General features: G+C 38.0%; 2 protein-coding genes across 3 annotated transcripts; both read right to left on the bottom strand.

Annotated features, from left to right (window-relative positions):
* Positions 1-6,607: 6,607 nt before the first annotated feature.
* On the bottom strand, positions 6,608-34,940 carry LOC142094716 (keratin, type I cytoskeletal 14-like). 2 transcript variants are annotated; one of them, XM_075177136.1, is made up of 7 exons: positions 34,395-34,940; positions 21,051-21,133; positions 18,658-18,814; positions 18,317-18,478; positions 16,776-16,901; positions 12,416-12,633; positions 6,608-6,696 (listed from the first exon to the last, which is right to left on the bottom strand). In XM_075177136.1, the coding sequence occupies exons 1-7, from the start codon at positions 34,806-34,808 to the stop codon at positions 6,681-6,683; spliced, it is 1,176 nt and encodes a 391-aa protein (XP_075033237.1). In that variant the 5' UTR covers positions 34,809-34,940; the 3' UTR covers positions 6,608-6,680. The 2 variants fall into 2 exon arrangements, with proteins under 2 accessions (XP_075033237.1, XP_075033238.1); XM_075177137.1 differs by having other exon boundaries at positions 12,412-12,633; positions 34,395-34,936.
* Positions 34,941-41,782: 6,842 nt separating this feature from the next.
* LOC142094717 (keratin, type I cytoskeletal 19-like) lies at positions 41,783-60,095 on the bottom strand. The gene is made up of 8 exons (XM_075177138.1): positions 59,600-60,095; positions 52,146-52,228; positions 48,709-48,865; positions 47,860-48,021; positions 45,630-45,755; positions 44,883-45,103; positions 42,858-42,895; positions 41,783-41,975 (listed from the first exon to the last, which is right to left on the bottom strand). The coding sequence occupies exons 1-8, from the start codon at positions 60,011-60,013 to the stop codon at positions 41,863-41,865; spliced, it is 1,314 nt and encodes a 437-aa protein (XP_075033239.1). The 5' UTR covers positions 60,014-60,095; the 3' UTR covers positions 41,783-41,862.
* Positions 60,096-60,948: the final 853 nt, after the last annotated feature.

Below are 60,948 nucleotides of genomic sequence, written 5' to 3' on the forward strand. Positions count from 1 at the left end.
GAGCATCCTGGAAATAATAACTTGTTTTCAGTAAGAAAAAACTGTTTTTCAGAGTTGAAGAATTTAGAGTAGAACTATGTGTTTCCCAACTAGAAGAACAAAGAGTGGGCTGCACTACTTTATTTTATAATGTTAAGATCTATTCAAAGCACAGTCCATCTTAGGTTATTAACAGCAGATGGTAGATGAAAGAGCGACACAGTGACACAAAGGTTAGGTTGTTGCTTTCAGTGTCACACCAGGATGCTGTCTCTTCAGTATTTGCATAATTTCCCTATGTTTGCATGGTTTTCATCTGGATGCCACAGCATCTTCATACAGTAAAAAGACATACTGGTAGGTAAAAATGGCAGTGGTGTTTGTGCCTATAGTAATTATAATTTTGTGGCACGCCACTGGGGTGTGTCCTCATTTGCCTGTATTTATCTGATTGTAGAACTGCAGAATAGTTTGGCACTATTTATTTAATTGAAGAATAATAATAATAATAGCATGCTGCTGTGTATGATATTCAATCTAAGGGTTAATGTACTGTTAATAGCCTTGTGCTGTGCTGCTCAGGGATATGCTATTACACTATATACTGCTAAGTATAATCATGAGCTGAAATTTTGCACTGAGGCTCAGAGACCAATAGTTGAGCCACGAATCCAAGGCAAACTTTCTTTCACCCTTTTAATTCATGCGTATAGATTGCTTAGTAGTGTACTGTGCAAATGTCTCCAGGACATGAGGTGACAAATATAATGTAAATTTTCCATTTTTTCTGATGAATTTAGAACACATTAAAATATTTGTTAAAGAAAATACACAAATGCACCCCAGTTGCAATATGCAATAGTGTATGGATCTGTGTTTAGTAATGTAGCACTAATTAATCTAAATTTGTGCAGACAGGGTGTGGTTGCAACAATGTACGCCTGTCATTCCTTTAATGCTTCATCACCTTCCTCTGTCATTCCCACTTATGATTTCAAATTGTGAAATGAAGTTTCCACACAGGTAAAAAAAAAAAGATAACGATTATTTACTTGGGTGGGGGCGACATGGTGAACAAGTTGTTCTCTTGGTATGTGATTCCGTAAAACGTCCCAAGAGTGATGATTTATCACTGTGACAGGTGAGGCTCAAAGTTATTGCAGCTTTCAATGTAACTGCCAGAAAACCAGTTTTGCTCTTGATGAAATGATCCCCTATTCAGAGTCAGACACCCATGAAAGCACATGAGAGACACAACAATCTGTACCTAGGAAATTAACTGTCTGGTGCTGTTTTGTATAGGAAGCTTGAGGCACAAATGTGAATTTACTTCAGTTTATGTTATTCTTGATGGGATAGGGTCACCAGTGTTAAGTGGTTATTTATAACCAATTTTGAATTTGCATAAAAAAGCATCTTCAATATAATCAATGATTTGCATACATTAATTTGGCATTAACAAAGATGAACTAGAGACGTAGTTCTAGTGTCCCCCATATGCCATTAGGGTGCCACACAAATTGTTTTGTCTGTGGTCTGATTTTTATGGAAACAACCATAGATGTGACTACAGGACATTAGGCAGATATTGGAAAGTCATGCAAGATGCACATCATGATGCACAAAACAGATATTGTGCATATACAAAGATGCCCTTTATTTTTGTGATGCTGCAGCATATTGTGCCACACAAACCAGAAATTTAGGCTGCCTTAGAAGTGTCAGAAAATAGAACTTGTCATGAAATGTTAACAAAGTCATTAGCGACATGCAGGTTCAAGTATGTAAAAAGTAGGATAAAATAAGCCTAAATATGCAGATGTATATATAGCTGAAATATAAGAACCCCTATGTCAACCCACTGAGTTATAAGAAACATGAATGAGAGCGGAAGAAGCAGTGTATTGGGAGAAATTTGCAATGATTGTTGTTAACGATAAGAGCTTGACAAATTTGATACATTTTTGTGCTTAGTAGTGACATTTTCAGATGGGCCTTTTTCCCACCTTCCAAACCACAGTGATCACTCACATCACATGGACCATGACAGTCAATGTGTATGTCTTACGCTTTTCTCACTTGTATGTGTTACAGGTGCTCTTCACCCCTTACTCTCATTCAGGGTTTCTTCAGTCTGCCTCAGTCTCTTTTATATCCTTGTGATATGTGGATTAGTAGGAGAAAAGGATCCTTGGACATGCAAGTTTGAAAAACAATAAATTTGTTGGTGACATGGTGTAAGGTGAAAATTCACATATTGGTTGTTGGATAATGGGCAGCAAGCCATCTCTCAATAAAGATACTTTGCTGAATTTTTCTTGCCCACGTTTAGTAGTTGCACAGAAATATTGGACAGTGATTCACAGGTGTCACACAATAGGTGACACTCCATTGGCTATATTTACTAAATTGCAGGTTTGAAAAAATGGAGATGTTGCCTATAGCAACCAATCAGATTCTAGCTGTCATTTTGTAGAATGTATTAAATAAATGATAGCTAGAATTTGATTGGCTGCTATGGGCAACATCTCCACTTTTCAAACCCGTAATTTAGTAAATATACCCCCGTGTCTTGAATATAGTCACTGTCAATCTTGAACTCTAAACCATCCTTCTCAATATCTCTGCTTATCTCCCAACATCTGGCTTCTGTATTATTCAAATGCCCCTTGCTCCCTTCACTAGACATGGTGAGTATCACTCAGGTTGCAGGTAAATGGGCTCTATCACTATGCTCAGATTTACTGGCTTGACATATAGACCTATACACATTTAGCATATTTTTCTGTCTATCCAAATCACAATGTGTACCAATATTTAACAGACTATACATATATTAAACTCTAGGACGCTATCTACACGAGTTTTTATGGTCTCCCAAATTTACATAGGTTTTCTCCCTGGTCCAAAGACATACTGGTCGTTTTAAATGCCCCCTGACTAAATTTCCCCAGGTGTGTCTTTGTGTGCTTGTGCTAGGGAAATTAACTGACTGATGTGACAAACATTTTCTTATTGGACAGCACTGTAGCATATGTTGGCACTATCTATATAAAAGGATTAAAATGTTATCTGAAAAACCAAAAACTGTATTTTCGTTCCCTGCATCCTAAACATCTGCTGTATGCATTTCATACATACATTTCATGCATTTCATTCCTGAACACAATTCTTTGAAGATCATGTTAAATTAGTAGCAGAACTACCATTGATGCAGAAGGTGTAGAAGGTGTGGTGCACCAGGGCCCATGGAGATAATGGGGTACTATCACAAACACCCAGTCTGTCCCAGATACAGCAATCTGAACAGCTGACCGTGATTGGCGTCAACTTAGTCACTTAGCAATGAATACACCTTTTCTGCTACCACAAAGGATTTATTATGGTGTCCTTACGTTCACCAAAACCTTATTAATGTTTCACACTTAAATCACATACACATGTAGCATGAGCCTCCCTGGGCTTCGTAAGTTCACAAATAATCATGGAGGAACACACTAAATTAAATGTATTTAATCTGAAAAATGTTTCCAAGGTTTAGTGACAAAAAAGTTAATAACAAGACACATAATAAGTTGCACAAATAAGTTTCAGAAATAAAATAGGAACCCACAACCCACAAAGGGTTGCTCATGAACATTTGTCTGAGGTGATTTCCCCCCAAAAAAATATTAAAATAATCTCCCAATAAAATGAGGTCATGCATCCAGCAGACAAATAGTTGAATTGTGCATATTGATATACACTGCATTTTTGCACTTTCATAAACCATCCTTACTGACCTACATTACTGTTTTTAGTAGAATCATTGCATGGAATTTTTTTGTATCTGTTTTACGATTAAGAATTCTTAAATGATCCTTGGGTGTAGTAGGGCTGTATAGTAACTATTTATGTTAAGTGGAAGAAAATTCAAGATATTTCACTTTTCATTTACTGTGGTAGAAAGCTCTTGGCATTTAGACTATGAGCCATGAGGCGATCCTCAGAACTTGATATGCCTTACTCAAATTCCAATATGTTGTTATATTGTTTGAAAAAACTATTCATGACCCTTAAGAGTACTGGTGGCCTAGTCTTGACAGCTTTAAGGATTAGGAAAGGTATACATAATCTTTCTATAGGACTACAAAGGTGTACTGGGGATGACTGTTCTCATTTAGCACTAAGAAAAACGCACACAAATATGTTTAAGTGTTTTTCCGTTGGCCTCTGCTCAGTGAATTTGCATTAACTTTAAAAAACAAATATTGAGAGCACAGTGGCTCAGTGGTTAGCACTTCTGCGCAGCACTGGGGTCATTATATCGATTTCCAACCATGGCCTTAACTGTGTGGAGTTTGCATGTTCTCCCCGTGTTTGTGTGTGTTTCCTCTGGGTGCTCCGGTTCCCTCCCACACTCCAAAAACATACTAGTAGGTTAATTGGCTGCTATTAAATTGACCTTTCTCTCTCGGTCTGTGTGTGTGTGTGTGTATGTTAGGGGATTTAGATTGTAATCTCCAATGGGGCAGGGACTGATGTGAATGAGTTCTCTGTACATCGCTGCGGAATTAGTGGCACTATATAAATAAATAGATGATGATCATGATGATGATCCTTCCCCCAGTGTTTAACAACTAAAAGATCTGTCTATCTATGATGCAGAACATTACTGTATATGCATATAACAACAGTCCCCGGCGCTAGTGTAAAATAGTAATGCAGAGACAGAGATGTAAAGGATAAATGAGTAAATTTATAAAAACAAACACATGTATAAGCAATGATATTTGCAAAAGCTAAATAAAATTGAGGTCTGCAGACACATTAAAAAATACAAAAAATTATATGCATATAAAAGACACAAAAATAAAAGAAAAAATGTGTATATAAAAAAGAAAATTGTAGGGTCTGTAAGTGAGTGTAACCACTTAATAGTATATACTATAGTCCTCCTGATAGAGGAAATAGCATGCTTCACCATACAAATGCTCTAATAGTCCACTGTTCAATTGTCAGAGAAACTGTCCCTGGTAGCGCTGAAATGAATGTACACAACATTCGTTTCAGCGCTACCAGGGACAGTTTCTCTGTCCTTACCGATATGAGTGATTCTTACCTTTTGCTCTTATATTAATCCTTATTTTTGCTTGGACATATTGCATTTTTATAAAAATATAACTTTCTGCTTTACATTGTTCTTATACACACAGCAGCAAAAAGTCATACAGTTATCCCTGGTATGCATTATCCCTCAATTTCTACAAGCTAGTTAGCAGGTTAATCTTTGATTGGTCACAGGATAAGAAGAAATCACAAACTACACTTAAATTTAAGTTACAATGGCGTGCAATTCATCGGGCAGTTTGAGTGATTTAAGCCAAGGAGTCTGATTTTGAGTTGGTAGCAAAAACTTACCATGGGGCACTAACTTATTAGACTTGGCCACAGTTAGTGTGTCTATTGTGGGTCTGGAAGGCCTGCTGTAAAGGTACCTATTGATGATGATGACAAGAAAGATGAAATAAATAAACTTGTGGTGCCTCTTCTTAAATAAGTAACCAGCACCAATGCTGAGGCCTGGGTTAGTTACCGTTAAAGCCAGAGGCAGAACTGTGGGCCCTGCTGCATGGAAACGGGGAGGAGGGAACTGGGGCCCACAGTTTGCTAGTTCCCTGTGCAGCGGGCCCCATTATCTCCATGGTCCCTGGTGCACTGCACTAGCCGCATCAATGGTAGTTCCACCACTGCAGATGGCAATGAGCATGTGGTGGCCCTGCAAAAGCGCTAGAATCAGGCTATGCCTCAGTCCGGTAAGGAAAGATCTGTAATCCTTAGAGCAGACTGGCCCGCACAATATACATTTTTGTGGCTGTAGCTTTATGCCTACATTTGACCAGCAAAATTTCAGTCAGCTGTAAATGACACTCAGAGTGTCCTAAAAATGGCTGTGAGTTTAGAGCACAATAAGCCACCATATATGGCTGAGAATGATTAAAACCTGGCCAGATGTTAATAATTTCATGATGAGAATGCATTATTATTATTATTATTTATTTATTTATTTATAAAATGCCAAAGATTTTGTAGCGCTGGATACAGAAGCAACAAATAGATGAGGTAATACATTTAAGCAGCACAGATGAGTGTGAGTAATGCTATGGGGACTCACACAGAGTGCAGCAAAAGACATGACAGGATGTTTGAAGGATTCAGACAGTAGACAGACATGGGATAATATGTAAAGAGGACCCTGTCCGCGAGAGCTTACATTCTAGAGGGATCATTGATCATTTTGTGTGTACAGTGATTGCCTGTCCATTCTAATTGGATACTGTGAGATCTAGATGTTCAGCCGGAGATAGGAATGTTGTTGACCACAGGTCTACATTTACTGAAGTTAAATATAATTGTTTTTATTATAATAACATTGCATATATCCTGTAAAAAAACTTTGATAGTTTCATTTGTCAATATTTATTATTAATTCTATGTCTAAGTAGAAAGCGGAGACTGTAGTTTAACAGAACATAGGAAAGGACTTGTTGACTGGGCCAAGTGTTTCTTTTCTGTTGTTACAGTGTTTCTGTTGTTTCATAAACATTTTACAATATATATGAATGCGATAGCAAAACAATAGACTAGCAATGTTGTATAGCTTTATTTACACATGCTTGACAGTTTTTGTGTATCTTCCATTAACCTTTTTCAGTGTGTCTTCATTTGGACATTGAGCTGCAAAATAAAGAGGTTGATGTTTACAGTGAGTACATATCCAGGACCAGTCAGGGCAGTGTCATTCACACCTGTTCCTAATCCTGCTTTACAGCAAGGATGACATCATGATATACTTAGTCCATGCACATTAATCCCTTTGTCCTTACAGAACTAATTTCATGGCCATTAAAATATGCTTTGAGACTTGAAAGACAGAAATGACAACCTGATCATCTAATCTGCTTATTGTATAATATCTTTTAATGCCTATTTTACATCCTTTGAACTATATGTCAATTTTATATGGTATTAAATATGTAGAATTGCTGTATATGTACATGTTAATATCCTAATATGTAGTCTTTATGATATAACAAGTAGTGAAGATGGTGTCTGTGTTTCCATAGATTGTAAGCTTATGAGCAGGGCATTCTTACCTCTCTGTCTGCCTGTATCACCCAGTATTGTTTTGTTGTTACTGTGTTTGCTCCCAATTGTAAAGCTCTAAAGAATTTGCAGGTGCTATATAAATAAATGATGATGATGTTCCCCTTACTCTAATTGTCCTTAACTAGTTTTTACCTCTCACTTACTTTAATACTCTTTTTCTATTCTGCACTTTTTTTTACCAGACCTATCTCTTCCTTCCACTTCTGCATCTTGTTTTCTGCTCTATCTTTCTTTAGTCTAAGCCTAATACTTTAATTCTAACCATATTCTAACCTTAAGCATACTCTGATAACTATCCAATTGTAACCATAATCTGTCTGTTCTGTAACCTTACTTATGTGCCAACCAATCTGTAAGTCTATCCATACTCTACTATACTACAACTGAACTCTAAACTTATCCATACTTTGACACCACTCTGAAGGTGCTCACTTGAGTAGATGTTGCTGCTCAACCCAAAATTTGAGAGATAATCGCTTTATTTGACCACATATGTGAGCTGATTAGTTGGACAAGATCCACGCTTTTTACTCTCAGACCAAGTGACAGCTCTATTGCAGCTTAACTGTAGCCCATCCACGGGCACAGTTTATCCAAATTATGGGCAGGAGACAGTGACTATGCAGACCTATAGTTTTCTATGGGCCTGCTGGTGCAGTAAGGGGGAGTCCCAAAATGTAGCTGCATCGGTGGTCGAAATTCCTGTTGGTGACATTGTTGGTAGTGTAGCTGGAAAATGAACTCACATGCAGACTGGTAGTGGTCACCTTTCAAATTTTCTACTCTCAATGCTCAATAGAGGTCCTTTTAATTTGGATATGATCATTAACCCCAAGTTAAAACAGATGAAATGCATAGAAATTACATTAAATAAACACTTGGTGCACAAACCTTTTCATACTCCTGTAAGTTTCCACAACTGCCAAATGCAGAAAGACCTGACGGAGTCAGTGAAAATGAATGCAGATCACATAACAGAGATGTAAGCCAGCAGATAAATGAGGAACCAGTGAGTATTAAGTTAAACTTCTCCAGCTACTCTCAGATGCAGAGGATGCCCACTGGAACACTAGGCAGACTGGAAGCCATTATTAAAAAGCGCGATCAGCCACAGACTCTAAACCCATTAGCCTCTGAACTCCGTAAGACAAATTAAAGTTTCACTCTTATTTTAGTAACATCTAAGAGGTTTGGACTGTGATACATAACCAGATCGAAGTATAAAAATGCTAGTGATTATGTTTGGAAGTATATGATTATCTGTCCCTTTAGACTTATTACAATTTAAGATGATTTACACAATTTATTGTACTATTTTTATAGTGTGTTTATTATGAGGTTTTTTTCTTGCATATGCTAACTCAGAGTTTTTATTCGCTTGAAGTCTTAAAGCAGCCAGATTGTTTGAAATCCTGCATTTGATTCATGCAAGAGCTAATGTTTAAGTGGGTGCTTGCCAGGGGCTAGCCAATCACAAGAGGATGGGGAGACAGTCTGGGACACCAAGAGGTTGTATAAACTAAAGCCCATATGGGTCCTTTCTCTTATCTGTTCACAGACGGGGAGCGCTACTTGTAGTGGGTTGCCGTGGTGTTGTATCTGTACTGTGGTCCATAGGGGATAGGTATGGTGGTGGGAGCATGGTCAGTAGATCTGGTTCATTACTTGTTTGCAGAGCTAGATATAACAGGAGTGATACTGTGAGTTTAAAATAGTTTGTTATCAGGGTTCAGGTGTGTGTCCTGAACAGGCTGTTGAGGCAGGCACCCTCCATTTGCTCAAGGTGACCCTTCCCTTTTGCTAATTCATGCCCCGACCCCCCACCAGGTGTCCCATGGCACTCTTTGCTTTTCTCATTCCTGTCCACTCCCTCCTCCACAGCCCACACTATCTCACCCTCCCTGGTTGCTCCTTTCCAGCCCATCTCCTCACAAATCCCTTTGCCTGCTCCCATCCCCACGTGGTTTTGTCCACCCCGCATCCTCTGTTCCAGCCCCGTCTTTCACCTCCCCTGCCATGAATATTTGCCCCTCCCAGTCCACAAGCATGCCCAGGTGGTCCTTTCACACCCTCCTACGGTGCCCTAGTTGTCCCCATCATCACTGTGAGCTTTCCCTCCACCCAGAAGGCCTTGCCCACATGTGATCACTCTACATGTTTCTTGTTGCTACACCATGAGCCTTTATTCATTCATTGGCAGCTGAACCCCTTTATCCTGCTCCTGTTTCCGTTTCCCAGACTGCCCCGTGTTTGCCCCGACCTGGCTTTTACCATGGGCTTGTCCCCCTGGCCAGAATCTCGAGGGTTAGGCCATCCCAGCCTCCACTGGTCAATAAGCAAAGGGCACGCAGTTTGAAGAGCAAGCTTCATCCTTCTTCTGTTGCAGGGTCACATGCATAGGCTTCCCAGATTGCAGGTCAGCGGAATCGTGGATCTAGCTCGGCAACCTCATGAGCATTGAGGTTGGATCATGGTGTAGGATCAGAAAACCTTGCGGTGAGCATTAGGTGAGTTAAGGAGAGAGCGAATGCTTTCAGGGTAGGAGAGTTACACCTCCTCGGATAGTGAGGGTTCTATGGGGGTTAGGGGTAAGAATGACAAACTTATTTGACTTCTTAAAATGAAGTTTGGTAGTAAGCATAGCAAATAGGGGAATAAGGATGAGCATAAGAAGTTGCTGGGGAGGAAGAGGTGTATCAACACAGCGGTGCTCAGGGATATTAGGAAAAGGATTAAGGATAGAATACATAAAGGAAGATTTGTTGACATGTTCACCATTATAGGAAAAGCTAAAGAAAATTTGCATGAGGCAAACAGTTGAATGGAATGGTGGCCTGTTACTTAAGGACCAGGCCTGGGGAGCACATGAACATCACCAAATATATATAAATGTTTATGATTCAGGGCATGTACATGAAGTCCAAAGGGTCAATGTAGAGGTTGCATGGTAAGACCTTTCCTAAAAAGCAAGATGGGGTGAATGTCATTGCTTTTGACAGCAAGAACATGGAGGGATGGCTGGATGAAGTCCAGAAGTTTAAACTTTTTGGGTCAGGACAAATGCGGCCTAGCATGCTCTATATCTCCGGAGGAAAACACTTTCCCTTTAACATTGACCAGTTTGACAAAGCATCAGCCTACAGATTCAGGCATGCTGGTGCTGGTTGAGGAGGGGATCAACCTAGGAAGGAATGCAGAAGTACAGAGCAGGCTCCAGCTGAATGTGCAGTGTCCTATGGTCACCCTCGGTGAAGCTTGTTCACCCATCGTGCTTGGAGAAGTTGGCAAGTGGTTGGGGTATTACCTCAAAATATATGAGGCACAATTTTTATACCTCAAAATATAGTCAGCTCAAGAAATGCCGATGTTGTGAAAGAGAAAATCTTAGTTGAAATTCAGTTGGGGTGCATGTGTGGCCCTTTTCCGACACCCCTTCTAAAGTTTGATATTGTCCTGCATGGAGGTCGTGCCCAAGAAAGAGCCAGGTAAGGTTTAATTCAGCACCAGCCAGCGGGTCGATCAGTTAAAGATGTTATTAGTGCCCAAGATTGCCGGGTATAGTAGCAATCATTTTAGAAGACTTTGGAGATTGTTAGAAGTATCCACCTTTTCCTGTTGCATTCTGAATCATTTAATTTTATGGGCTTTAATCAACAGGATGGGTTCTACATTGATAAATGTTTGTGCCTACGTTGTGCCATGTCATGAGCATATTTTGAACGATTTAGCTCCTTTCTGCATTGGTGTATTGAGGTGGGTGCAGGTGATTTTTTTTGGAGACTTGTGGTCATATCTTGTTCGCAACACAGGCTTTGTTTAGAGTGCTCAGGATGCCCTGAAAGTCTGATGAATAAAAATTCCTACTTTATAGAAACTGATTCCAAAGAGTGGAGTTGCAATCAAGGTTCTCAATTTAGAAAGGTCTTTAGGACACATTTGAGGGTTCCAGTAAGGCAAACTGAAAAAGTCCAATCATTCTTGGGCTTGCTTCAATAAAATAAGAATAAAAATAAAAAATAAAATGAGCCAATATATGCATTCAGCCCTTCACTGTTGTGAACCAACCAGGGTTCGGTCAATGAGACACAGTCTGCTTACCACTCCATGGTTGGCAGCACTTTCTGAACAGTCCTAGCTGGCAGAGCAATTGCAGTAGGCTGTGTCTCCAAATTGTTCCAGACTTGTAACGATTTCACGGAACTGCCTGCTAAAATTACCCTTAAATGTAGAACTATTAACCAGTTCTGGGAAGCCAACACGGCTCATCAGGTAGATTAATAGCTAATGCTGTTGCTGCCCATACCAGTACTGGTACACCAGTTGTCTGACCATTTCAAACTAATAGAAACACCAAAAAATATCCTAAACTATCACTGTCAAGCACCATCCCTAGCTTTAACTCACTACCTGCTTCTCCAATAGAAATTGTAAGATGGCTGTCAGGAAGTCAGGGTTAATGGGATCCAGTGAAAGAGTGGAAATAGAAAAATATGAATTTCATTGTAATTTACACATTTTGAGACACAGTTTAGGAAAAGTATGGTTAAGAGAAATTTGTGGGATTCATACATCTCCACTTTAGCTTTATGAGTACTATAGCCTCATTCTTTTGTAACCCTAAATATTCTATTACTTTCTTCTCTAACCCCACTAACCAAAATGCTGCTTAAACTGTATATCATCTCAAATTTTAATGCTTTTTTACTACTTACTACTTTACTACTTACTACTTACTCTACTACTTATCTAATTATACTTGAGCCCTGCTCTAGCTATAATGCCACCCTACCGCATATATAGTGCCTGATCACTGTAAGCCCTGGGCAGTTTGCTGTACATGTCTGCACAGATTAAAAGTTTAATACTTATATTAATCTTTCTAGTTGTCATTGAATTTTTAGCTCAGTATGCTCTTATTGTGACTATTATAGATCCACATATAATCAGGAACAGACTGGAAAATTTTAGCCCGGAGTGAGACTTGGCTCAGCAGACTGTTAGGAATATTATAAAGGAAAAAAATGCAGCCCAGTCACCCAGCTCCATATAGTCCACCAAGGGACTTTCCCTGGGGACAGATTCATCCCTGCGCAACAGATGATACCGCCCCTGCATATAATAAAAGCCATGCTAGACTCATTGGTTTTATGTTGGCAGATGAGATGTAAAGCTACTACATTCCCTTTGCACATACCATAGTGATACTAAATTTTTCCCCATTATTACTGCATAGAGACAGATCAATCATCTCAGGAAGGTTACTGATATATATTAAGACATTACCTACTTAGCTTCTCCATCCAAGAGACTACGGTAAGTTGCGATCTCAGCCTCCAGCCAGGTCTTTAAGCTCAGGAGAACACTAAATTCAGAGATCTGATGACTCACATCCTGTCGTGTTTGATGAAGCAGCTTCTCTAGGTTAGTAATATTTTCTTGCACATCTGCCAGTTGCATGGCGTATTGTGTGTTTACATTCTCCAAAGTGACATCTGCTGCATTTTTCTGCCAATATAGCAATGGACTGTCAGTTTATAGTGGAAGGAGCAGTAGATGCATATAGAAATATGATTGGAAAGTTTGGAATGAGCAATGATATACTGTACAAGTATCACAAGGGTATACAATATTATAACATTGCAAATTAATTAAGACAGCAATTCTGTTCTTGGTCAGAGTTACTAACCATAGACAATGGGGAACAGCTTTAAATATGATAAAAATGAAACAAAGGTTGGGTGTGCACAGTTAGAACATAAATAATCTGATAATTCAAGATAATTATCTGCATTAGTAAAAACCATGATATGGTTGACTAGGATGAATGTCAGGAACACGCTCTCAGCGTCCCTGACTGAGTATTTTACCATATGGGGTTACACCTGATTCCAGCATTCAATCGTTCACTCACCTATCACACAAGTTATAGATTTGCTGAATCACCCCCAAACAGTGCTCTCGCACCCATACACACCTATGATCTGCTACCACCTATTGAATTAGGGCAATGTCGCCCCAATATGCTGGCACACACAAGCACAAACTTTGCTCATTATTACACACAGGTTAGCAATGCACACACCAGCAATTAAAGGGTTAACACATCGAAACTCTGTTACACAAATGTACACACTGGCACACTAGTTTTGTTAGTAAAAATGGATTGACAATTCACACACCACCATTCAAGGGTTAACATAGTCAAGCGATACTCTTCATAACAGGCTAATGGATTTGTAAGAGTATCAAGGACAACACTTATTAAATTTTAGATTTAATATAGAAAGGTACGGGGCATTTGGATATAAATAAAAAACAACAGATAATAAATAACATACAAAAAACAAATGCAATGCAGTTGTAAACACAAATGGGATTACATTTCAGAGAATAAAATTTATGTATCATAATCTGTATGCTGGGAACAAGGGAGAATGAAATGGATAGTCCTTTAAATTGGGAAACCAAGAGCTGATGAGCTGCTTTCTCCAACACATGGTATTTAAGCAGGTTTAACTGTGAGGGCATTCAGAGGGGCAGTGTATATGCTAATGTGGAGGAGGAAATGTCCCATGGGTGTCAATTGTCCAAAAATAGTCCACAAGTTTTGACCTTCCATATCTTTTCTTGGAATATTCCAGAGACATAATTCCTCCTTCAATAAACTAGTCATAAAATACCACACATTTACATATCAAATATGGTAGTTTTCTTGTTCAGTTGTTATCTATACTTCTCAACCCTTGTACAGTTTTTGCCTCTAAGTACAGAGTGGCACATTGATTTAACAAAATATGAAATATAAAGTCATCTTCTTTGAAGTTAATATTTCTTATATACATACATAGGTAGCCTTTATCTTTTGCTTTCGCCTAAAAGGTTCTTACATTCTGGGCTACTTTGCCTTTATAATGTCTTAATTAGAAAGCCTACTCTAAGTAGGAAAGAGCATGCATGATCAAAGGTAATGCATGGCTGTGGTCTGCATATGTTAAGTGAGTTTTCTGAAAGAAGGTCTGGTTTTAAACTGATTACTTGGGCTGCCTGACCAAATATTTTCAAACATTTTTTTTGGACGGGAAATCAGATACATTCTTATTTATCAGTTTATTATTTTATTTGGGCACTCATCCTGACAATGAGCAGTTGGAGTATTGTATTTGTTAACAGGGACTTATAGAAACAAATCTACAAAAATGAAAATGAAAGAAATCTGAAGCAGGAAAACGTGATTTGTTTTTCTTTAATATTTAGAATTGAACTAAATCTAAAAGTGAAATCATTTATCTTTCGACATGTATGTGGCATCTGTACATAGATTGAAAAATGTGTGACCCCTTCCACTGATTAAAAACTACCCTGCAATTGAATGACCCATTTTTATTACTGCAAATAAGTGTGCTGAATTAATTGATGAGAAGGGTGTTTTATTTTTAAACAAATGAATTAATTCAGCTGTAGAAACTGAAATAGTAAATTAAGTGGGAAATTCTGAGAGTATATTGCGCAAGGTGGCAGGTTTCATGTTGGGGGAATGTAAAGAGATAACTTTTATCAGTTTTTATCAACCTCATCTGATTTGAAGCTGTAATGATAAGTCTTTCTCAAAGTGGTTGGTGCTGTTCCTTAATGACTACATTCCCTTGCTGGAATGTTCAAAAAGGGATCTATCTGTGTCCGTTTCGGTGTGTGTGTTCAGTGAAAATGTTCAAATGATAAAGCATACAGTTCTTTGCTAAATTACAGACTACTGTATATTGTGTTTAAATCCTAATATATAGCCCCTTGTGCCCTGCTCTCAGAACTACCCCAGATCATAAACATTATTATGTAGTAATCACTGTCTTCAAAGCTATGCTGTTTCCAAGAAGGAGAACTGCTATGAGAGCAGAGTCATGAGGACGGACCAGAAGAAAAATGAGCTGCACATGAGCATTAAGTCTTTGCCCATTGGTTTAGTCAAATGTAGCTCTGATTGGTTGGTTCAGTGCAATGTACCCCCTCTCCCAGAATGTCCACCCTGCTCAAACAGACACTTGATTTATATTATTGTATTTCAAGTGCTTATCTGAATTATGGTATGTGTGGAGACTGCATTATCTTGAAATTTTGGATGAATCATCATTACCACATACAGTTGTAAGAGCCCTTGTAAGAGCTACTTGTGGACATTAAACAACACTTTTAATACAAGACCCTGCATGTTGCCAATCATCTGCTGTACTACTGTGACCCACAGAAAAGAGCTAACACTCTAATCCATTATCCAGCTATCCTATGTTGACCTCTGCACCCTGAGTCAATACTCTACATGCTACCCTACAGTTCTGATCCAAAGTAATCGGTTTTGGAAGAACCAGCCACAGTCATAAGCAAAAAGTTCAGTACTAGGTATACATTCAGGGGCGCACGTAGTTTAAGATAAACGTACAGATAAACACACAGGATATCTGCAAGAGCTGCTAGCATCTGTAGGTAGTCCAATCCTACTATAAGCCAACACAAAACATATAAAAGATTCCAGCGCTAATATGTGTGAATTAAAATAAAACTACATATAGTTGAAATATGAATGAGTCAATATGTCTCTTTTATTATAATGAATAGGCGTGTGTGTGTATAATTGAATATTTGATTATAATGAAAGTACAGATAAACTATGGGCTGGATATATAAATCAGTATTAATTGATCAATAATGGGTATATAAATTAATTTAATCACAATAATCCAACAATATAACAACCATGTTAGAACACAATAAAAACAATATGCAGAAAAAAATAGGGCTGATTGTCAATACTCATAAATATGTTCAAAATTACTCTCAGTACAAAAGGAAGGTCCAAGGCAGAACTCAAAATCAAATATAAAGCAAACGGCGTGGAAATTCTCTGTCCAGTGGTGAGTTGAGAAATAAGAGGATGGCGACAATGAACAAGTGTTTTGCAAGGATGCAGCTGATGGCATGTTCAGTGGGATGCTTATTATCAAGATGTGGTACAATATGATGTGCCAGTCTAACAGTCAGAACATTAGGGGGTATATTTACTAAACTGTGGGTTTGAAAAAGTGGAGATGTTGCCTATAGCAACCAATCGGATTCTAGCTGTCATTTTGTAGAAAGTACTAAATAAATGAAAGCTAGAATCTGATTGGTTTCTATAGGCAACATATTAATTTATTCATCACCCAAATTTGGTCTGTTTGAGTTCAAGATCATGCTATTTGGGGTGAAGAACGTGCCTACCACCTTCCAGGTCAATGTGATAAAAATCTTCATACACACAGAAGTGACATATGCAAGAAGACAACAATCCTTATACCCATTTACACTCAAGATTAATTTAAAACATGGAGGTAAAGGTAATGAAGGTAAAATAAACAGTTATTAGTAGAAAAACATACAATTTAAAATTAATTAAAGGGGTATTTCTAAAGTAGAAGCAGGTTGGAATTTGCAATGATGTTTTTACTGTTTTCACCATATATATATTTTCTGGAGCATCTTGCAAAAGCTGCAAATGAAAGCATCCATTTTACTGTTATGTTTCCAAATACCTAGAAATGGGTATGCACTTTGAAATGCACTTGGCAGAGAATTAGGCATACTTGTGTAAATATAAAAGTGAGGATATCAGTACTGACCTTGCTCAGTTCAGTCTGAGAATCTATCTCCAGCCGTTGCACTTTTTGCCTGAATTCCGTTATTTCCCTCCTGTTCTTTTCTAATTCACTGGTGTTATTATGTGTCTCCATATTCCACTCTTCCACCTGCAATGGAAACAGTTTTACATTTGTGTGCTGAAAATTGTATAATATGGATTTTGGGGTTATACCATGAATGAGAATGGTTTAAGGGGAAATAAAAGAATGTATGTTTCCTGATGAAATTGTTGCAGAAATCTTTGTTGATCTACCAAATTCATTTACTACATGTAACCTGTCCTAATAAGAATACTTATTTATGTTATCAGTGAAACTGAAATTATTTAAATAATGTTAACACTAATATCAAAACACAGTGTTGACATTAGAAATGAGTGTGCATGAGGAATGTGTTGAGATAAAGGTGGGAATTCAAATAGCCATGATGTTCCCCAGAACATCACAGCCGTAGGATTTTTACAGAAATCTCTGCTGATTTTTAGAGGTGTGAGGAAATGAGCAGAGATTTTACCATAGCAACGGTAAAAGTTGTGCAGCTAATTGAATTGAGGAGAATTTAGCAATAAAGTATATATTTATATCTCAAGTATTTATCTTAAGTGTAGGATAGATTCAGATGGAGGCACCAACTGCTCAATTAAACCAAATAAAGGGGGTTACATATAGCATAAAAAAATTGGGATGATATAAAGAAACCAATACATACATTGCAGTATCTCTAGACCAGTGGGAAGTGGCAGTAGTAGAAGCATGATCTCCAGAGGAGTTTTATAATACAATATATGAGATATGCTATAAATGGTGGAACTTTCGCCTACTCTCTTCTACATGTTTTACAACAATTCCAACCATGGGAGCATTCATGTTCATTTATTCATACTTGGTAAGTGATAATGGAAGTAGTCATGATGATACCAAGGTATGAAAACCATTCATTCATTAGATGGGGTCATATAGATCACTGTAACATTTAAAATCTAAATTACAGATTAATGTAAATGTATTGTGGTTAAACCAAAGTGTTCATCTATATATGCAGAATACATATGAGATCTTTTATCTGGAATACTTGGGATTTGGGGTTTTTGGATAAGAGTTTTCTGGAATTAAACCTTAACTTAAGTATACTAAATTATATTTACACTGACACTTGTCTTACTCCAAAATAACAGTTGCAGTCTCCTCCTGGGTAAATTGCCTATTGGTGCTCCTCACAGTGACAATAAGAGGAGAATGGTGATCATATCTGTGTATGACGTTATTATAACAGAGTGGCAATTATTTCGTTTTTTCTTTCTTGATTTCAAAACTTCATAATAATAGGTTTCCAAATAAGGGATCCTTTACTTGTACATTATATAAATCTGCTGCTTTGAAGGTCGTTTACCACAGGCAAATGAATGTAGCCCCAAAGTAGGAATTAGGCACAGTGCATATGTTCATGTACACAGTCTTAATGCATATGAAGGCCATGCCCTTAAGCTTGCCTAGTCTGCACGATAAATATAAGACAGTCTCACCTTTTTCTCAAACAAAACTTTGGCTTCCAAACGATGTTTTTCCACCAGCTGCTCATACTGTGTTCTCATCTCTTCCATGACTTTGCCAAGATCTGCAGAGGGAGCAACTTCCATCTCCACAACTATGGAACCATTTGATAGTTTATGTAGTTCATCTATCTCCTGGCCCAAAGATGAAAAAGTAAATAAATAAGTTTAGCATCAGTATTCTAGTCACCAGCATATAGCTCTTAATGATGTATTGCTAGTTAGACAACAAACATCTCATTGGTTGGTATGGGATACTGAGCATTTACACTTTTCCACTTTTTTAGTAGAACCCCTGTGGTATCTACACTTACCTCACTGTGATTCCTCTTGATATAAATTAATTCCTCCTGGAGGTTCTCTATCTGAACCTCTAGCTCTGCCTTCACGATGGTGTATTGATCAATGACCTTTCGTAGATCAAATATATCTTTTTCTATTGAGACTCTGGCTGCTTGCTCATTCTCAAACCTAGAGAAGAAGTTGGGAAGAATAATTTAAATTAAAGCGCGTCTACCATCAGTGTTGTCTTCACCATATAATTTTATTGAGGTTTATTTATGACAGACATATTCCGAAGAGAGGAAAAGCTTGTTTTGTGTGTTTTTGACACTATTGTGCATTAGCATACAGAAGGGGCATTCATTGACTCAAAAATGTTTGCTTTCTGGACATGCATGCATTTTGGACAGAAAATGTGTGGATTATAGGTGTAACAAAAGAATAGGGTGGATATTCTGAGTCTGATATTTAAGCAGTGCTAGAGCTGTTTTAGAAATGTATCAAGGTCGAAAACACATATTAATAGACAGTGAATGCGTAGGACCAAAATGAGTCTGCTCACTGAACATCACATTGAAATCATAGCAGATAGAAGCACATGAAAACAAGTGTGACATAAGAGCTGGGAAACTGATTAAAGGCAGATATGTATCTCACAAGCTTCTGCCTTGTACGTTTTAAACCCCAGGGAGAATGAAATGTTTGGGAAAACTTTCTCAAAGTTTGTTTTAAGCATTTGGAAAAGCTGGTAATGGTCCCTGGGGTATAAATGGAGAGAGAGGGGTAGGCTCCATTTATAAGGCCCATTTCGAATTTTTGAACCTGCAAGCAAGTTGCAGCTCAATCAGGCAGCTCAAACAGTCTCTCACAATCTCGGGAATAGTTGGATTCTACTGAGAGGCACTTCAATTTATGGCCAGTAAGTGCTGCTGTTTTTTATGTGTGTCTGGAACACTAGGTCCTTCACTTCAGAGATGGCGATTTAGTGTATTAGTTAGATGCCTGACAGGCTAGGACTTTTGTTTATGTTTTGTTTGCTTTGAACATGGTGAATAAAACTAGCTGCGACTAGTTGAACCAAAATCAATTGACTGGTGTGATGTCCTTGGCTGATCTATCTGAAGTAGGGCCGCCTACCTCAGAAGACGGCAACCCAAATACGATCTTATGACACAAGGTAAAAGTTAAAACTATGCTCCTCACCTGCAGAAATTAGACTCATATTATTCTAGGTAACAACAGTCATTTTCCATGGGTAAAACCCACATGGAAAAAAGTATGGTTTAACTATATGTAATGGATCAGGTACCTTTTGTAATCTGATTCTCTATATAGCTGTCATCTGCTGAGTCTTCTATAATTTTCATTTGGTGAGTGACACTTTCTTCTGTTTTGATATAGATGTTTTAATATATATGATACACTAGAACTATTGCAAGTTGAATAGTGTGAACTATTTTCCGTCCTTGATAGAAAATGTTTTAAAAGCAATGCTTGTTATATTACATAGAAACACATAAATTAATAGCAGAAACATACTGATTGATCGCTCTGATCTGCCCATAATGGTATCTTTTTTGTTTTCTTATATGTATTACTTTTGTTATGTGTTTTATTTATTTCAAATGCTTTTTTTTATCTTTAATGTTGTTGTTGATTTTGTTGAGGCAGATGTTAATTTTTTTAGTGACAGGTCTTCATAATGTTCGGTTTTCCTCATGTTGGAATTCTTTAACTGTGTGAGTACCCACCAGATCTGCTGAATTTTATTTTGCCACAAACCCCAACAAAGGGCCTTATGTAAAATTAGATGCAATTTACTTTTACACCGTTAGCATAAATTACTTTCCATACTTTAATCTGTATTCAGAGCCGCATGAATCTTAAGACTCTGAATAGTACGAAAAATGTGTACATTTTAGTAAGACACTTAATTTGTATCCTGTGTTAAAAGCAAATTATATACTTTAAAAGTATAATAGGCAATAAGCCATAAGGCCAAAAAAGAAACCACCCTAAAAAATCCAAGCGAGCCCCAGGGCTGTCATCCTAGGATGGTACTGGAAAAATGGGTTATGAGGGTGGCTTCAAATCATGGGAAATCCACATGGTTATAAATATGTCATAACCGCTAACAGCATATTTCTGGCGGGAGTACTGCAAAGTCAACTATGATTTCAAAATGCCAGTGGTGCCAGTTTAAAACTAACTGTAGCGAGTTGTCAGGTGTTATAACAGGCAGCCTAATTGTAGATTTCATTTGCCACTGGCAACGTTAGTAAACTAATGGTAGCAGGAACCCAGAGTTGTGACCAGCCATAGGGGAACATTGTGGAGTTGGATGGAAAGTGCAGGGTAGAATGGTCTCAGAAGAAATTTAGGAATCAACACAGATAAAGATTAGAGAAGATCATTTATTCCTTACTTTATTTTGAAGTCATTCGTTGCCAACCTGGCATTATCTATCTGAAGTAATATGCTGGCATTTTCCATAGTGGCATTTAGAACCTGGAAAAATATTAAAATGATTGTCATATTAATATGACAAACTATATGATATACTAGAATATAATTGATATAGAGCAAGCCAAGAAATGGTAAACTAGCACAACTTATGCGTTTAATAGTTTTAGCTTAAATAAACTGTAACTGCCAATGTTAAAGTCTTTCTGGTAGATACATCCTGGATTAGATAACCTGCTATGCATGTCAAATAAAAGTGACACTGTGCCTATTGCTGGAACACAGACATATCATTTCGGAAACTGTAGACATAGTAAAGCGAACTGTAGCAATAATCAATGTATAAATTCTATATATGCATCATACAAAAAACTCTTTTGTAGGGTGACAGAAAGGTTTAGGAGGGTAACAGAAAATTAGAGTAACTGTTATAAATTATTATACATAGATGTAACAATAACATACTTAGTGTTAACATGATATGAACTATCAAAAGAGGAAACACATAGTGTATCCTGTATATGAAAAAAGGGGATGTTAATATATTGGGATGGGAATATCATGGACCAATCATGTTTGATGCGTAGCTGATTCTTGTAATGTGCTGATCATAATTTTTTTTTTATTATTAACCCTGTTATGAAAGATTTTATAAGCACCCTTATCATCACAAGTTGTATGAAGAATAAATTAAAACAAATTTATAATAAGTTAATACATATTTAAAATAGGAATAAAGCGTTAATTAGTGAACTTGTGAATTTTAGTTGTCACTTGCTGGAGATAAGACGTATAGAGTCGCATATGGGTAGCAGGGTTGTTGGCAGTTTCCAGTGCAGTTGGGCAGCGTCATAGCTAAAACAGAAATAGGAGGGATAGCAGTGTTCTTCAAAGTGTCACTCTCCAGTGTCAGTCATGATGATACTAATCCCTCTAAGTCATGTGCTAAAACTTATGTTCAAGTGCATAGTGTTTCTAGGTCAGGGAAACAAAAATGTAAAAAAAAAAGCTTCTATCTTTTTAAAGAAAAAAAACTTCTCTAATAAAGGTGAAAGTTTACTGTAGAAAAACATAAAATTGTCAAAATGCCATTATACCCAAACTATTAACAAGCATATCAGCTAGCTTCCTTCTCTCAGCTAGATCCCAACTCCTGCAATCTACACTGATATCATCCTCATCCTCATTAGTGTGTACATTCTCACACAATACTAATTAATCACTGCTGGAATCCACCATTACAGAAGTCTCTATACTTTGATGTAATTACCGGTAATGGCCTTCCTTGTGGAATTTGTAGTTAATTTAACGACAGACCTGTCATGATTTTTGGGCAATTCTTTTAAACCAGACCAAATGTCAAAATGTTGTGCTGACTCATCTGCATCACCACTGGGTGTCTTGTGAAAACTAAGCTTTTTCCCAACAGCAGTTGGCAAAGAAACTGAGAGAGGAGACGTTGTCGTATCATGTACCACTTGAACTGTCAGCTTGCTGACCAGGAGCTCATTGTTTCTCTTGAGATCTTAGTTGGAAAGAAAGAGTAGACATAGCTCTTAAACCTAGGATCATGCACAGTTGAAAAAATGCAGTGATCCAATTTCAAAATGTTGATAACTCTCGGATCCTGGCAAAGCGAATAAAGTATATAGTATATAAAGAATAAAGCGCTCTAATGAGCAAGGTCCTCTACACTCTTTGTTTTCATGTCTGCATTTATTTTGTCTGCCTTGTGTGTCCTTGTTTTATGTATGTTCTGTTTTCCCTTCTGTACGGCGCTGTGGAGCACTGTGGCGCCTTACAAATTTACAGTAATAATAATAATAATATGCTGTATGATCTTATGCTATATATTTATAAGGAGGTAAAAGCCGGAGGGTATAGTCAAACCCCTAGAAGTATGTACATACACATATCCATAGATAGAGAACATACACAAAAATTTGCATAAGACATCCAAATACTGGCATCCCCAATAAGAAGAAAATAACTATACTAATCTTGCATAATACATTACCATAGCTTGATTTGGCTCCACTAAAGCTTTGATAATATAAACTTGGATTAAAATCTCTGTATGGTGATTTATTACTACAAGATACATGAGAGTGTAATGTTTTAATGTTTAGTGTACATGGGAGGGCTAGCACTAGACTCGACACAGCAGCCTATTAAGAACATTTTAAAGGAAAAAAATGCAGGTGACTCAGTGACCCAGCCCAAGGTAGCCCACTATGGGACTGCCCAGTAGGCAGATGCCCCCCTGCCCTTCAGCCCAGCCTGCCCTGTTAGTGTATGTGTCTACTTCTGTACTTTCTGTGCCAAACTAGTTGTTTTTCGTTGTTTGGCAACCAAGTTAATTTTTAGACTCTGAGAATTTTGCTTTGGATGACATTGTTACCAACATTTTAAAGTAGCTTAAATGTTGCTGTTAAATTGATGAATCAAAGCATATCACACACACGATGTTATTTTGGAGAACTACAATTCAAACCATGACAAGTCTGGTGAATTAGTTTTTATCATTTTAACAAAGTATCTTAAATAAATATCACATGATAAAACAAAGAGAATTAGAATATATAAGAATTACATCCAAACTGCTGAAAATCAGGAATGCATTTGGTCTATGCAAAAAATAGGGACAATACAAGGACAATCATTTCAGAGAAAAGTCTTAAAAATTTGGGACTGTCCATGAAAATAGGGACTGTTGTCAACTATGGAATGGCTGCTTCAAGAATCTGCTGTTCGGTGTAACCCTGCATAATACATTTTCTGTAACAAGTACAGTTTCCATCACTGTACTTTGTAGATCACTCAGGTCAGGAACAGTATCACTTATTCTTATAAAATATTTATTGCACCTAGATATCAACGATACCTTTTTTACCCGTTGATCAGCAATTGTTTCTATTTGTCAAACATTTTTTTTGCAACATTTACCAAAACATAGCTTAACTTATGACAGTGGGGAGTGTGGAGCAATTAACTTGAGAAAAGCACATGAAATGCACTATACATTTGTCCAATAAACATAGTCATTAAGATGATGAGCTCATAAAACTGTCAAATGAACAAATCATATTTTGGCAATAGCTTAACAGGTTTTCAAGGCTAAATTTGCTGAAAGCATTTACTCTGTATTATGCTAAAACATTATGACACTCAAAACTAACGTATTGTGCGTTTTTTTAAGAGCGGACATGAAACGGGCATATGTACGTCTGTATTCAACAAGGAGCGATGTAAAGATACGACTGTTGATGAACATGGATCTAGGTCTGCTCTACTCTAATAGACACAATACGCTCCAGGATACGTCCAATACATATGTGTAATATAAAGTCACAAAAGAACACACACACAAAAATAAATGCAATTAATGTCTTCTGTTAATAATATATCATTAATTGAATGTTTTATTTCAAATAAAATACATTTATTAGGATGTTATAAATATATACTGTACATAAAATGCACATTAACAGTTACTCCGGATTGCAAACATATGTTCTAGCATACATATAAGATGGTCACCACTATCACTCTGCACTTACACCAGACCTGTAGATGGTGCAAGTGATATGATAGGAAAACATAGCTGTTAGATGCCCAAAGCTTGAATTGGACAATGTTTTGTGCGCTCGAGCTTGGAACTTGGGGGGCCCTTACCATACATTGACTTCATGCATACAACCGGTCCCCTCTCAATTCTGCCCCTGAAGTCGTAGGCTATAGTCAGGGCCAGATTAAGGGAATGGAGCCCCCTGGGCCTCATGAATCAGGCCCTATAACTGTACCTAATTAAAATAAACAAATCAAGGAATGTTGCCTTGTAGAAAGCTATGTACCAAATACAAGGGAACCACACATAGTTTCTTCGTTTAGCTGACACCCTTGTAAGCTAGAAGTAGGGATGAGCGCACTCGGATTTATGAAATCCGAGCCCACCCGAACGTTGCCGATCCGAGTCGGATCCGAGACAGATCCGGGTATTGGCGCCAAATTCAAATCTGAAACTGAGGCTCTGACTCATAATCCCGTTGTCGGATCTCGCGATACTCGGATCCTATAAATTCCCCGCTAGTCGCCGCCATCTTCACTCGGGCATTGATCAGGGTAGAGGGAGGGTGTGTTAGGTGGTCCTCTGTCCTGGTAGATCTCGTGCTGTGCTGTTTAGTTCTGTGCTGTGCTGTTTAGTTCTGTGCTGTGCTGTGCTGTGCTGTGCTGTGCTGTGTTCTGCAGTATCAGTCCAGTGGTGCTGTGTGCTGTGCTCTGTCCTTCTGAGGTCAGTGGTGCTGCTGGGTCCAGTGCTGTGTCCTGTTCAGTCCAGTGGTGCTGTGTCCTGTGCTCTGTGCTTCTAAGGGCATAGTTATTTCCCCAATATTCCCCTGTGTTTAAAAAAATAAAAAAAAGTTATTTAAAAAAATACCAAAAACTAATTTAATTTTTTTTAATTACCACAAAATTTGCACAACCAATCCTGCAGTATAAGCCCATTGGTACTGCAATATTACCAAGTTCACACATTCAGCAGTAAAAGTCAAGTGGTACTGCAATATTACAAAGTTTACACATTCTGCAGTATCAGTCCAGTGGTGCTGTGTCCTGTGCTCTGTCCTGCTGAGTTCCGTAGTGCTGCTGGGTCCTGTGCCGTGTCCTGTTCAGTCCAGTGGTGCTGTGTCCTGTGCTCTGTGCTTCTAAGGGCATAGTTATTTCCCCATTATTCCCAAGTTTTTAAAAAATAAAAAAAAAGTAAAAAAAAAAAAAATATATATATAATAATTATAACCAAATTTGCAAAACCAATCCAGCAGTATTAGTCCATTGGTACTGCAATATTACAAAGTTCACACATTCTGCAGTATCAGTCCAGTGGTGCTGTGTCCTGTGCTCTGTCCTGCTGAGTTCCGTAGTGCTGCTGGGTCCTGTGCCGTGTCCTGTTCAGTCCAGTGGTGCTGTGTCCTGTGCTCTGTGCTTCTAAGGGCATAGTTATTTCCCCATTATTCCCAAGTTTTTAAAAAATAAAAAAAAAGTAAAAAAAAATAAAAAAATTTTTTAAAAAAAAATATATAATAATTATAACCAAATTTGCAAAACCAATCCAGCAGTATAAGTCCATTGGTACTGCAATATTACAAAGTTCACACATTCTGCAGTATCAGTCCAGTGGTGCTGTGTCCTGTGCTCTGTCCTGCTGAGTTCCGTAGTGCTGCTGGGTCCTGTGCCGTGTCCTGTTCAGTCCAGTGGTGCTGTGTCCTGTGCTCTGTGCTTCTAAGGGCATAGTTATTTCCCCATTATTCCCAAGTTTTTAAAAAATAAAAAAAAAGTAAAAAAAAATAAAAAATTTAAAAAAAAAAAAAATATATAATAATTATAACCAAATTTGCAAAACCAATACAGCAGTATAAGTCCATTGGTACTGCAATATTACCAAGTTCACACATTCTGCAGTATCTTGTGCTACATATAATGGAGACCAAAAATTTGGAGGATAAAGTAGGGAAAGATCAAGACCCACTTCCTCCTAATGCTGAAGCTGCTGCCACTAGTCATGACATAGACGATGAAATGCCATCAACGTCGTCTTCCAAGCCCGATGCCCAATCTCGTAGTACCGGGCATGTAAAATCCAAAAAGCCCAAGTTAAGAAAAAGTAGCAAAAAGAGAAACTTAAAATCATCTGAGGAGAAACGTAAAGTTGCCAATATGCCATTTACGACACGGAGTGGCAAGGAACGGCTTAGGCCCTGGCCCGTGTTCATGACTAGTGGTTCAGCTTCACCCACGGATCTTAGCCCTCCTCCTCCCCCCCCCTACAAAAAATTAAAGAGAGTTATGCTGTCAGCAACAAAACAGCAAACAACTCTGCCTTCTAAAGAGAAATTATCACAAATCCACAAGGCGAGTCCAAGGATGTTGGTGGTTGTCAAGCCTGACCTTCCCATCACTGTACGGGAAGAGGTGGCTCGGGAGGAGGCTATTGATGATGTAGCTGGCGCTGTGGAGGAACTTGATGATGAGGATGGTGATGTGGTTATTGTAAATGAGGCACCAGGGGGGGAAACAGCTGATGTCCATGGGATGAAAAAGCCCATCGTCATGCCTGGTCAGAAGACCAAAAAATGCACCTCTTCGGTCTGGAGTTATTTTTATCCAAATCCAGACAACCAATGTATGGCCATATGTAGCTTATGTAAAGCTCAAATAAGCAGGGGTAAGGATCTTGCCCACCTAGGAACATCCTCCCTTATACGTCACCTGAATAACCTTCATAGTTCAGTGGTTAGTTCAGGAACTGGGGCTAGGACCCTCATCGGTACAGGGACACCTAAATCCCGTGGTCCAGTTGGATACACACCAGCAACACCCTCCTCGTCAACTTCCTCCACAATCTCCATCAGATTCAGTCCTGCAGCCCAAGTCAGCAGCCAGACTGAGTCCTCCTCAATACGGGATTCATCCGAGGAATCCTGCAGCGGTACGCCTACTACTGCCACTGCTGCTGTTGCTGCTGTTAGTCGGTCATCTTCCCAGAGGGGAAGTCGTAAGACCGCTAAGTCTTTCACAAAACAATTGACCGTCCAACAGTCGTTTGCCATGACCACAAAATACGATAGTAGTCACCCTATTGCAAAGCGTATAACTGCGGCTGTAACTGCAATGTTGGTGTTAGACGTGCGCCCGGTGTCCGCCATCAGTGGAGTGGGATTTAGAGGGTTGATGGAGGTATTGTGTCCCCGGTACCAAATCCCGTCGAGATTCCACTTCACTAGGCAGGCGATACCAAAAATGTACAGAGAAGTACGATCAAGTGTCCTCAGTGCTCTAAAAAATGCGGTTGTACCCACTGTCCACTTAACCACGGACATGTGGACAAGTGGTTCTGGGCAAACGAAGGACTATATGACTGTGACAGCCCACTGGGTAGATGCATCCCCTTCCGCAGCAACAGCAACAGCTGCATCAGTAGCAGCAACTACAAAATGGCGGCTCGTGCAAACTCCTCTACGCAGTCCAGGTACATTTATTGGTGCGAATCATACAAGTTGATGGTTTTCTTATTATATATATTGTGGTGACCCACTCCTCTACGCAGTCCAGGTACATTTATTGGTGCGAATCATAAAAGTTCAGGGTTTTTAATATATATTGTGGTGACCCACTCCTCTACGCAGTCCAGGTACATTTATTGGTGCGAATCATACAAGTTGATGGTTTTCTTATTATATATATTGTGGTGACCCACTCCTCTACGCAGTCCAGGTACATTTATTGGTGCGAATCATAAAAGTTCAGGGTTTTTAATATATATTGTGGTGACCCACTCCTCTACGCAGTCCAGGTACATTTATTGGTGCGAATCATACAAGTTGATGGTTTTCTTATTATATATATTGTGGTGACCCACTCCTCTACGCAGTCCAGGTACATTTATTGGTGCGATTCATAAAAGTTCAGGGTTTTTAATATATATTGTGGTGACCCACTCCTCTACGCAGTCCAGGTACATTTATTGGTGCGAATCAAACAAGTTGATGGTTTTCTTATTATATATATTGTGGTGACCCACTCCTCTACGCAGTCCAGGTACATTTATTGGTGCGATTCATAAAAGTTCAGGGTTTTTAATATATATTGTGGTGACCCACTCCTCTACGCAGTCCAGGTACATTTATTGGTGCGAATCAAACAAGTTGATGGTTTTCTTATTATATATATTGTGGTGACCCACTCCTCTACGCAGTCCAGGTACATTTATTGGTGCGATTCATAAAAGTTCAGGGTTTTTAATATATTGTGGTGACCCACTCCTCTACGCAGTCCAGGTACATTTATTGGTGCGATTCATAAAAGTTCAGGGTTTTTAATATATTGTGGTGACCCACTCCTCTACGCAGTCCAGGTACATTTATTGGTGCGATTCATAAAAGTTCAGGGTTTTTAATATATATTGTGGTGACCCACTCCTCTACGCAGTCCAGGTACATTTATTGGTGCGAATCATAAAAGTTCAGGGTTTTTAATATATATTGTGGTGACCCACTCCTCTACGCAGTCCAGAAAGATACCTTGTTGCAACGTTTTGGACTAATAACTATATTGTGAGGTGTTCAGAATACACTGTAAATTAGTGGAAATGCTTGTTATTGAATGTTATTGAGGTTAATAATAGCCTAGGAGTGAAAATAAGCCCAAAAACTTGATTTTTAAACTTTTTATGTTTTTTTCAAAAAAAATCCGAATCCAAAACCTTAAATCCGAACCGAGACCTTTCGTCAAGTGTTTTGCGAGACAAATCCGAACCCCAAAAATAACGAAAATCCGGATCCAAAACACAAAACACGAGACCTCAAAAGTCGCCGGTGCACATCCCTAGCTAGAAGTACACCTAGGTTTGTGGAGAAAAGGTGCGCTTGGCAAATATATAAATGTCACATCTAAGTCCATCCTCTCACTGCCTAACATTTTAGGAACACTCCCTCATTAAGCTAAAGTTTTCAGTATTAGCCTCACTTATGGTCTTATGGTCGCCAGGACTGTTTTATTACATGTGGCACTTTTGTGTGTTTGAAGCTTTTTTTTTACATTTCTGGGAGTGGACCTAAAAATGCGCTTCTCTTCAGAAGTGCATATGGGAAGTGCAAAGTGAGTCTCATTAATGTTATAGATTAAGACCCAAAAACTGCCAGTCCTTTTATGGAATGTGTTTGTGCTCCCACTGCACTGCAAGAAATTATTATTATCCTTTATTTATAAGGCACCACAAGGTCTGCAGCACTGTATAGAGAATATAAAGTAAGACATAAAATAGAAGAGCAAGGCAAAATATTACAGACAAGACAGTACATTGACTATAAAAGCATATCATTACAAAATGGACAGAACAAGGTAACCAACACTGAGGAGGTGGTGGTGGGGACAACCTCTCCCAAAAATGTTAAGGCATGGGAGGAGGGGGAAATAAAAGGGAGTAAAACAGCACTAGCTGAGCCTGTACCCTGTATAGTGGGTGCAGCAAACAGGATCAGAATCTTTAAAAGAGAAGGGGAGAGAAGACATAGACATTCTGGTGGTATCAAAAGTGGATGAAGGAGGACAGAAGGGAAGAGGGCCCTGCTTATGAGCAGGGCCATCTTTTCCATTGGGCACGATGGGCAGCTGCCCGGGGGCCCCACGGGCAAAGGGGCCCCATAGGCACGGCTCTTAATGAGAATAAATAATCCTGCAAAAGAAAAAAAACTGCAAAAAAACCTTCAAGGGTCACTGAGCAAGTACATCTATCTATCTCTATCTCTATATATCTATATCTATATCTATATCTGTATCTGTATACAGCTATATATCTATATCTATATCTATATCTAGGGGCCCCGGTGCACTGCTTTGCCTGGGGGCCCATAATGTTGTTAAGATGGCCCTGCTTATGAGAGCATACAATATAAAGGGAGAGGAACAAATGGGGGTGAAACAGAGATGTGAGACAAAGGGAGCAGGGGTGAGTTAGGAGAGGAACTGATATGCTGTGATGAAGACGTGGGTTTTTAGAGCCTGCTTTGGAGGAATGTAGAAAGCCTGACTGGAGGAGGGAGTGAGTTCCAAATGAGAGGAGCAGCACAGAAGTTTTGGAGACTGAGGAGGTAATAAATGAGGAGGAATGGTATATTAAGTTGGCAGGAGATGAGGTTGGAAATATAGGGTGGAGAGGTTTGGGTTACAGCTTTATAGGTGGGGGTAAGAAGTTTGAACTGGACTCTGTAGCACTGGGAGGCAAATGTGGTGTGGTAGGAAAGAAAAGTTAGATGGGCAGCAGCATTGAGGAGGATTGGAGTGGGGAGAGGCGGAAGAAGAGGAGACGTGAGAAAGTGAGAAGGAGGCCGCAATAGTCCGACAAAAGATCATAAGCGAGTCGATAAGGGTCTTAGTTGCCTCCAGGGTGTGAAAGGGTCTAATCCTGGCAATGTTTCGAATGTGGAAATGGCAAGATTGGAAGAGGGATTGAAGGTGGGTAGTGAAAGACAGGGATGGCTCCTAGGCAGCGAACTTTGGGGACAGACGATAGGGAAATATTGTGAACATATAGAAAGATGAAGGGAAGTGAGTGGACAAGGGGAGTGGAAACATGATCAGTTCAGTTATAGATATGTCAATTTTAACAAAGCAGTGAGACATCAAAGAAGAAATAGCAGAAAGACAGTAGGAGGCACGGGACAGAAGAGAGGGGAGAGATCAGGAGAGGAGATACAGATCTGGGTATCATCGATGTATAGATGATACTGGAAACTATAAGACTTGATTAGGTCAACAAGTTAGGAAGTATCAAGGGAGAAAAGAAGGGGACCAAAGACGGACCCCTGGGGGACACTGACAGGAAGTGGGGTGGAGGAGGCATTAGGGTTAGAGACAAAGAATGAGCAATTAGAAATGTATAAGGTCAGCCAGGACAGTACAGTGTCATGCAGGCCAAAGGAGTGAAGGAGTTGCAGGAGGATAGGGTGTTCTACTGTGTCAAAAACAGTGGAGAGATACAATAAGATGAGTAGGGAGAAATGACCCTTTGATTTGGCAGTGAAAAGATCATTAGTGACCTAAAGGAGGGAATGGGAAGAATGGAATGAGGCAAGGCAGGTGTAGACAGTCTACTCAAAGGAGCTTTGAAACAAATAGGAGGAGAGAGATGGGGCCATAGTGGGATAGAAAGTCCAGGTCAAGGAATGATTTTTTGAGGACGCATGCTTGAACGAAGCACCTATAACAAGGGACAGGTTAAAAAGATGAGAACAGGCATTATGGGAGAGGTGGTGGAGAAGGCAGGATAGGCTCAAGGGAAAAGGGCCTTATTATGTTTCCGGAGTCATTTGAGTAGGAGGACAGTGAGGGCAAGCTGGAGAATGGGGAGGAGGGGCTAGCCTGAAGAAGCCAGATGGGAGGCGATACCCCGATGAATGGAGTCAATTTTAGATGTAAAATGAATGGCAAAGTCAAGAGTAGAGACAGTGGGTTGCAAAGGAGGGAATTGAAAGTAGCAAAAAGACAATGGGGGTTGAAGGAGAAAAGAGAACTGTTTAGAAAAAGATAGGGCAGAGCTGTATGAAGAGAGCATAAATTTGAAGTGAAGGAAGTCTGCAAAAAAGCGTGACTCCTCCAGTGCTGCTAGCCAGTATGAGAGCATTTCTGAAGGTGTCTGGTGCATTTAGAGTGCCAGAGTTATGGTATAGATCCATGAAGTGTAGATGTAACAGCAGGTGCAGCAGAGTCAAGGACAGAGGAGAGGGAGTTGTTATAGAGTTGTTATAGAGGGTGACAGCCATATCAAGGTGTGAAAGGGAGGAGGTGGGGGAAAAAATGCATCCAGCAAGGAGCAGAAAGTAACAGGGTCAATGGCATCAATGTTGCGCTTGGTAAGGGTTCCCTTGGGTGGAGGAATGCGCAGTTTGAGAAATCAGAGCTGTTACAGTGATAAGTGAAGATTAGATAAAGGGAATGGCCATTAGTGAGGGAGAACAAGGAGGTCTAATGTGAGGGGTCAAGAGTTGATGATAAAGAAAGGAGTTTGGTGGTAGTGGGGTCAGTAGGGGAGTCAACAACGAGGTTGAAGTTGACCAAGATAAGGGAGGGGAGGTCCAAAGAGAGAAAGTGAGGGAGCCAGGCAAAATAGTTATCTAGGAATTGGGGGTAGGGCTTGGTAGTCGGTGGAAAATGCAAATGGAGTGGACATGAAATGAGGAGAATGAGAGAGAGGGCTTGGGAGGAATAAGCCGAAAAATGCAGCAGAGGGAGAGAAGGACACCCCCACCATTACCTTGTTGACCGCCATGCCTAGGGGTGTGAGAGAAGAGGTCACCGGTGGAGAGGACAGAGGGAAAGGTAGTGTCAGATGAGGAATTCCAAAACTCAGTGAGTTATTTGGTGATGCAGATGTCACGGATGGAAGACAGTTTGTTGTAACCAGATCTGGCATTCCAGAGGGTGCAATAGAAGGGAAGGGAGTAGAGAGGGGAAATGAGAATGAGATTAGCTAGGTTGCAGGGTGGAGGAGGAGAAGAAGGTATGGGGCAGTGAGTGGAGAGAGAGTAGGGATAGAGCGGAGTACAGGTATAGGAAGGAGGTCACCAGGTGCAGGGAGGAGGAGGGGAGGAGAGGTGCGAATGTGGGGCTTAGGGCGAGGGGAGCTAGAAGGTGGTATGCAGGGCAGGTGGAATGGGGCAAAGAGAAGGGGAAAACAATGGAGGAGGGAGGTAAAGAGGCGGGGATTAGGACACGGGAGGAACAGAGTCTGAGGATGGGAGCAAGGAGGCCGGGGACAGGAAGTAGGGCTGAGGGCAAGCGGGAGTCAAGAGTTATAGAGTGTGAAGAAAGGACAGGGGCTAAGGGATGAGGGATCATGTCAGGCATGAGAGGAGAGAAATGTCCCAAAAAGATGTCCTGTTCAAACCTGTGCTCCAAAGCAAATGCTATCTTGCTCCACATAACTATGCATCTTGGTGGAATCTAAGTATACTTGTGCAAATCAATGTGCTAAAAGCATAACATTCTTTAATGTTTACAAATGGGGGTCTTTATGGTCAATGTATTCATGCACTGGTTCTCCAGGTGGTGTAAATTATTCTGAAAATTTTGGGTGAATTTTGACTGGTTCACAAATTAAATTGTGAATCATGAATTGCTGAAATCTCTAATACAATAAAATCGCTAGTGCAAATGTGACATGTATTATAATACAGAGGAATATACTGTAAAGACTTTATTTAGCTACAGATTTAATGCATCACATGTCTTTCATACAAATAAATGTTGTTAAATTATTTCAATATATATATATATATATATATATATATATATATATATATAATATATATATATATATATATTAGTACATTTTTGTAATGAGAACATCAAACTATTAATTGTGGATTTAATGTGATGTTTTTAAATCATTATGTGCATATAAACTAGTAATTTAAGTTAGCAGTGTCTCTGGTAGAGGCACTGTATATTTTTTTTAGCTTTGATCTATTCATTATTACAAAAGTTTTAGGTGACATTAGTAACTTTGCCAACATGAACATTCCTATCTTGGACCACAAACCCACAAAATGTAATTTAAAGTGGCTGCTTGAAAGAACATAAAAAGAGGATTGAATGCATGCACCAGTATATGAACCTGGAGAACAAATATGCATAATCGGCTGTTTATAGTTGGAGCAATACATTTATAGTATGAACAATGCATTTGTAACATATCAAAAAGTTCTTATTAATGAATATTTTGATTTAATCTTAAATGCTGATGTTGAGTTACCTGTTTTTTCAGATCTTCAATTGTTTGAAGGTAATGGTTGTCATCTCTTTTCAAGTTTGCAGCATTCTTGTTGTTCCATTCCCTGATTTGTACCTCTAGCTGGGCATTAGCCTTCTCCAAAGAATGCACTTTGTCTATATAGGTAGCCAGGCGTTCGTTCAAGTTCTGCATGATCTCCTTCTCATTCCTGATGATCCGTATCTCCCTACTGCTATGCTGTAGATGGCTTCCTTTGACTATTACATTTTGTGAACTAGAAGAAATTCTGGTGCCCAGACCTCCAGCTCCCGCATAAACACTGGAAGCATAGTCACCTGTTGATACTTTGCTATAAGTTGCACCGCCAATGCTGCTGGCCTGTACATGGCCCGCTTTTACAGTGTTTACCTTCTTGACAGTAACCTGACTGTACATTTTGCAAACCAACTCAAAACTGGATGCTCAGCTCTTGTCTTTTATATGTCAGAAATTACACAGTGACACTGAATTTTCGCAGCTAGTTTGCAAAGGCCAAATTGTATATTTAAATAGCAAAAGTCCAATTTGATGTTTAAAGAGTGATAAGCTGGCACACATCTGCAACCTTCAATGTCATCTCCGCTAGGTCAGTGCTCTGTTTCAGAAATATGTAGCTTTCTCTTCATTTGCAGAACTCATTCAGTCATGGCAATGGAATTTAAGAGATCAGCCCTGGTGATGATTCTTTACTGGCAACTTGTTTAATCTTTACTAAACTGAACTTTTGCCCACCCCTTATGGTCACTGGAGCTTTACCTTAATAAATAATTACTAACACATTAACCAAGGGACATTAGATTATTGGACGATCCCCTGAATTTGTAAGTTTATTTCATAATTATTATTATTATTATTATTATTATTATTATTATTATCCAATAATTTGCATAAGCAGAATGGAATGCAGTATACAGGACAACACATATTAAAAGAAGAGCAGGTATAACAAACCAACCACAGCTACACCCCAAATACAAATAACACAGTCTTGGACTTTCAGGCAGAACCTTACAATATGAAATGTAATTTTTTTGTACTAAATTCTAAGCAATCCATATGATGTAATTGAGTAAAGCTGGGTAAACACCAATGCAATTATCATTCAGGTCATATGATTTATGACCATTTGGTCTGATATTGCAAAAGAGATAATGTTCCCATGATCATGTTTTATCGTATGAAAACATTTTGCATCTGTTGATTTGGTTTTATAACCAAAAATCAGGATAAACGATGGACTGATGTCTTTTCAGCAATTGGTTATAAGAGATGAAGATCACAGGTCAGTGAAATCATTTGAGACATTGCATCTGAAGCATGAATGCACAGGTGCGTACCCAACTGTAGAATGTAGCCCAGATAATAAACAAGTGTGAAAATTATAGAACTACTTCTCACCAGGTTAAAAGTTATAGGTGACTCTTGAAAACCATTAATCAGAGCATGTATATGAACCTGTATATTATATATATATAAATATATATATATATATATATATATATATATATATATATATATATATATATATATATAGTATCCAGGTGCATGCCACTCATAAATAGCATGTGTACATTACCCTGTTGCCTTCCTCGGTATTTCACTTGTATGGATAGTACAATAAATAGATTCCAGTTGGGGTGGCACTCTAGGATTTAAGACAAACTGTAGTTTGTATCGAAAGGGTGTATTTAATCCAGTATAAAATTTTCAGTATAGTACTTCATGTCTGTCTCTCTCTCTCTCTCTCTCTCTCTCTCTCTCTCTCTCTCTCTCTCTCTCTCTCTCTCTCTCTCTCTATATATATATATATATATATATATACACAAGTATATATATACAAGAAAACAGGGATACTCTGCACTCTCCAAACACATAATTAATGCTATACCAAGTACAGTTCTATATTAAAAACAAGGAATGTTAGTTCCACATATTGCAATATATGTTAAGCTGACCAGCTGACGCCAAAGTCTTCCCATTCTGGTCAGTCCTAACATGATCAAATGCTATGCTATTTTATCTGGGCTTAAGGCTTACCTGCACACAGCTTTTAAAGGTAAGGCTTTCCCAAGCACTAGCAGCCATGAGACACCTGGGACTCACCTGACTCAAGTTGGAATTAATAAATGTTAGGGATGAGCGCACTCGGATTTATGAAATCCGAGCCCACCCGAACGTTGCCGATCCGAGTCGGATCCGAGACAGATCCGGGTATTGGCGCCAAATTCAAATCTGAAACTGAGGCTCTGACTCATAATCCCGTTGTCGGATCTCGCGATACTCGGATCCTATAAATTCCCCGCTAGTCGCCGCCATCTTCACTCGGGCATTGATCAGGGTAGAGGGAGGGTGTGTTAGGTGGTCCTCTGTCCTGGTAGATCTCGTGCTGTGCTGTTTAGTTCTGTGCTGTGCTGTTTAGTTCTGTGCTGTGCTGTGCTGTGCTGTGCTGTGCTGTGTTCTGCAGTATCAGTCCAGTGGTGCTGTGTGCTGTGCTCTGTCCTTCTGAGGTCAGTGGTGCTGCTGGGTCCAGTGCTGTGTCCTGTTCAGTCCAGTGGTGCTGTGTCCTGTGCTCTGTGCTTCTAAGGGCATAGTTATTTCCCCAATATTCCCCTGTGTTTAAAAAAATAAAAAAAAGTTATTTAAAAAAATACCAAAAACTAATTTAATTTTTTTTAATTACCACAAAATTTGCACAACCAATCCTGCAGTATAAGCCCATTGGTACTGCAATATTACCAAGTTCACACATTCAGCAGTAAAAGTCCAGTGGTACTGCAATATTACAAAGTTTACACATTCTGCAGTATCAGTCCAGTGGTGCTGTGTCCTGTGCTCTGTCCTGCTGAGTTCCGTAGTGCTGCTGGGTCCTGTGCCGTGTCCTGTTCAGTCCAGTGGTGCTGTGTCCTGTGCTCTGTGCTTCTAAGGGCATAGTTATTTCCCCATTATTCCCAAGTTTTTAAAAAATAAAAAAAAAGTAAAAAAAAAATTACAATTAAAAATTAAAAAAAATATATATATAATTATAACCAAATTTGCAAAACCAATCCAGCAGTATAAGTCCATTGGTACTGCAATATTACAAAGTTCACACATTCTGCAGTATCAGTCCAGTGGTGCTGTGTCCTGTGCTCTGTCCTGCTGAGTTCCGTAGTGCTGCTGGGTCCTGTGCCGTGTCCTGTTCAGTCCAGTGGTGCTGTGTCCTGTGCTCTGTGCTTCTAAGGGCATAGTTATTTCCCCATTATTCCCAAGTTTTTAAAAAATAAAAAAAAAGTAAAAAAAAATAAAAAATTAAAAAAAAAAAAAATATATATAATAATTATAACCAAATTTGCAAAACCAATCCAGCAGTATTAGTCCATTGGTACTGCAATATTACAAAGTTCACACATTCTGCAGTATCAGTCCAGTGGTGCTGTGTCCTGTGCTCTGTCCTGCTGAGTTCCGTAGTGCTGCTGGGTCCTGTGCCGTGTCCTGTTCAGTCCAGTGGTGCTGTGTCCTGTGCTCTGTGCTTCTAAGGGCATAGTTATTTCCCCATTATTCCCAAGTTTTTAAAAAATAAAAAAAAAGTAAAAAAAAATAAAAAATTTAAAAAAAAAAAAATATATAATAATTATAACCAAATTTGCAAAACCAATACAGCAGTATAAGTCCATTGGTACTGCAATATTACCAAGTTCACACATTCTGCAGTATCTTGTGCTACATATAATGGAGACCAAAAATTTGGAGGATAAAGTAGGGAAAGATCAAGACCCACTTCCTCCTAATGCTGAAGCTGCTGCCACTAGTCATGACATAGACGATGAAATGCCATCAACGTCGTCTTCCAAGCCCGATGCCCAATCTCGTAGTACCGGGCATGTAAAATCCAAAAAGCCCAAGTTAAGAAAAAGTAGCAAAAAGAGAAACTTAAAATCATCTGAGGAGAAACGTAAAGTTGCCAATATGCCATTTACGACACGGAGTGGCAAGGAACGGCTTAGGCCCTGGCCCGTGTTCATGACTAGTGGTTCAGCTTCACCCACGGATCTTAGCCCTCCTCCTCCTCCCCCCCCCTACAAAAAATTGAAGAGAGTTATGCTGTCAGCAAACAACTCTGCCTTCTAAAGAGAAATTATCACAAATCCACAAGGCGAGTCCAAGGATGTTGGTGGTTGTCAAGCCTGACCTTCCCATCACTGTACGGGAAGAGGTGGCTCGGGAGGAGGCTATTGATGATGTAGCTGGCGCTGTGGAGGAACTTGATGATGAGGATGGTGATGTGGTTATTGTAAATGAGGCACCAGGGGGGGAAACAGCTGATGTCCATGGGATGAAAAAGCCCATCGTCATGCCTGGTCAGAAGACCAAAAAATGCACCTCTTCGGTCTGGAGTTATTTTTATCCAAATCCAGACAACCAATGTATGGCCATATGTAGCTTATGTAAAGCTCAAATAAGCAGGGGTAAGGATCTTGCCCACCTAGGAACATCCTCCCTTATACGTCACCTGAATAACCTTCATAGTTCAGTGGTTAGTTCAGGAACTGGGGCTAGGACCCTCATCGGTACAGGGACACCTAAATCCCGTGGTCCAGTTGGATACACACCAGCAACACCCTCCTCGTCAACTTCCTCCACAATCTCCATCAGATTCAGTCCTGCAGCCCAAGTCAGCAGCCAGACTGAGTCCTCCTCAATACGGGATTCATCCGAGGAATCCTGCAGCGGTACGCCTACTACTGCCACTGCTGCTGTTGCTGCTGTTAGTCGGTCATCTTCCCAGAGGGGAAGTCGTAAGACCGCTAAGTCTTTCACAAAACAATTGACCGTCCAACAGTCGTTTGCCATGACCACAAAATACGATAGTAGTCACCCTATTGCAAAGCGTATAACTGCGGCTGTAACTGCAATGTTGGTGTTAGACGTGCGCCCGGTGTCCGCCATCAGTGGAGTGGGATTTAGAGGGTTGATGGAGGTATTGTGTCCCCGGTACCAAATCCCGTCGAGATTCCACTTCACTAGGCAGGCGATACCAAAAATGTACAGAGAAGTACGATCAAGTGTCCTCAGTGCTCTAAAAAATGCGGTTGTACCCACTGTCCACTTAACCACGGACATGTGGACAAGTGGTTCTGGGCAAACGAAGGACTATATGACTGTGACAGCCCACTGGGTAGATGCATCCCCTTCCGCAGCAACAGCAACAGCTGCATCAGTAGCAGCAACTACAAAATGGCGGCTCGTGCAAACTCCTCTACGCAGTCCAGGTACATTTATTGGTGCGAATCATAAAAGTTCAGGGTTTTTAATATATATTGTGGTGACCCACTCCTCTACGCAGTCCAGGTACATTTATTGGTGCGATTCATAAAAGTTCAGGGTTTTTAATATATTGTGGTGACCCACTCCTCTACGCAGTCCAGGTACATTTATTGGTGCGATTCATAAAAGTTCAGGGTTTTTAAGATATTGTGGTGACCCACTCCTCTACGCAGTCCAGGTACATTTATTGGTGCGAATCAAACAAGTTGATGGTTTTCTTATTATATATATTGTGGTGACCCACTCCTCTACGCAGTCCAGGTACATTTATTGGTGCGATTCATAAAAGTTCAGGGTTTTTAATATATATTGTGGTGACCCACTCCTCTACGCAGTCCAGGTACATTTATTGGTGCGAATCATACAAGTTGATGGTTTTCTTATTATATATATTGTGGTGACCCACTCCTCTACGCAGTCCAGGTACATTTATTGGTGCGATTCATAAAAGTTCAGGGTTTTTAATATATATTGTGGTGACCCACTCCTCTACGCAGTCCAGGTACATTTATTGGTGCGAATCAAACAAGTTGATGGTTTTCTTATTATATATATTGTGGTGACCCACTCCTCTACGCAGTCCAGGTACATTTATTGGTGCGATTCATAAAAGTTCAGGGTTTTTAATATATTGTGGTGACCCACTCCTCTACGCAGTCCAGGTACATTTATTGGTGCGATTCATAAAAGTTCAGGGTTTTTAATATATTGTGGTGACCCACTCCTCTACGCAGTCCAGGTACATTTATTGGTGCGATTCATAAAAGTTCAGGGTTTTTAATATATATTGTGGTGACCCACTCCTCTACGCAGTCCAGGTACATTTATTGGTGCGAATCATAAAAGTTCAGGGTTTTTAATAAATATTGTGGTGACCCACTCCTCTACGCAGTCCAGAAAGATACCTTGTTGCAACGTTTTGGACTAATAACTATATTGTGAGGTGTTCAGAATACACTGTAAATTAGTGGAAATGCTTGTTATTGAATGTTATTGAGGTTAATAATAGCCTAGGAGTGAAAATAAGCCCAAAAACTTGATTTTTAAACTTTTTATGTTTTTTTCAAAAAAAATCCGAATCCAAAACCTTAAATCCGAACCGAGACCTTTCGTCAAGTGTTTTGCGAGACAAATCCGAACCCCAAAAATAACGAAAATCCGGATCCAAAACACAAAACACGAGACCTCAAAAGTCGCCGGTGCACATCCCTAATAAATGTAAAGAATGTAGAAAATGGGGTGCATGAGTTATGGGACTTACATATAAACAAAAACAGACATAGATCCTCTGCACTCACCATGTACAAACAGGGGTGCAAGAGGGGGTTGCCCACATTTTATAGACAAGAAAACAGGGATACTCTGCACTCTCCAAACACATAATTAATGCTATATGTGCCAAGTACTGTTCTATAGTAAAAACAGGGAATGTAAGTTCCACATATATATATATATATATATATATATATATATATATATATATATATATATATATATTATTGAGAAATAAATGAATGTAACAACAGCGTCTGCAAGTTCTAAAATGTAGAAGGTCTCATTTACTAAGATTGCAACTGATAATTAACTTTCTTCTACCTAGGGCAGATTAGACAATGAGAGCAAATGTCTGATTGGATGCTATGGTTTAGGGAAAAATGTGTACCTAAATGCCATGCTAATATATTGGCCACAGAGAGTAAATTCTTTGGAAGAGGTTTGGATAGGACACTTATTATAGAAAAGAAAATCATCTAATGACAACCTGAGATTACAGTCATAAATTCAAAAGAATTACCTGCTCTGCTATAGAATGGTCAGATACAATAAAGATTGATGAATAAATATTACAGGCTCATGATCATATTTTTCTGAACTGAACCGTTAAATTAATTTTACTGAAACCAATTGGCTATATATTTATAAGGAGTTTGTAAGACAATTGATTTCATTGAGTAGATCATACCTACTATGGTACGAAAAGTAATTATTTACTATGGTAATTAATTAAAAGTAATTTATTACTTTGGTAAATAATTACTTTTCACTCAGAATAAAGAAGGAGGCAGTTTATTTAAGACATTTTATTTGGAAAGACTTGTCAAAAGTATGCTTTTTTTCAGGACATATTGCATCTGTCTGTGTCCCTTTACTGATATGTACTTGGCAGCTTCTCTTCAATCTCTTTAACTTCAGTGGTTACAACTTTCCCGTCAATTATCTCTTCTACAATAGTCTTTATCTTCCTGCTTCTGTTTTGTTCTGTAAGAAAAGGATGGATTGTTGTCAGTATGTTGTATTAGTGCATATCTTATGCAGATGTCCAAGAAACAGGCCAACTTGGCTAACTAAATTTGGCACACTGCCTATTTAACAGTTCATAACACATTTTATCCATTTGCATGAAGTCAAACTAATCACAACAATGGAAACACGTATTAAATCTCAATATAATAGACAGAATCTGATAATGTCTTATGTATCAGGCATTATTTGCCTGCTAAAGAGCTAAGTGGACATTAATTGATCCAAGTTAGTGACTTGAAATGTGGGATCAACATTCACTGAAATTTGTCACAGAACAGGTGTCCTACTATTCAACTCTAGAAAACACAGACAATTCATGTTCCTTTTCAATGTATTAAAATTAGTTTTTTTCAGGTTTGAGTCTTACAACTTGAGCAAGTTAAATTAAACCTTAGGAATTAGTGCAATTAGCTTAAAAAATAATGCAATTGTTTATTATAGAATTTATTAGTTTCATGTTTACTTTGTGCCATCTAGTAATACAGCTATTGATTATACTATTATTAATATGATGATTATTATTATTACAAGAAGGAACAATCCATAACACATTTCCTAATATATATATATATATATATATATATATATATATATATATATAAATAATACAAAGGCCAGACATCTACTAATTAACACATTACACAGAGTTAACTTGGTAATGCAGATCAAGTTATTTATAGCACAGAGAGTGATAGTGATGGCAATGTCCAACATGAAGTAGGCATAGGCTCAAAAAACAGGGCTAGGGAAGCAGGACAAGATTTATCTACCTATCTATCTATCTATCTATCTATCTATCTATCTATCTATCTATCTATCTGTATATCATTTATTTACCTATTAGCTTCTGTTCTTCTTCGACCGTTAATTGAAACCTGAGAAATAAAAAAGATATTATAATATGAAATTTTGGATATTATATTTAAAAGCATTAGTGTATTGTACAACAAACACCAGGCCTAGTCACCGGTAAATTTCTTATGTGTCCCTATATTATCGCTGTACCAGCTATAATTTAATTTGCACATGCATATAATAAAGTAAAATAATAAATCATTTTAAGGCAAAACCCAACATATGTAAAATATTTAACAATCTCTACTCCTCCTTTCACACATAATAGTGCTTCGTGCGCAAAAAAGTGAGGGCATTTTATTTTCACCCCCTTCAATTTTTCTTATTTTCTGTCTCTTGAGCATTAAAGGGATTTTATGCCCACATTATTTCCCTAAATAAAGTATAGGTAGAGGCAAAGTTACCTATTCATTGCACAGTAACATGCAACAAACGTGCATCAACTGAATGTCCTTGCCAAAGTGAGAGTGGCAAGCATATTAAAAGATAATGAGATTCAAGCATGTGTGCTTCAATCCACAATAATAAGCATGTATCTATATGTACAAAATAGAGATGCTGGTTTGTAATGTTATTGAATTCCACAATTTCAAAGGCCAAACCTTCTTTGCAGCATAAACATAAATAGGTCCCAATTTGAATCTGTGGTTCTAAAATGTCATGTTCCCCTTTCACAGATCGCTTGCGCTGTTCAGGATCAGGATACGCAATTTGACTTTGTGTTTGCAGTTTGACTTTGCGATAAAACTAGTATTTCAAAACAATTTGCCTTTTTTTATTTGAACAGTGAAAACTAAAGTGTTTGCAGTTTGCATTCGCTGTTCAAGGTCCACCATTAAAATGTGATAAAATGTATCAATTTAAGCTGGAAACTTATGAGGTGAGTCACATATGTGCGAACCAGCTTGAACATTGCAGATCCAGCTTGAATATGGGCGAACCTCTTTGACTTACTCAAATTTAGCTTGATTCTTTTAATCAATCTAACTTTTAAAAATGGTTGTACTGATTAGATGAACCTGTTGAGAAACAGTTTGCAGCTTATTCGAGCATATCTATTATAAAAATGCCTGCAGCTGTTTCTTCAGCCCTGCTTCAATGTTCACTTGTTTGGAAACAACTAAGCAAAAATGTGCCAACCCTGCCTACAGTTAATTGAATTGCTTTGCAGGATAGACAAGGTTGTTATGTCTAGCCTGACAGGCAATGTCTGTATTCAATAATTGGTGGTAGTAATGGTACTTGAAACAGTTTGGCCACAATGAGCAGGGAGTCCCCAGGACTCACCTTTAGCTGGCAGAAAATCACATGCATTTTTCCTAATCGCCTGCTTGTGATTGGCTGAGTGGTGAAAGAAACTCTAGGTAGCAGACATTTGGCAACAGGCGCTCATAGCAAATGGTTACACTATTTTTTATGTGCACTTTTCTAGGTATTATTTCTCCCTTTGGACTATAACAGATCAAGCGAGAAGAAGATTTGTTTTCTAATAGAACACTGTGGACCAAAATGAAAGTAGTTATTGTTTTTTCTTGATCCACTGAGCACTATTAGCAAAAAAAATCTTCTTTTCTCTTGATAAAATTTTTCTCATTGCCAATGGTGAATCAATAATGAAGATTGCATTTTATATATAATTAAGTGGTAAACAAGTGTTTGCTGTGTGTTTAAGTCAATTAAATTTGTTTTGAAAATTGTGTGTGTTTATTTTTTTTACTATTTTGGTGTACTGAACAGGGTTCTTATTGACGTCAGTCCATTATACTGAGACTACTATGATGCCTAAGTCACCAGGGGGTCCACGATCTTCTTCATTACCCTGACCATCAGAGCCCAGATGGGGATCAGAAAGGGTATCAGAGCTTTTTAGCAGTGTTCTGGTAAAACTGAGATGCCTGGATGCCTCAAGTACATTGCATTATGTGTGCACTTTTCAAAGAATAAATATAATTTCTGTATTGCAAGTAGTGTTTGGTGTTTTTGTTATAAGTAAAAAACTTTTCTCACTCTGTTTCTTCCCCCTCAAGTAGACGGCGGTAAGTGGCTATCTCCATTTCCAGGCGTATCTTGATATTCAGGAGGACCTCGTACTCTTGAGTCTGACGCCCAAGGTCTGATCGGATCTGCTGCAGTTGTGCTTCGATATTACTAATTGCTCCCTGCATCTGAGCCAGCTTTGAGGTGTACTGAGCGTTTACATTTTCAAGGGTGGCGATTAGAGCATTTTTCTGCAGGAAGAAACAGATACATCAGGTGTGTTGTGAGTAGTAGGAATAAAGATTTTTCTTGAAGGAACAATATATATTAAAAGTTCTATAATGCTGTCGTATGGTTTGCACTTTCATACTGTCAACACTCATTTGTCAAACTAGAGACAACCATCCCTTGAATAGTAAATTAAATGAATAATTTATTATAACAAAACAATTATTCAGTTTTATTTAGTAGTGGGTTGCTCAGTGGTTGAGGCCACTGACTATTTAAGGACAATGAGAGACTTCTGGTTACTCTGGTTAAAATCCTACTGTCATCTCCTTGTGACCTTGGACAAGTCACGTTGCCTTTCCAGACACCAAAAATTACATTGTAAGCTTGCCTGGCCAAAGAAATTGTGCCTGAACAATTTGGTGTACAGTATGAAAAATTCATATGATTTTACAATTTTTAAGTTTGTTGTAGATTAATATGATCATATTACTAAATATTACCTATATTAGAATGGCAATGATTGGTAGTTTGGCAGCCATACAGTACCTTGCTCTGTTCCGCTTGTAGCTCGATCTCCAGTCCTTGTACACTGCGTTGCATCTCTATAAGTACACTCTTGTGTTGTTCCAACTCATTTGTATTTTTGTCTATATCCACACTTATCACTTCAAACTAGAAAGCAACAAAAAAAATTGTGCATAAAACTGGAAAAACTATATTTTTTAATAATTCTTCCTGTAGCAAGTTAATAGGAAACATAAATATTTCCTGTCACTTTCAACTTGTTGGTGCTCTGTGTACACTGTCAATTAGCAGTAGTTACTGTGGACCTAAAGACCTGTTATATCACATGATTTAGGCAGACTATTTAAAATTAAGCAAGTGATTACATGTAATAAGCTGTAAAACAATATGCATTTTAGCTTAATGTGGAATGTTAATGACAGAGAACACTTTTATAATTAAAATAATAACATTGATTTAAAGAAGATGCCCTTATTACCTAACTAGTTTTGCTGCTTCACACTGTTGGGTCATGGCTTTGATTCCAACCATGGTCCTGTGTGGAGTTTGTATGTTCTCCACACACTTGGGTTGGTTTCCTCCAAATGCCCTTGTTTCCTCCTACTCTCCAACTTGTAGTTTGAAATATGGACCTTAGAGAGTGTGTGTGTTAGGGAATTTAGACTGTAAGCTCCAATGGGGCAGGGACTGATGTGAATGACTACATATCCTCTATATAGTGTTGCATAATATAATATATTTACATAAATATTATTATTATTATTATTATTATTATTATTATTATTATTATTATTATTATTATTAATAATAATAATAATAATAATAATAATAATAATAATAATAATAATGATAATAATAATAAATCATAGTCATGGATTTTATTTTATTTTTGTAAGTACTTGATTCTCTCATAAGCTTTATGGCTCATGGTACCATTCTTTATTTGACAGTAAACATGGCAAAGTGAAATTTATATTAAGTGAAGTAAAAAGCCTAGAGTCCATCCTCGAAGCCCCCTACATTTCCAATGTGTTTGCCATAGCATGCTCTACACTCCAGGCTTCATAAATTCGGAAGTGAGCAGCACTGTGAGATGTCTGAAGCAGTGTTTCTCACTTTCAAAAATTCTCTGGATTCTCTGATGCCTGTGAGGTACATGATAACCATGAAGCCAGTGAGGACTACATCAGTAATAGCAGGTATTCTGTTCTGCTAGTTAAGCTGTAGGGGGCTACTGGTGCCCCACTTCGCCCCTTGCATTTCGATTTAAACCCAACTAGATCAATGGAAGGCTACTGTTAAAATAATTAAAGTGATCTGTTATAGCTTGATAGGGTTATCATTATTGCTTTTACTTAATTATTGACAGAATTATTTATTGGTGAGTATTGTAGTGTGATCTCCCAGTAATATTAAGAAGTACAAACAATACTAAATATTTATAGAAAGAGTAAAATTAACCCCTGCTTAAAAATACCTGTAACAATTTATATTTATTTTTTAACAACCATTAATTCCCCATATTATGTCAAAGTGTGATTCAGAAAAAGTTATTCTCTATTGATCAAACTGTGGGAATCAAGATTAAAACTACAGTATATGTTTATCCTGGTCTAGGCTTATATACAGGGCTCTGGAATCCAGTATTTTTCACCCAAAATCTATAATCCACATAAACATTTCCCCCCAAAATTTGAACTACTGATGGACTCAAATTAACACCTTATTTGAGATACCAAAAAGGAAGTATGGAAAGGATTCACTGGATTCAGGTCATGGGGATGTCTTTTTCATTTTCAAATAATAGGAACCCTTCTTAAATGGCGAATGTTGGCCTTGATGAGCATCACTAATTAGTGTATCAACACCTGTTTACCAGAGGTGAACGAGATGCAGTTCAAGGCCCGATATTGAGTTGAAATTTGTGTCTGTGACGGGGAGTTTAGTGAGGGGGGAGGGGTTAATGCGTTCCATTTTTATTATTTAGAGTTTTATTTGCTAATTATGATATGTTTTCAAGCAGTAGAAGTATTGTTGTACATGCTATTTCATGCAGGTGCCTCTTCTGAGAATGCAAGGTGAGCCCCTATTTAGGTGGGAATAAGGGCCTCAGAAGGCATGACAATATGTCCACGCCCTCCCCAAGATTTTGCTATGGGGCAGTGTGGTGATGTTGATTTTCCTTTCACACTTCATATCCAGTATTTATTTAGAGTTACATGCACGCCCACTGCCTGAATAGCATACATACCTGGCCTTCAAATTGGTCCTTTGCATCTTGCCTTATTTTTTCTACTACGGCTTCACATTGGAGTCTCATGTCAGCCAAGACCTTGGACAGATCCAGAGATGGAGCTGCATCCATCTCTACACTGACTTTGCCACCAACTTGCTGGCGAAGAACTCCAACCTCCTGTGCACGGAGAAACAGAAATTAATCATGAGTCAGTAATATCTAGAACAGTTTCGTACCTTAGAATCTTTTACAGATTGCATTTGTGGACTCATCATTATCTCTGCAGCACCAGACAATTGGTATAATAAATCATACAAAAAAATAACAAACTATGCCGATAATAAATTATACATAAAGACAAAGAATATCTAAAAACAGAACAAGTACATATCAGGTTGACGAAGATGATGCAGATGTGGGAGAGAAGGCAGAGAGGGCTCTGCTTGTGAGCTTACAATCTAGAGGTAATTACATACCACAAATATGTGATAAAGCCATGTCTGCTTAAAGAGTCACTATCATGATATGTTATTTGAAATGTAGGGTAAAATCCTATAATTCATGTTATAAAGTAAAAATGATATCACCTTCAGTACCTAGTGTTTTACAGCACAGTGAATAGTGAGACATCATCAGGGCATGTCTACAGTCTACCTGTCACCTATACTTTAGAAATGAGGCATTGCATACTTCATGCCGCACTAATGACTGTAGTTCTTAGTGAACTGAAAGGGTAAACATTGTTTCAACCCAATTAATAGGTGCCTCTATTGTGTGATAATTTTTATATATTTTTTTCATAATTTATATAAATATAAATGGTACCCAGTCTTAAAGACAGTGTCCCGATAAAATGAAACTCACGTCTTCATGGTTCTTCTTGAGATAGGCAAGCTCCTCTTGCAAGGACTCAATCTGCACCTCAAGGTCTGCTTTAGCCAGGCTTAGATCATCAATAACTTTACGCAGTCCCATAATGTCTGCTTCCACACCCATTTTCAGATGCAGTTCAGTTTCAAACCTATAACATATTAACACAGATGAAAAAAAAAAGAAGTTCGATATCATAGAGATGCAGCAAGCAGTTTAAGACTACTATCGGGAGATGATACTTTTCAGTATAGAACTGTAAAACAGTGTCCATATTTTCTGCAATTACTCGGAGAGATTATCAATTAGTTTTTCTGCATCCCAGTTTTCTGGAATTTCAACCAGTTTTCTGGAATTTCAATTGGATGATGCCCCATTGTGGGGTTGATCAGCGAAGATCCATGATTGTTCAGACACCTTTATTTTAGTTTACTACTTAGGTCGCTTTATAGACTACAAATGAGGTGCAATATTTCAGTTTCTGTCCATAGTAAAAAAGCATAATTTGTTCTTGAAAAACACAGAGAAGATTGATGGAGACCTCAGGTTGGTACTCACTGTAGGGCTCAGCTGGTATATCATTTTATTTTACAGTATCTCCAGCATTAAATTGCACAATGAAGAGGTCATTTACAAAGTGCATTCAATGTGCAGTGCAGAAATACCTTAGTTTCTTACTAGTATACCTACTCTTTAATATTGTTAGATGCCACTACAACATAAAAGTGCACCTCTGTAGAGAAAGAAGTGGAAAACTCTAAAGGCACTCTGTGCAAAAGTGGAAATTTCACATTAAAGTCCAACCTCTTGCACTTTAGAGCCAGTCCTTAAATAAAACTTTTCAGTTTTTCCTTAAAAAAAATACTGCTTGGCCTAGTCTCATTTAGGTAGCTAATTAATAATGACAGTAAAGACACACCAGGGGGGAAGAGGGGGGATTAAATGTATTAAGTGCCGATTTTTTAAACTCAATGCTATTCTGCGAGTTTACAGTGAAAATTTAATAAGCTGTTCAGCGAAACGCGCGTTGGCGTTTCTTAGCTCAATGTTCATAATATGTAATATCATCTATTCACGCTCTCACTATTTTCTCCTACCCTTGATTGACCAAATTAGCGGTTTTAGAATACACAGGGCATTTAGGGAGAAATAGTGCAGGATATTTAGCGTTACTACCATCAGGGTTCTCATGCTGTTCCCTGAGTCTATTTAACAAACACACCTTGTTCTCATATATAGACCTCTAGGAGACTTATTATCAGAGTTAGTAGATACAGGACAAACCTGAGATTTTCTATACTAGTGACCACATGGGGGACTGCTTCTAAAGGTTCACAGGCATCTCTCCCAAGTTACTCTTTACTATTTAATAACCAACTATACAAATAGGGGCTTACTCTGAAATGTTATTCAATCTCCTAATAATTTTGACTATGATATATTAGTTAGTCACTACTATAACCCTTATCAAGGGGCTTCTGTTGATCTACAATGGCATCCATTTGATCCTATATATCATTTAAGATACCTAGAGGTCAATATTGTTAATAGGGAATTCTTCTTTAATAGTGTAATTTCTATATGAACTCATCTATATCAATCCACTGAGCTAAGTTTGCAGTGGATCTGCAATTTTAACAATTATTGTTTTGTTTTTTGTTTTTAAATATTTCGCTAGCTTTGGGGTTTAGGATGAAATGTTAATACATAATTTTTAAGGCATATCATTAAAAATTGATTTTATTTCATATACATATTCATACATCGTCTCTGAGTGCCCCTCAGTCACCTACTTTTCCTCTCTTTGACACTCCAGTGAAAATTTAAGACGGCAATGGCTTTATAGGCAAAACAATGCCTATAAAGCCATTGCCGCTTTAAATTGTCACTGCAAACTCGCCGAATAGCGCAAGTTTAAAAAAATCGGCACTTAATACATTTACCCCCGGGACTGTCTTTATTACAAAGTGTGGCAATTTGTGTACATGAAGCTTTTTATTACATTGCTCCTTGAAATAATGTAGTGCAACATGAAGACACAAAATGCATCTCATTAAACGCATGGGACGTGCAAACCACCAGCTCTGAGCTGGGGAAAAATTCAAGTCCGTTTGTGTAGTGGAAAAGGCTCTGCACCCCTTCTGTACAGCAAAAGATGTTCTTAAAAATGTGTCCTCTCCACCCCTTTATCTCATTTCAATAGTCTTGCACTACAAACTGAAATCTTGTTTCTGCAGCGCTCTGCAAACCTAGATGAACGGGCAATGCCCAGTGCATGGATCGCTTCCACTCCACCCAGCTTCTCCCCTCGGCATGTGTAAACTTCTGCTCCTCTGCAGGATCCAATGTCTTGGGCATAAACCCATTCACCATGGTGGAAACCTGTGTACATTTGCGCAAAGCGCGCCCCAGAGCAAGTCCAAAGGTGATTTTGCACTGCACAGCAGATGTTTTGCAATTTGTAAATAGTTTTGCTTTAACCAATTTCTTTTTCTTTAAATACGTTTTATTAATAACATCTTATATTGAAAAGTGTAGCAAACATTCTTGAAAGACCAATTTTAAAGCATAAGCAAGTACTTTTGAACATAAATAAATCTTAAAAAATATATTTTTAAACTACCAAAGGCACACTGCATGTGCTTGATTATAATTTACTGGCTAACATGGTAAAACAATGATTTTGTTTTAACTGAAGATATGTATACACAGATTTTAAATAGAGGTTTTTTTCTATATTATTATTTTTATGTTTCACTTTAAAAGGAACCAGATCTGTACATCAAGTAGGAGGTGGCCACAGTGTTTATTGCCTTTTATTATACACTAGGCAAATAATAAGACACATCATCAGATGAATAGTCTGAGTACTTTGTAGGTGTTTTCCTGTAAGATTAGTTTGTATGCTCCATAGGGCAAGGTCTGCCTGGGCCTATTACCTGTGACAAGAGCTGAGCTGGAAGTTAATGTGTCAGCTGTAATATAATATGACCAGTATTGTGTCAGCAATGATCACGTATTCATTTGTTGAAAATTGTACTTCCAGTCATCACTGTGGTTGCCACTAGATGTATAATACTTAGTACAGTTATACTTCACAATATTTCAAATATTCTTATAAAACCCATAGGTAACATGTATTATATATATATATATATATATATATATATATATATGATTCAATCTCCCCATAGTAATAAAATAAAGGCCAAGCTATTGCTGATTCTTATACAACCTATGTTCAACCTGATGGTCTCTGCAGCAGAAACAGCTTTGTAAAAAGCTATACAGGAGCAAATGGTATGTAAAAATTTACAAGGTTATAAATTCAAGGAATTGGGCTGATGCCCTGGGGATCACTTTTTCAATGTTTTGTATTTGTTCCAGAGAAACAAGGTGAAAATCATGTAGTGTATGGAGATTACACTTACTTGAGTCTGAAGTCGTCTGCTGCCAACTTAGCATTGTCTATCTGCAACAGTATTCTTGCATTGTCCAAGCTGGAATTCAGTATCTGGAAAAAAAAAACCCAACTAATTATTTATTTTTTAAAATATTTTTTATTTTGAAGACAGCCTCATTAAACTTTAAATTGCTTGACGACTCTCAGTCGAGTCACAAGCCACATTTGTATATCAGATGCCCTATACTGTTATTGACAATAAGTTATAGTGAGTACAATTCTTAAAGTGTATTAGATATCAGAAATGTAAGTTTAATGTACTGATATGTATGCCTGTAGCTGGCCGGTTTTAATAAATGAGCCATTTGCTTTGTGCCAAGCGCGACAGCGAACGCATATTAGACTTTCTAGTCTTGGTAAGTGGGAGATGACTCTCTAGTGGTAAATTTGTCAAGCTGTTGGTTTGAAAAAATGGACATGCTGCCTTTAGCAACCAATCAGATTCCAGTTATCATATATACAAAATGACAGCTAGAATCTGATTGGCTGCTATAGGCAACATCTCTACTTTTTCAAACCCGTAGCTTCATAATTTTACCCCCTAGTGTCCAATTAAGCAAAATACTCTCCATTTTTAGGGGAGGTTTCACTCATAAATCAGTTGCTTATCCATAGAGACCATAATATCTCCTGTCAATAAATATCTCAACCTTCACCAACCTTTCAGCCTAGACCTAATTTTATACCAAGCCCTACTCCAAACCTAAATCACAGCTGTGAAAGTGGCACAAGTTCTATATCTATCTGGAGTCCTAAAATGCTCTGATCTTTCCTTCCTAAATGATAAAAATGTAACAAACCCAATAATAAAGACATACCATATTATATTTCCCTGTTCCATCATCTGCCTTGCTAAGATGACAATTTGTATTGCATCAAAGCCTCTCCATAAAGATCAATGAGCTACATATAAGGTCCGTCTCACCTCCATTCTGATTCACTTGTTAAAAAATCGAAAGGAGGAAAGACAGAATGACCTCACACCCTTATGTTCATTGACTAATCTGCAAACACAAAAAGATAACAATTGTTTTGCTGTCATTTTCTGCTTATTTGCCAAAATGTCATACACTTTGCTTTTTATCTGCAGCAACAAGTTATCCCCTGTATTGTGCAAAAGAGGTATAGGGCCCACAATGTGATTATTGACCTGGGCCAACTATATCCTTCCGTGGCCCTTGTAGTTCACAATATGTTCTGTTTTTAGTTTATTTTATATAGACTTATTTTTATGTATAGCAAGTAAAAAAGAGTAATGACATAAATCCAGCAAGTAGTACAGTAAATTAGACCTTATTGGGAGAAAGCAGGAAAATGCAAAATCTATGTTTGTAAAACAAACTTAGCAAAAGGCCGATGTGAAAATAGAAAATTGTTTACAATTAGGCTTCTGTAAACTATAAAGCTTTTATACCCAGTGGAGTGGTTTTATTTTTGGGCGGCAGAAGTTTTCCAGTAATTATTATTAAATGGTATCTTAGAGCAATGCTTCAGAGATAAACAAGAGCATAATTACTTATATAATTAGAAAGTGGTTTATTAATTAAAGAGAAAGTATCTTCCTTACTGCAGGAAACATGTGAGAGCGTTCTTATTACAGAACAAACTCAATTGCCAAAAATAAATTATATTTGTCTAACACTTTAAAAGCTGGCACACACCAACTGGCACAAAGCTCTTATCAATGATGCAAAATATAAACGCACCGGATCAACTCCTGACAATGATTTCTTTGTGACTTTTTCTTTTAGTTATTTATGTCTGAGGTGGGATGAGGTATGGAAGGGTGTGTTAATATTTCTCTAATTTTACTAAGGTTTCCTCATACAATGATCTTTTCACAGAGACGGTTCCCTCCCTTAATCATTCATTCTTTGTATTCTGATGTCGTATTATTTGACTGCGATTGATCATATATCAAAGTGCAACGTTTTCGTCTCCTGAACATATTGTTAGTCATGCAATGTCAGTGATTGTTTCTTCTGTAATATGTCATTCTATATGGGAAAATATCACAGTCATCTGGGAGATATTCCCTAAGCATTGTAAATGTAAAGACATGTTATTAACATGGTGTCATTTACATTTTCAAAGGGAATTTCTTTTTACACAAGTAAATAAGCTTAAGAATTGACGTATCACCCCCCCCCCCCCCCCAGTGTTACATAACAAGTTTCCTCATGTTTAGAAGATTTCAACAAAGCTCATGGTGTCTGCTGGGGATATACCTGTAGCTCCTAGGTGCAGGTTGCACCCTGTTTATTTGAGTTTTGGACTAGAATTGCTTAATAGGAAACGTACATTTTTTTGCATAAATTTTTTTATTGCATTTTATACAGTAGAGGGAGTTTTGACACATGTTGCTCATTACAAATTCTCTTATGATCTAACTTCATGAATGTAAGCTGAATAGCCTCTAGCAAGCATCTTATGCTACAGAGATTCAGCAGATGCACAGTATGACATATTGGATTTATGTATAGAATTAAATAAGTATGTGAAAAAATGATCTCATTAGATAGAGCATATAAGAAGGTTTGATGGGTGTAGTGGCTTAAAATGTCATTAGGAACACGCTACTGCTACAAAACTAGTTGGTTTTTTTACATTAAAAACAGTGAATAAAAGAGAAAATGAACATACTATAAAATCTAACCCAGGTTTCCACTGGAAAATAATTAGGAAGAACAGGAGCAGGCCATTGTGTACTGGGTAAATCTGTTCTCTGAGTCATGTGTAAACGGCTGTAAGTACTATTGTATATTGCATATGGAATGGTTTCGGTAGCACTGAGGAGTTTTAATGCCCATATAAGGTTATAGAACTGTGAAGAAGAAGGTGTGACTGTTGGGTGTGGAGGAAGAAAGTCAGAATTTAACCAATACATTTCTGTATGGTGTCATATATGTTAACATATGAATTCATATCCATATTAAAGCCAATTTAGTAAGCACAAACACATTTTAGTTTTGGCAGCCAATTTTAGACTGAAATGGCCATGAATCACATAAGTATGACATCACAATATTGCTGATCCTAATCAATATCTTATAGGGAACTATACAATGTTGATTGGCACAGATTATAAACCCAACTGGAAAATGACCACATTGACACTATGAATTCATTCTCCAGCCATGCTAAAGGTGCAATGTTGAATCTCTGCACAATTGGCCTGAGCACATTACTGTCCCCCTTACCTACAGGTCCTTTAGTGACTGCACCCCTTGCACAGTAGGTCCAACACTGATATTATAAGTAACCCAAGAGGTCTGTGACCATATACATTCTACATAGACTTGAGCTAACAACTGCACAACAACTGCACCACAAGCTAACATTGTGGCAACCTTTTATTTCTGTTTCAAAACCCTCAGAAGAGTACAGTCCTGGCAATTGTTAGTAGTTTGGGATGCTTCCTTCCCCAACATAGAGCAAACCCAAGGGCAATCCCAGAGTAGAACAGGAGACATCTGTCCTAAGTTTCTCCTGCATTCTAGTACTATGAGATCCATGTAAACTGGATTTTATAGAAACAGATTTATTAGATTTAAGTTCTATTGAATCATTAAGTGCTGGCTAAAGAGACCCATCAAGTGAACCATTGTTTTGCTGATGAAACATAGGCTAAAGAAATGTAACATATTGACATTGCAATGCAGAGGGTATACCCTCTGGGCATGAAGGGTCTGATTCATTAAGGAAAATAATGACAATATCTGCCGGATTTTGCGCATGCCTAGAACCAGACTGCATGTCAATGAGTGCATCAATGTCCGATTCATCATCCTGCCTAAAGTAACCTTAGTACAGCTTACTATTTCAGGGGTGAAACAAAGAGGTGACTGGGCGTGTGTACGCAGTCAATGTACAGTAAGGGCGTGCCAAGCTCGAATGAACGCAGGTAATGTCTGATTCAAGCTTTGGGCATCTCTAAGGTACGTGTTTTTTGTTGTATCACTTGTACCAACTATGTGTTTGCAATCAGAAGCAACTGTAAAAATGCACTTTATGTACAGTACACATTCAAAACTTCCTCAAAAAAGTGTATTTTATGGGGAACAAAAGTAAAAATATGTTTTCCTTTTTTTAATGTCTTTTCATTAATGACTATATTATTAACAGGTGAGGTTAATAGTTTTTTTTCTGTGCATTCTTTTGTGACTTTATATTCTACATAGGTACTGGACATATTGGGCAGTGTATTGATTGTTAGAGGATAGCAGACCTAGACCCATATTCATCAACAGAGGCATCTTTACATCTGCTCCTTGTTGAATACGGACATGCATATATCCGATTTATGTGAGTTTTTTTAAAAAAGGCACATAACGTTTGGTTTGCATGCCTTCATGAACCAGGCCCAAAGTGATACATTTTGCATCCATTTTTAGGGAATTTACTTTCTGCATCCTCCTATAGTATTTTGTATAATTCCCCCACTCAAGTCAGGAGGTTTCTTTTCAAATGGTATTGCCAGCTAATCTGTGCTGATGATCAAATATTGCTTGTAGCCAGCAAGTTTATGAGTGATAAACAAATGTTTAAATTGTCCCAGAAATTCCTGCAATAAATTTTCATTTGCAAAAAGTGTCATGTATGTAATGATCAAGTGTCTTATGTGCAATACACTGTATAGTCAGGCTTTGTTAGTTTAATATAGTAAATAGTCTCAATTTGGAGCTTTCAGGAACAGTGGGCCACAGTTTTTTAAAAATACGTTAAATGACTACTGATAGGTTGTAAACATAGCAACATGAGATCCACAGGTAGGTATTCTTCCAGTAGGACCTTGCAAATAAAACTATTGTCCTTAAAATAATCTTACAGAGCATCAGTGTAAATAGATCAAGGTGTGTAGGTTGGCTTAGTGGTGTTATAGTGTATGTTAATAGCTTACTATAACTTAAAGTGTACTATTGGTAAGATCTATTTTCTAGTACACAGCCATAGTTCCTCACTTATAGCATATAGCTTTTCACTTTCTTCTCAACAGTATCATTATATAATATATAGTCTAGTGTTAGCAATGGTCAATGAAAGGTATTAGCACCAGTAGCTAATTTGAATCATTTTATCTACCATGCTGAGAAAGAAATCAGCTTCCAGTAAAAGGGAAATAGTGTATTTTATGTTTCTATAATAATGCAAATCAGCATCTTCAAACAGACTCACTTGGAAAGTTCACAGCAGTGGCGTTATCCCTATTTATAACCCTTACACTGTCTGTAAAATAATCCTCACATGAATATTTAATGCACGGAAACGGTGTGACTCTTTGGACCTAATAGAACAATTGTAAATGTACAGTATGCAATAAATATCTCTTGGTACTTTGCTAAACTTTCCTTTATAAACAATGGCAATAATCTTTTATACTTGTATAGATTTCTTGTAACGTGGCAAGATGAGAACTGGTAATGGGTGAAAAGATGAGAACTGGTAATGGGTGGGAAGATGAGAACTGGTAATTGGTGAAAAGATGAGAACTGGTAATGGGTGGTAAGATGAGAACTGGTAATAGGTGGGAGGATGAGATCTGGTAATTTGTGGGAAGATGAGAACTGGTAATGGGTGAAAAGATGAGAACTGGTAATGGGTGGGAAGATGAGAACTGGTAATGGGTGAAAAGATAAGAACTGGTAATGGGTGAAAGATGAGAACTGGTAATTGGTGAAAAGATGAGAACTGGTAATGGGTGGCAAGATGAGAACTGGTAATGGGTGAAAGATGAGAACTGGTAATTGGTGAAAAGATGAGAACTGGTAATGGGTGGCAAGATGAGAACTGGTAATGGGTGGGAAGATGAGAACTGGTAATGGGTGAAAAGATGAGAACTGGTAATGGGTGGGAAGATGAGAACTGGTAATGGGTGGCAAGATGAGAACTGGTAATGGGTGAAAAGATGAGAACTGGTAATGGGTGAAAAGATGAGAACTGGTAATGGGTGGGAAGATGAGAACTGGTAATGGGTGGGAAGATGAGAACTGGTAATGGGTGGGAAGATGAGAACTGGTAATGGATGACAAGATGAGAACTGGTAATGGGTGAAAAGATTAGAACTGGTAATGGGTGGGAAGATGAGAACTGGTAATGGATGACAAGATGAGAACTGGTAATGGATGACAAGATGAGAACTGGTAATGGGTGGCAAGATGGCATGAAGGTTTAGAACAGGTAAATTGTCCATATGAAACAGAACTTATTTGCACATTTACATTAATAAGGATCAAATACAGACATAGCAACATGCGATGAACAAACCATTTCTTCCTACAGAAGACTATTAACTTCCCTAAAGATTAGTAGTGAAATATACAGTGTGGTTACTGGTAAGCGCCAGAGAGAACTAACCTAAACAGCTTTTTGGCTCTCACTTGTAAAAAAAAAAAAAACAACAGTGCCCTTGGTGCAATCGCCTCCTCTTTTACTTTGAGAAGAACATTTTGGAGAACACTTTTTATCGGTTGAGAAGGTTCAAGGTCTTGCATAAAAAATTGTATTAGTCCAATATGCTGAAATTAGAGAGTAATATTTCAGTTCTCTGCTATTTCCATAGAACTCAACCTGACCCACTTATTCAGCATATACTGTCTTCTCTTGATTTAACACTGGATCTGACAGACAACCTAATGAAATAATTAATTAACATACAATTCTAGTTTTACATCAATTATTTCATTGAGCCCAGTTTAATTTAGTTGGAAAAATTTTTCTAAATTCGGGAACACACGATGATGTCCTGCATTAAATAAATTTAAGTTTCTGTATACTGTGTATTAGCTTCTAGCCATCTGCTAAATTGGAATAAGGTGCCTATACCTTAACAAGTAGTTCTGTTTTTCAGAAACAAGGTGAATGTGGCTTTAGGTACTCTCCTATATGGTAGTTCAATAAAATTATTCTGGTGTTCAGCAATATGTGAAGAAAATGTTTCTGATTACTCTCCTATAAGATGCATCTGATATTCACCAATACATCAGATGGTGATTCTGGTAAAGACAACAATAACATGGTTGTAGCCATGGTGTAATTTGCTTAGATATTTTTTGATGATACTTTAAATGAATTAAATATTCTAGTTCTCTGCTGTTTTTATACAAGGTAAATAATTCCAAATTAAATTTTTTGTTAGATACCACTGTGCTCTTGACAGCACATGCTGAGTTACTGTTTATGATGCATTAAGTAATTATTCATGTTGTTTACCAAGTAACTAGGAGAAGCATTATGCCAAAATCAACACAACAGACATGAAAAGACTTTCTTTGTTATTCCCAATGTATCTATTGTTGTCTATATACAGAGAGCCTAGTGGGTGGGTAGTGTTTACATTGTGTTGTGAACTATAATTCTCATTTTAGAATGAAAAAATAACAACTGGTTTAAGGAATGAAATTATATTAAACATTAGTATCTCACCTGGTCCTTCAGGTCATTAATTAGTTTGTAGTAATGTTGATAGTTGCGCTCCACAGTGCCAGAGTTCTTGCTGTACCACTCCTTGATCTGGAGTTCTATCTGGGCATTGGAGCTCTCCAGGGATCGTACTTTCTCCAGGTAAGAAGCCAGGCGGTCATTCAGGTTTTGCATCGTCTGTTTCTCATTTCCGCTGAGTAGAACATCACTATTGGTGCTAATTTGAAGTTTGTTGAGGCTGCCCAAGGAACCACCAAAATTTGAGCTGCTGGAGATTTTAGTGCCATATCCACCAGCACCACCATAGACACTGCCAGCATATCTTGTAGAAACTGCTTTGCTGTAGTTTCCTCCGGTCAAAGTTGGTGTGCGCTCTACAGAGGCCAACCTCTTGTATGGCATTATGCCGTAGGACATGATGAGTTTCAACTGGACAGCAAGTGAATGGGGACCTAAGAAAGATGCACAGCTCAGAACGCAGGTACATATGTACTGCGTACATAACTCTTTATATATCCAGGAATTGCCGCTCCTCCCCACTATAAAAGCACACTATACCTCCATTGCTGATAAGAAAGCCAGGAAAAGAACTATGCAAATAAAACCTTTGAATCCTATTAATCTTGTTTTCAAATTCATTTACAGATCTTAGAAAGCCATTACACATTTCTTTGTGTCTAAAGTGATTCACATGTCATGTTGTGCAAACAAAATAAATGACTTACCAAACATGAGAGCCACATAAATTCTGCTTGTCCTCTATTTAATCTTCAATGTTTTCAATATATTCATCTACATTCTCTATATGGTAGTCAACTCCACTTCATGTACCTCTTTTCAATAATTATTAGTTCATTTATATATATATATATATATATATATATATATATATATATATATATATATATATATGTACTATTCAATGCCAATATATTTAATTTAAAATGAAAATTTTTAAATTATCTCTAAAGCTAAAACTCAAGTTAGTTTACATAGACCTAATAATAAAATTCACACAATATATATGTACACTTTTTCATATTGTAAAAGAACTGAAGGTATTTGACATTGCATTTATATTTTATTTTCAGATGAGTGCAGGAAATTGGTCACTGTTATCAGTCATTGCCTTGGAAATTGAGGCTGATTGTAGTGTCTTTTGAAATGTTTAGAAATATTGAAAAAATAACCCTCTTAACCATAGCCAGAACATTATCTTAAATATGTCCTCTTATTTCAGTCTAAATAGTACAGACATAGCTTCATGTATGGGCCCAAAAAGCCCTGTAATCCTGCTCAAAATCTAGTCAGCAGTAAATAGATTTCGATTTGTGAGGCCAGATAATGCAGTC

Source organism: Mixophyes fleayi, chromosome 6 (genome assembly GCF_038048845.1).
Source record: "Mixophyes fleayi isolate aMixFle1 chromosome 6, aMixFle1.hap1, whole genome shotgun sequence".
Taxonomy (NCBI): Eukaryota; Metazoa; Chordata; class Amphibia; order Anura; family Limnodynastidae; genus Mixophyes; species Mixophyes fleayi.

Excerpts from the sequence above, each read along its gene's own strand:
- LOC142094716 (XM_075177136.1), bottom strand. The coding sequence starts at position 34,808 with ATGTACAGTCAGGTTACTGTCAAGAAGGTAAACACTGTAAAAGCGGGC. Across the intron at positions 18,479-18,657 it reads TCAAGAGGAATCACAGTGAG|GAGATAGATGAACTACATAA; the intron begins GTAAGTGTAGAT and ends TCTTTGGGCCAG. Across the intron at positions 12,634-16,775 it reads CTCAGACTGAACTGAGCAAG|AAAAATGCAGCAGATGTCAC; the intron begins GTCAGTACTGAT and ends CTATATTGGCAG.
- LOC142094717 (XM_075177138.1), bottom strand. The coding sequence starts at position 60,013 with ATGTCCTACGGCATAATGCCATACAAGAGGTTGGCCTCTGTAGAGCGC. Across the intron at positions 45,104-45,629 it reads TACAAGCGGAACAGAGCAAG|AAAAATGCTCTAATCGCCAC; the intron begins GTACTGTATGGC and ends TTCTTCCTGCAG. Across the intron at positions 42,896-44,882 it reads CTTGAGGGGGAAGAAACAGA|GTTTCAATTAACGGTCGAAG; the intron begins GTGAGAAAAGTT and ends TTTATTTCTCAG.